The sequence below is a fragment of the Aquila chrysaetos genome, chromosome Z, assembly GCF_900496995.4.
Source record: "Aquila chrysaetos chrysaetos chromosome Z, bAquChr1.4, whole genome shotgun sequence".
In the NCBI taxonomy this organism is placed as follows: domain Eukaryota; kingdom Metazoa; phylum Chordata; class Aves; order Accipitriformes; family Accipitridae; genus Aquila; species Aquila chrysaetos.
The window spans coordinates 12679105-12751193 of NC_044030.1; positions in this window are offsets into that span (position 1 = coordinate 12679105).

Genomic DNA, 72089 nt, shown 5'->3' on the forward strand with positions numbered 1-72089 from the left:
GCAGGATAATGTGTTTTCGAAAAGAGGGATGTATATTAAAAAGAGACTCAGAAAGCAAAATTTAAAGAGTACAGCAAAGGTAACCAAAGAGTCAATGAATTAATTTTAATTCTGTGGAAGTAGATGTTAATCAGCAAAGTCTCCAAAGTGTTAATTGATCAGAATGCTTAGTCAATAAATCTCACAAACCAAGACTACTTTAATTATTATTACCTAAATTTATGTTATTTTTTACTGTTGTACAATACTTGGAAAATAAAATAAATTTCCCAGTAAGTTATGGTGTTTTTTCCTTCATTGATAAGTTCTCTACAGTGAGTCCCTTTCAACTTTAGTTCAACCATATAAGTTTAATAAAAATACAACATTAGAAAGAAGAAAACACTTTGCTGTAAAAACAAAATAAAAAAATTCAAAGCTTTTCTTCAAGGACAGAAGCCAAACAATGTTTCCTGGACTCATGATGTAAGAGGAAGAATTGTTTCCTTCTTGCCTTCCTAGGTGTTTATGTGCAGAGTAGATGACCTCCACCACCAGAAGGAAGGATGAAGGATGTTGATCCATTCCCAAGAGAGTGACAGGAAGATGGCATAGGTGCACTTCTTTTTAATTTATAATTCTTGGGGACTCCTAGAGCTGAAAAAGCTGGTTTCATTACCGTAATTATTTTTTTCTGATGGGAGAATTACTTTTTCTGCTGGGAGAAAAATGCACCCATTTAGCAGATCTTAGGTTTTTTTTATATGAAGCTCTTTAATGCACAAAAATAATCAGTTTGCTTTATGGAAACACTTTATTTATTTATTTTCTCCAAGTAGTCTGTTGATGTACTTTTTTATTTAGAAAGGAACCATCATTGTCTCATTTCGTGATAGAATGTCAGTTCACAGATCAATAAATTTAATCAATTTTTTTTTAAAGGAAAGAAGTTTCAGTAGGAGATAGATTGGGGGGGGGGGGGTGAAAGGTTAAGGAGTGTCTTCTATAAATCAAAGCTCTCCCTGACTAAAGTGAATCTACAGCAAATTCCTACCTCCATTTCACTCCTTTTAATATTTCTTTTATAACTAGGAAAGTTTTCACCTAAAGCTATTGTTAAGGGTCTGGCTTGAAGCTTGAGGAAACACAGCTTTTTCATAGCATGGCTTAGTTGTTGATAGGAAGTCAAAAGCACCCTATTTGAGCTTTTGCTGTAATCATCACTGCTGAGTTGATTTGAAGCAAGAACTTCAAATCAACTTCTCTGTTTAGGTCTTTTGATGCCACTGCTAACTCAAAGTTCAGTGAATCACGGGGCATTTATTACATATCTTGTATCACATTCAGACAAGGAAATAAAACCGAAAGGAAAATATGAAGAAAAGATCTTCTCTAAGTCAGTGTTGTTAAATAGCCATTAAACATGAAAGGATTTCTTGACCTTAAAACTACACTAGTGTTTATCTGTTAAGTTGGTGTGTGCTCAATGCAGCTGTTTTATGTCTCTCATATATATATATTGTTTTTCTCTGTGTTTATACAAAATCGATAACACTTACTACTTAATAGTTAACTACAGTAAATCTAGATTTAACACCTCCTGGTTTTTTTCAATTTAGTAAGGAGCAGGGTATTGCTGAGAAGTTTTCAGAAGTTTAGAAAATGAATGGAGTTTCCTAAATTTTTTTCTGAGAATGCAGAATAATGTGGGGAGCATTTGATTGAGTGTTAGTAACCTTGATTCTACTTCTGGTTTGGTTACTAGTGTGATATATTATCTTAATGAAATCAGTTTCATTAATGATACAGACCCTTCCATAAAATATTTTGGCATGCAGTAGTGAAATGTGCTGTATAAAAATTTAATATCTACACTTCAGCTTTTTCAAATCTTTCATTTTTTTTTGGTGTGTCCAATTTCACAAAAAGCTAGCATGCTTTCTAGCTTGTTGCTGTGGATACATTCAGAGCAACACTCCCTTGCATGTACAGATATTACTTGTTGCAAAACAGAAGTATTGTAAGTCAAACGGTTGCTTTTTAGGTTTAATCTTCAATTAAAGGTAGAAGGACAGTGACAGTTATATACCTTCACACTTCAGCACGTTATGTGATATTGTGACACGTTAAATCTTTTTTCAAAATATTAATATAGGTTGGTTTGCATGTAAATTGAGGTGAAAATTAGTACCAAAAATAAAAACAAAAGGAAAAAAGAAAGGAGAAAAATGTATAAGAATATATAGGAATGTGCAAAATCAAGGGCCAGTAGGAGTATAAAGTTAGGACTTACTTACTTCAAATTTTATTAATTAATATTTTTGCCAAGGTCCAGAAGAGGGGATTAAAAGCACAATAATGGCATTTTCTGATTATGCTGTAGTGTTTTGCTTTAGATAGTCTCTTGGTCTATTTTTGGCTGAGATCAAACATGAAATGTATACCCAAACAAATGCATTGTTTCTTTGCTTGTTGGGAAGAGTCTTACAACAGTAGATGATTAATACAATTCTCCATGTCCCAAGCAACTTATCTTGTTACACCATGTTCAAAGGAGACCAAATTAACATGCAGTATAACTAACTTCCATTAACCTGTATCACTGGAAGAAAGAAGATACATGAATATTAAATAAAGTGAACCCACGCCAATTGTAAATTTATCTTGGTGTTAACATAGTATTTAGATACGTTATTCCAAAACAAGCAAACAAACCACAACAAAATTAAAATTTTGGGGTAAAATGAAAACCTTAGCTCTGACACTGAATCTTATTCATTTTAAAAGAATGTCATATTTCCCAGGAGAGTGAAAAAATTAAGTTACAGCATAAATTGCCAACTTCATGTTTGGGAAGCAAATTCTGGATGACCGTGGCTAGAAAAACTCCTGTTTAGAACCCTCTATTAGCAAGAACATTTATTCTCTTATCAAGATGACTATATGTCAGAGCTTTGAAAATGTAGTATTATCGGTCCAAGAGCTGATTTAGGAAATTAGTTTTGTTGGTAGAGACTTAGCTGAATGCAACAGAAATATGTTGTATGTTGTCCCTGAGAGTGCAGAATAGTATCTTCCAAGCTTTTAGAGCAATGTTTTAGATAAACTTTCCTTTGAAGGGACAGCAGAAATGTCCCATTGACTTTTACTTTCTTTTTGTAGTTATTAGTTACCACCCCTTTTTGCTGAAAAGAAGCTGTATGTATGCTTGTTGCATGAAATATGTAAAGGCATTAGTCTGTAATTATATTATTATTTTTAACATAATATGTCACAAATATCAATAGTCTCATATAGAATTATGATCCCCAGGGAGATGAAGAAATGCTACAACATTCAATGATTTATACAAATATGTAGGCCTCCTGGCTTACTTCTTCACAACATGTAGTTGAAGGAATGTTTTCTGATTAATTCATAAAGACAGAAATCAGATATATTTAGTTGACCTTCACCCCTCTGCTCAAAAAACATAGTGTCTTGAAGTTCAGAAGCTCAATAAAACTAAATTTTATGCTATTCTTACATATGGTTTATCCCATATTATGAAACTAAATACTCATTCTTCACCTTTTAATGCAAGATTTGCAACAGATATTCTCAGCTGAATATCTCAGTTCAGGTGGGTCTTCTCTGTGGTCTGAGTTATTGGTCTCTGCTTCCTTCCATGGAAACAATTTTTCCATACCATTAAGAATCCTAGCCTTCCAACTCAAGATATTCTATGGTTAATCATTAACATAATTGTGAAAAGGTATGACGAGATATCATGCAGTATTCTGTCATAAAAGAGAAACATCTTCCTTGAACCCTGAGACTGTATGTCCAAAATCTAATGGACACATGCTCAGAGGACCATGTTGTACTATTGGGCATGCTCTGACGACAGCATTTGAGGAAAAAAGAGGGCTCAAATAAAACAGGTAAGTATATCATGGTGGCTGAAGAACAGCCACGTTTAACCTTACATATGAAAGATGATTTAAAGCTTTTTTCTTAAAAGTATTAATAAGCAACAGAAAATGATAGTATGAAGCTCTTTCCATGCAATGTTCTGTGGTTTCCTGTCCACCAACAGCTGCAAACACAAAAAAATAAAATCATATGATATTAATTTATTTTGATAGCACTTTAGTAAGAGTAGATACTGCATGAGACTGATTTTTTTCTTCTCCCTTTTCCTTTTGGGTCAGAGCAGCACACAAATATGCAACTTTTCTTTAAATGTGAAGGACCAAGTAGTTTGAAACCAGAGGCCTCTGAGTGAGGTGACAGTTGTTGACCTAGCTCTTACTCATGTCATGGGGTTCCCACTCATCTGGAGTGATTTTCTTCCACTATTTTGTCATGACCTAGAAAGTTATACAGCCTGTGGGTGTGTAGAGATCATGACTGTGGGTTTGTAAGATACTGTAGTATGCAAGAACATGGAAGCTTTTATCTTCTAAATTTTTCTACTTTATTAACAGATTACCACAAATACCAAAAAAAATCACCAGAAGCAGTTATAGACCACAAAATCACCACTAATAAGTATACCTATGATTGACAAAGTGAATATAAATATACATCAAGTTATTTACAAATTACTATCAGTAATCAATAGTAGCAGCAATCAATCATAGAGCAACAATCAATATCGATAATCGCAACAGCCAAGCAGGTATATACTACTACAGGTTATCATAAACTTACCAGTAGTGAAGGAAGATTACCAACAATATAGCAGCAGATATGATAGACTAATTGTATGGATATATAATATTGGGATGAAGAGAATTAGATTTCGGAATGAGCCAAACCATCTCAGAAGGGAAAACAAACCAATCCCAGATGGGGACCCAACTACACCCAAAAGAGGGAAGGACAAACCAAACCATCCCAAAAGTGGGCCCAAAAGGGGGGACCAATATCATAACAGACAGTGTCTCACTTCAAAGATGACCCAAATCAGAGCCAGGAGTCAGCCAGGCATCCCTGGAGAGAGCCGGGCATCTCTGGAGAGAGACCAAGATACTGTAGAAAGCTTGTGCAGGTTTCAACCTGCATAGGAAAGGAAGATGATGTGCAGCATGGGAAGTTTTCACAGAGAGAGGCTCCATTTTGGATAAAAATTAAGTCCTTTTAATATCCTAGAGACATAAGAGGGTGTAGGACACCACTACATTGAGCAGCTAATAAATGCTATTAATTACTGTTTTCACTGCTAAAAGCCAATAGGTGATTATGTTTTCTGTTCTTTCAGACCAATTTTATTTTCCCAGACTGTTTCCACATCCAAAAGTTGCTGTTACAATATTTGGGTTTTTTTATGCTTATCAGCATTATCTCAGGACGTCAGTTTCTAGGTATCTTAGCTGAAATAGAGAGGCCAACTGCACTTTTCAAGGATGTTCTGGTTCCCAGGCTGACAGGCTTTTTTTTTGTGTTCAGTAATTTTTCCCTTCTAACCAGCCTGCCTTTCTGGCTACCCACATCTCATTTGCCTTTCAAGGTTTAGTCATTTTATGGGACAGAATTATTAGAAGGTAGTTTTCTTACTTGTCTTTCTGATGTGGCAGTCCTGTTTGCTTGTTTATAGCACCTGTCTTCCACTCTTGAGCAGTGTCTCACAAAAGGGGTCACAAACTTTTCATGTTTTTTGATCTACATAGGAAGATTTCACAAGTAGAGCTCTACAAAAATATGTATTAAAAAATAACTGAAAATGTTCATTTAAGATACGAATTAAAAAGACGCATTTCACCTTAATCATATATTAAAGATCTCTCATAATGACACAGTTGGTCTCAATTTTCAGCATCCGGTTTTTGGCACAAACTCAGAATACTTCCTATGAATGGTAATTGACGCATGTGACAGGTAGATGCCTAGCCCAAATGGCTCCATAGAACTTGTCCTGCTTTTCCTTGAGCATCTTTGGGGAAGAGAGTTTGGAATCAATTTTAATTTTGCAACTTTGTTTTCTTTATAATAGCAGAATTTATATGGGGTAGACAACTGCAAATCCAGCGTGTACTTCTCAAGCTTCTTTTGTTCAAGAGACCAGGTTGACAATATTTTCAGGCAAGGTAATCTTTACAGCTTAACCCAAAGTTCAATAGATGAAGCAGAACCATGATTTATACATGAGTTTTGTTTTTGCAACAAAAGGCATTCCCCTACTGTACCAGCAACAGCTGCTGGAATGAATTAATCAGACCTTAATTAACATGGAAGAAAGGTGATAATTTACATTTATTTCAGACTGGCACATTTTACTTTATTTAGAAAATGAGAACTGTCAAGCACTGCCAAAGAACCTTAGACTGAAGCGTGAGTTTCAAAAATGACTCTTATACCTGCCTGAGCCTTTGCAGGAGAGAGCTTTCAGAGTGTTTATACAGGGATCATTAGACATACCTCATGCTAAGCTTTCATGAATCTTTGAATAAGGAACACTCAAAGGTCATCATGTATGAAATGATGAAATATTTTATAATGACACATTGTCATAATATGTATGAAATGATGATTTGTGCAAAAAAGCTACCTTTAGTGGTGGCAAATGACAAAGAAGCAAAGACAGTCTGCTTAGATGGATCTTAGAGCAGTAACTGCAGGAGAGAGAACAAATCATGTGCACCCACCTATATGCAATTTAAGAACTATTATCTTCCCAATGAACTGGAGGTGGAAGGGTAGTGATGGGCCAGATTAGGCCTGTGCTGCAGGAGTTGCATGAGGTCTGTGTGAGTCACACAGTATTTTCCATTTACAGGGTGCTCTTGAGCTGAGCACCAAAGGAGAGGACAGAAGATAGGTAGCTGGGACAATGAGGGACAGTAGACTGTGAAGTACATCCCAAGCAAAAGCAAGGTTTATCTTGGCAGTTTCAAGATGCTTCTAACAGCAGGATACTGTGAAGGCCAGCTGGGCTGAAGGTTTGTAGCAGCATCCCAGACGTATCTCTCAGATGACATTTCCAAGTATGCTCCACACCAAGGCAATGTTGTTGGTCAGGAACATGGTTTTCAAGACAGTGCCAAGAAGAGGCAGCAAAACTCTAGGCTCAATCAATAAAATTGCTCAAATTAATCAGAGTGTGCTAATAAATCAGGATGACCACACCAGAACACGAGCCAGAGTCAGCCTGCAGTATATGATGCATAACCTCAATGGTCTCTTTTAGAGTCATTTCTTAGGATTTCTGAAAGGTACTCTAAGTCTTCCTCAGAATGTCTCAGAATTCCTTTCAGGAGAAGAAAAACAGAATTCAGAAGTCCGTGTTAAAAAAGGAGGGGAAAAAAGGAATGGACGCATTTTAGCTTGTGTAGGTCAATAAATAAGGTTTTTGTAACTTTTATATATTAATGTTTATCTACATTATGTCTATCTACATCTACATCTACTTTATCTACATCTAATGTTTATCTACAAACACAAAAAATTTCCTAGGTTTTTTTTTCTAACGTTAAGCAGATTACTAAATTATCTGTAGCAAGTTTCACCCATATCTAATGGACTCATACCTGTTGAGATCATTTAGTCTAAAGAGGAGGATACACTTCAGTGATCACTTGTCCAATGTTAGACTCCAATTATAAGGCAGGCATACAGGAATAAGCAGAGGGGTAAGGGTGACAAGGGACAGTCAGTACTGGATCATGCACAGAAATTCAGAGCATCATACTTATAAATGCTCTGTAGAAGTAGATAACCAGGACAAGCTAAATGCAAGACTGTGATCTTTCAGTAATCTCTTTTCTAGTAATGGGAGGAAGGCCACAGAAGGCAGTACATCAGTAGCTTGCATGTTATCAGAATAATGATCACCTATAGATCTCTGGCATTTAAGGTACATGACTTCTATTCCTACACATTCACTGTAATCTGTCTGGCCCATTTACCTTGTGTTCCTTAAAGTAAAAGAAAGCATGTAAAATGGCTTTGGTATTTCAGCTCAATGTGTAGAACTGTATGTCATGCTTTGTTCTGCATAGGTGTACCCATGCTTTTCACTCATTTGAGAGGTCAGCATCTTTATCCTATATATAGTATGGGAGATATGAACTTTGCAGGACTGCGATTCCAGACATTAAACCTGGAAAGGAAATTTGTCCTGCTCTCATCAGCTGAGAAGAAAAAATATTCTATTTTGTCCTGTGTTGTAGAAAATAACACATTATATAGCAAATTATTTTCAGTGTCTCTGACACCTTTTGGTGTGCTTTTTCCATTTACGGGTTTCTTTGTAAGTATACTTCCACAAGATGCTTATTCATGAATGGGATACCCTAATGAAATCAAAATTCTGTAAATAATTCTTAAAATAACATCATGATTTATAAAAAACTCTCTATAGATGTTGATCACAAGCCATAGCTTATTTGAAAAGAAAGGCAATGTTTTAATTTGTACACGTAAATACTGTTATTAAATAATTAACCATACAGGCATCTATGGCTGGTAATTCTTGTTGTTTAAACAAAAACAAATTACTTTCCTAAGAACAGTATTGTGCTATTGGCTTTTACAATGCTTTTCAATGAAGTATAATGTACTGATAGTCACGTATAAGAAGTAAGAGAACCAGACTGATTGGTCATATTATTCCTAACTTAGAGGTGACTCAACAAAAATGTTTGCCTTATTAACTTAAATAGAAAAATCTTCCCAACAAAAAGATTAATATTATCTTCACTACAACTATTATTCTTTGGTAATGAGCAGGGTTCTTGGAAAATGAGTATTTAATATGTAACCAATTAGTAAAAAAATTAAGTCAATTACCAAACACAATTTCTGTGTTAAATGTTAATTAAATTCAGAGGTATTCTTAATAAGATTAATATGGAGAAAACAAATTAAGAAAAAAGTCAATTTAGCCTTTGTTTAATCTATTAATCAAGAACAGTGTTTGGTTTTTATAGACATATTTATAGCAATACTTATAGCACTGGTTAATTTAGCATTCAGAAGTTCAATTCGTAACCAAAGGGCTTGAAAATTCAGTTAAGCCTGCTGTTTCTGTGGTGGAACATAGGTAAAAGATATATTTCAATGCAAACATTAAAAATAAAATATTGGCAATACTCCTTCGATCTTAACAAAAGTGCTGAATTAAGCCTGACCTTATATTGATTTATACATTATGGCACTGTGTGAATAAATATGCATCTTAAAATATGCAGTAGCAAAGAACTTCAGTTCTTTAAGGTACTGAAAATAGGAAAGATATATATGGGGTAGCAGGGAACTCAGTCTCTTTTGCTTTTCTTCTTAGTAGTTATGGGGGGTTGGATAAGATATAACTTAAAAAAGGAATTTTATTTTAAGTGTGGGTAAAGTTTGATTTCTCATTCAACCTTTCTATTCTAAATAAATTAATGACCAAAATATGTCCCAATGTATTGGAAATTCCCAAATTAACTTGCTTCTTGAAATGAAATTAAATGTGTTTTGGACTTTTCTCTCCCATAATCTAATAAAATTTAAACTGAAAGTCATTGTGATGTGGTATAGTGCTGTAAGAAATTAATTCATGTTTGAAAGAAATTCTCTTTACAGAAAGGTTTGAAGATAGAATTCTGCTTGGGGAAAGAAAGGTGGTTTTGGTGGTGGTGTTGGCTTTTTTGTAAAAAAAAAAAATCAAAATCAAAATCGTAAGTGCTAAACTTTAAGTACCTTGTAAGATATCAGAAGGAGAGAAAGAATTTGTAATTTTCAACAAAATGTACTTGGATATACCTAGTTCCCATACTCTGCACCTGACCTTGTAAACTTTTTCTCATAACATCATTATGCTTCTCATAGTAAAACTGTCCCTTTATTCTTCTAAAAGCTGAATACCTGGCATATTTGTTATCCTCTGGCAAAGACTCTCCTTTGTTTGCTACAAGATAGCCTTAGCCCAGCTTCTCTGGGGAGTGCAGCACTTCCCGTTGATCCACAAAATCTCAGTCTGTGTTGCTGTGGTTAAACAGCTGAGGTAAAGTGAAAGGAGGTGAAACATCTCTTCACAGCAGGTAGCTTCAAGAGTGCTTACAGCTGCTGAGGGCTTGCCATCTCCTTCTGTTAAGATATTCTCACTAAAACTCTTAAAGACCTCATCAAAAGGCCTGTTCAGCAAGAGCAGAAAGAGACCTTACAATAGGAAAGCAGCAGATCCAATGACACCACAAAGCCCCAGCTTTTGAAATAGTCAGTAAAAAATGCTTAGACATTAGTTAGTATTCACTTGTGAGAAGCAGTGGAAATGCTGGGGCAGCAGTGAAAGCACAGAGGTAGAGCAATTTGTCCAGGATCATTCCTTGTGCCAGTTCCAAGGATGACTTTGGAAACTGGTCCAGAGTGTTCTCCTTGTCACTCTGATTTCCTTAGTGCTCCTAAGTTAGGTATTGACTAAAAAGCAAATAATAGAAAATTGAGCAATTAACAGCACCAATTGCTAAGGAAACAGTAATCAACTTGCTGTTTTTAAATCAGATTACAAACTTCGTGGATAAATTTACAACCTTGAGTATGATATGTCTGATATCTAAATCAGAAAAAAACAGTTTGGATACAGTCATCACATTAAATATAATTTGAATAATAAATAATTTGTCCCAGCTTAGATCTTATGAAGGTATGGCAGAAGACCGCTGCGACATATTGTATTCTTGGTTCATTTAACTCTTGGTTGGTGACGTGTTTCCATAAGAAGAGGAGGATGAGTGGACTGTTTGGGGGGAAGGGTGGGGAGGAAGGGAGATTGCTGATTGCCTTGGCAAAAACAGACCATGCTGACAGGAGGAAGAGAAGGATGTAAAGGGAAAAGAGAGAGAGAGAAAGTCACTGCTTAGAGCTACGAAACTATGGATGGAGTGAGATATGGCAGCAAGGAGGCAGGTGCAGCCAGTCTGGCCTCCAAGGATGGAAGAAAGAAGGAAGCAATTTTTAGAGGACCAGGTGGGAATGGTAAGTGTGTCACAGTGTAGAAAGTGCCTGGGTGCAATGACATGTGGGCAGAGGGAAGGTTGTGTATGAACCCTTTGTTTTCCTGCTCAGCCTGCCCTCACAGCTTGGAGTTTTCTCCATGAAGAATGTTAAATACTCTTTATTTTAGTTTTCTATAATCAATATTTCTGACTATAAAAGTTTGGATTTAGAAGTTATTTAGCTTTGTCTGTGAAGTATTTGTACGAAAAGACCTAGAAAAACACACACCAGAACTCTATTTGAGCAGTGGTCCTGTCATAATCATCCAGAAACTTATTTAATAAAGACTTAGATGGGCTCATACAGGTATTTGCTTCTTGGCCAAATTTTATGGGACATTAATGAAACAAGATACCTGAAAATCTTATTAGTTAAATTAGCATCTGATAGACCACAGTTGCTGAAAGAAATGAGAGGTGCAATCTAGTGGGGAGCTTATGTAATTACAAAAGCATTCAGCATGTCTAGAAGAAAGAGTGTAGGGCTATGAAATGGGTTTCAGCTGATGAAAATGTGTGTCAATAGGAAAGTTTTCTAAGACACACCCTAAATATCACCACAGGACAGTTATGATCTGCCAGATATAGCCTTCATATGGATCAACATTTAAATGCAAACTTCTGTGGTGAGGACGTGAGTCTTGGCAGAAATGGGTGGTGTGATAAGAGTATGTAAAACACTGACCAGACCAAAAAGGTGGACTGAGTCCTTACATCCTTTCCTCCCATAATGAATAAAGGGCAAATTCCATTATATACTCTGTGAAAAAAAAACCTTTCTATAAAGTTAAGGAAAATACTTCAGGGCATCACTGAGCTGACTTCTCTTTTTTGTGCGAAAAGGCAGCTGTTGATTCTTCTATGACAGGTCTGAACTTGTATCTCATGCTCTTTCTGCATTAACCGTCCCTCTGCTGTGTTTTCCTTTCATACCTTTGCATCTTCCCCAATCTAGTCCCACCTTGTGGCTACAGCTAGTCAGTTTATCTGAGCTCTTTCATGAAGCTGGCACCCAGGGTTTTTTGTAGAAGAGTCTGTGATGATGTACAGTTGTTTAGGAACTACAAAAAGGGGCAAACACACCAACAGCAGACTCGTGCTGTGTTTTGTCTTCTGTTACAGAAGGGTTTGTACACAGCACGCCTTTCCCAACACAAAGCGTCACAAGGCAAACACGCTCTTACATGCGCCTGACGCATCAAGAGAGAAGTAAACTAAGAGGTCTGCTTAATGAATAGCCTACATAGCAGGGCTAGCCACTTGTGATTGTCTGCAGCCACCAACCCAACTTTGAATGGAAAACTTCAACCTACTTGAAGATAACAGTCAGTTGCAGAGTGTATATGGGTACAGACTGGGTCATACTGTTAAGGAGATGAGGCACACTCGCAGTTATTGTCCCTTTCTCACTGATCATACCTGCAGGATTTATAGCATGTGTTGTGTCTGCTGGTGTTTATTTGGTGCAGTAGCATCTAGTCCTATAGCTGCATTTCCCTTGAGTATGATCTGGGCTGCCTGTTCGATGGAACAGAAAAAAGTATGGTGTGGCTGAATAAAAGTCATCCATCTCTAGGGCTGATGTTCCAATTTCTTTTATAACCATTGAATTCAACCATAGATGTGTTTTACTACAACTTGCTCAGCTGTCTGTGTTTCTGACTGTATTACATTGGTAGAGGTTTTACATTAAATATTCTTCTCCCTGTTCTTTTCTTTGGTAGTTTGTCCATGTCAGAACCACACATCATGCACTCAGAGGAGATTACAACATTCCCAAAAGAGTTCTCCTCGCCATAGCATGCATATTTCAACAAAGCATACACAACTGGCAATGTTTTGCTTGTGAGTGCTGAAAAGATGGCTACAAATATCTGGGGGAGTGCAAAATTAGCAACATAGGTCTGACTGTTTGTGACTTCTTTTGCAATTTAGGGAACTGCCTTGGAGTTAAATATTCCAGTAATAGGTTATAACCTAGTGGATAGAGGCAGTATTGATCTCTGGATACGTCTACAAGGTCTTTTTGTGGAAAGGAATTTAGTGTCCTCGGAGGTGCTGGCTTCTCAAGAGGTGATATGTAGTTACACTGGTGAATAACGTGTGTGGGGTAGTCTACACATGTCTTGACATCTAAGGATATAGCTACAGATACTTGGGGCTTTTTTTGTACCCTAGTGCGTTGCATTAAAATGTAACGTAGCAAAATTATAGGAAATATGTATTTATGAGGCATTTTTGAAGGTCTGGATTATGTGATAAGATTTAACAATTTGTAATTTAATAGCATATGTTTAAGCAGCCCCTTGAGTTTGCAAGGTCCTTCCATATGAGAAAGCTTGTCAATCACTTCCAATTTCATTCACCTTACAGATGCTGTTCAAGGGACACCTTCAACAGTATGGTAATATAGGGGAGGAAAAGAGGAGACAGCAAGATTTCCAGCTGCGCAGCTGGAAAGCTATAATCTGTTCACTGTCACTGAAACTTGGTGACATGAGTCACATGACTGGAGCACTGCAATCAATGGCTATAAACTGTTTAGGAGGGACAGGCAGGGAAGGAAAGGTGGGGGATTGTCCTCTACGTAAAAGAAAAATGGATTCATTGCACAGAGCTGTCTTTGAAAAACAGCAATGCAGAGGTTGAGAACTTATGGGTGAATATTAGAGACCAAGACAACAAAAAAATCCTTGTGGGTCGTGTTTACTACAGGCCAATCGATCAAGCGGAGGATGTTGATGAAGAGTTCTTATCTGAACTACAGGAAGCATCAAGCTCACAGACCCTGATCCTGCTTGGGGACTTCAATCACTCTGACATCTGCTGGAAAAGCAGTGCAGCAAGCTGCAAGCAGTCTAGGAGACTCTTAGGGTACATTGAAGATAACTTCCTAATTCAGGTGATAGAAAGTCCAAGCAGAGGGGATGTGTTACTGCACCTGTTGCTCACTAAAGCAGAGGAACATATTGGACAAGTCAAGACTGATGGTAGCCTCACATGCAGTGATCATGCCCTGTTGGAATTCATGATCTTGAGGGATACAGTCCAGGTGAAAAGTATAGTCAAGACCCTAAACCTTAGGAAAATGAACTTCCAGTTTTTTAAGGGACCAGTGAATGGGACCCCCTGAGAAACTACCAATAGGGGTAGCGCCACTCCCTTGCCTCGTCTACCCTGCCTATTCCTCCTGAAGAGCCTATAACTGTCCACTGCAGCACACCAGTCACAGGACTCATCCCACCAGGTTTTGCTTATGCCAATGATGTCATAGCTCTGGGACTGGGCCACAGCTTCTAGTTCTTCTTGTTTATTCCTTATGCTGCATGCATTAGTATAAATACATTTCAAATATGCTCCAGTGTACTCAGCACATTGTGGAGCAGACTGAAGGACCTGGCTAGCACACAGTCCCTCAAACATTTCTGTGCCACCCCCAGACTTATCTCTAGCAAGCCTGGTTTTATCCCTTTCCCCCTTCAAATCCAGTTTAGAGCTCTATGAGCCTTGCTAAGTCTTGTGCAAAGATCCTTTTCCCCCTTTGAGAAAGGTGCACCCCATCCGTCGCTAGCAGGCCTGGAATCTTGTAGATCTTTAAAGGTCCCTTCCAATCCAAGCCATTCTCTGGTTCTATGAGTCTATGTTTCTATAATTCTATGATTGATTCTATGATTCTCTGATTTGGAAGACCAAACATAATTTAAAGTTTTAAAAAGAAAGAAAATATGACTTAATTTGCAACTGCCCACTGCAACCGCTCAGCACAGATTACTTTGCTCTTCCTTTGTCTTCTACCAGTCCACTAGTCTTTTTGACACAGCTGTCAACATACATAGGGGGAAAAGAGATAGATTTTAATAGATATAGTGAACAATCTTTGCCAATACCTGGGGCAAATGTTCTGCTTCTCCTTTGGTTTCTACGTGGGATGGTGAGATCATGGCTTCAGTTTCAAATGAACGTCTTACCAATACCAGGGTCATGAAGTAACTAACAAACTATCTTTGTAATCAGAGCTCTATATGCAGTGTTAGGTTTGCACACTATTGAGGTATGCCTCTCATTTTTGAACAAGAGCATTGCAAATTTCAATAGATCTTTAGTGTTGCACATAGTTACTTAAGTGACAGAAGCTTATAATTCAGTCCTAATAGCAACCAAGTTTCAGCCAGCTACAGAGAAGTTGGTGTACGCTTCTAGTACAGAGCATGCTTTCTTTAACAATTTCAGAAAGGCTAATTTAGGATGGCATTTCTGAGCATGCAAAGGGCAGCTAGCCCTGCTTGGTGGGATAAACATGTAATGAAAATAGGTATCCACTTAGGTATAAAAGGCTTCCTGCTGGATGTGAAGAAATACATTCAGGCTGGGAACAGTTCTAAAGTGGAAGAGGTTATACCCCAAGAGGGACTGAAAGCCACTTCTGCCTGATCTGAAGGAGGGTAAAGTTGTTTTCTTTTGTTGCTTTTTTAAAAGGTTAACAAAAGTATAGAAATATTCCTTCGTATAATGGAAAATACAAAGATGACATGAAATTTCGCTCCTGATTTGTTATGGCCTATCAGGTCCTGGCTAGGAGGAAGAGCAAACAGTTTACAAAGAAAACAAATAGTGGAGGGATCTCAGTCTTTTATGGTTTTGGATACAAACTCAGTCACATTTCTTTAATGTGTGTATAGAAATATGATACAGTTAATTTAAGCACTGCAACATTCAATATCTAAGTTTAAAGTCCTGAATTGATGTTTTGAAAAATTAGTTGAAGAACACAGGATATAAAAATTTTCTGAAGCAAAAGGCTAGCTGTGCTAGCACTTAAGTTCAGGGCTTAAATAAGAGGCAAAATGGTTGAGAAGCTGAATCACCAGGCACCTTGAATGTTAGTTTCTGGAACATAATGGGAAGAAGATTTTGGGAATTTACATAATCAATAAGAAATAAAAATTCTACGCTGTTGGGAAGCTGGACACCCTAATACTGGTTGGGGAATATGTATGAAAATCACAAGCCAGACCAGTCCCACTTTTGTATTGTATTCTGAAAGCATCACACCTCTTTGTTTCTTGTTCTCAGTTTTGTGTGTTCATGCTTACAGGATAGATACTTTATAATTAAACTCTTTTACCATAATCTTTTATATTTATGTCTTCTTTATATTGACTTCTGCATATGAAATGCATTTTTCTTTCCTGTGGGTCAAGCAACTTCAGCCTGCTCTCTCAAATTCCTCATCACCTCTTCCACCTTTTCAACTGCAGTGCAATTCAAATTCCTGCTTTAGACCTACTTGTTTGATATGTGATGTCAAAAAGCAACTAAGAATATATAAATTCAAACCAGGTCTCACATCTCTCTTTTTCTCCTATGTGTATTCCTTTCTTGGCCTTGCTGTGATAGTCTGTCCTCTGCTCCTCATTCTGATGACAGTGCCCCTCAAATTCCAGTGAAACCCACGACTTTTAAAAGGATTCAGCTCTTTCTTTAAGAAAAGAATCAGAATCCTGAAAATTTTTACTGCATAATCCACATCATATTGATTCTATCTGAAAAGTTTCCAGGTTTGGTATCATATATTTCATAATTAAATTACTGTGTTGAAACTGAGGGGTCCACAAGCTTTGTATGGAACTTGTATTTTTGTTTCCTGGGGAATGGGCCACACAGCCTACTGTGATTGAGATTTCACCTTGTGCCTCCTGGTTTCCCTGGTTTTCTTGGCTTCAGTACTTCACTATTTCTCTATTTGTTAGAAAATACTTTTGCATGGCATGACCATTTAGCTGTGCACTAGAGTCAAGGCTCTTGTGCCCTGCTTCAGTGACATCAGCATGACATGGTTAGTTTTTATTCTTTCTGGTTCAAATAGCTAAGAAAAAGTGGTAATAGATTGCTTTCCTTATTTTAGTACATGGGCGTACACCCGTATAACCAGTAGTCTAGCCCAACATAACAGGGAAAACTTCCTGTTGTTGTTTAACCCCAGCCAGCAACTAAGCACCACGCAGCCACTCACTCACTTCCCCCCCACCCAGTGGGATGGGAGAAACAATAGGAAAAAAAAAAAAAGTAAAATTCATGGGTTGAGATAAGAACAGTTTAATAGAACAGAAAAGAAGAAACTAATAATGATAACACTAATAAAATGACACTAGTAATAATAAAAGGGTTGGAATATAAAAATGATGCACAATGCAATTGCTCACCACCTGCTGATTGATGCCCAGTTAGTCCCCGAGTGGCTATCCCCCCCCCCCCCCACTCCCCTCCGTTTATATACTAGACATGACATCACACGTTATGGAAAACCCCTTTGGCCAGTTTGGGTCAGCTGCCCTGGCTGTGTCCCCTCCCAACTTCTTGTGCCCCTCCAGCCTTCGTGCTGGCTGGGCATGAGGAGCTCAAAAATCCTTGACTTTAAACTACACATTACTTAGCAACAATTGAAAACATCAGTGTTATCAGCATACTTCCCATACGGAACTCAAAAACCTAACACTATACGAGCTACTAGGAGGACAATTAACTCTAACCCAGCTGAAACCAGGACACCTCCCAATATGAGACTGTTAACAGATCTTTACAGTGACATGGTGTACTGGTTTTGGCTGAGAAAAAGTTAAATTTCTTCATAGTAGCTTGTATGGGGCTATGTTTTGGAATTGTGCTGAAAACAGTGCCTATCATACAGGGATGTTTTCGTTATTGCTGAGCAGTGCTTACCCAGAGTCGAGGCCTTTTCTGCTTCTCAGCCCACCCCACCAGCGAGTAGGCTGGGGGTGCACAAGGAGTTGGGAGGGGACACAGCCGGGACAGCTGACCCCAACTGATCAAAGGGATATTCCAGACCATATGACGTCATGCTCAGTATGTAAAGCTGGGGGAAGAAGAAGGAAGGGGGGGACGTTCAGAGTTATGGCGCTTGTCTTCCCAAGACGCCATTAGGTGTGATGGAGCCTTGTTTTCCTGGAGATGGCTGAACACTTGCCTGCCGGTGGAAGTGGTGAATGAAACCCTTGTTTTGCTTTCCTTGTATGTGCGGCTTTTGCTTCACCTATTAAACTGTCTTTATCTCAACCCATGAGTTTTCTCACTTTTACCTTTTCGATTCTCTCCTCCATCCTGCCGGCAGGGGGTGAGTGAGCTACTCTGGGGTGTTTAGCTGCTAGCTGGGGTTAAACCACGACATATGCAAAAGAACTTTTTTTTTTTTTCAATAGAAAGCTTAGTCTGCGTTCCTTTTTAAGATATCTAAGCTCTCCATACCATCTAGATGCAAGTAACCAGAATGGTACAAAATACAAGTAGTTGACACAATTCTACAATGTATTTTCACAGACTAATAAAATTATGTTGTTGGGGTAGAGTCTTATTTATGTTTCTCCTTCCTTTCTTGCCCTCCTCTCTCCAAAAAAGAATAAAGGAGAAGTCAGTCTTTACCTTTGATTCCTGATTTTATGAGCAGCACAGGGGACATGCAAATGAAAATCCATTAAAACATCCATGTCTTCAATAAACCATATACACTGCAGCTATATTTCCAGTGGTCAGCTTTAATTGTTCCTTTTTCATTTCTGCAATGTATTTTTACAGGGAAGCTATCATTGTAGTTGAAAAATTAAAAAAAAAAAAATCAATACAACTTAAATCTACACTGGGGCCTTATATTCAGGCATTTTTTTCTTGGATTTTTGAGAAGCAGCTTTGCTCTGGTACTCTTCACCCACCTGCATACTCTGGTTAGATATTTTTAAATTCCAGTCATCATACAGTCAGAATTTGCAGGTGGTTCTCAGAGAACTTTTTCCCCTCTAGCTAGCTGTGGAAAGGACAATGCAATTAATAACAGATGGTATGGAATGACCACGTCCTTGAAAGAATGCCTTATTGGCACCTCCTGCTAATTGTATCACATATAACGCAAGTAAAAGCATAATAAATCTGAACTGGGGGACATTTTATGCAAGAGCTCTTCTCCCTTTCCAGACGGTAAATTGCTCAGCTCTTGAAATATCTATAACCTTGTGATACCCAACTTGCATTAGCTTAATTGCCTTTTTTCTTTTCTTCCTCCCTCCCCTTCCTTGCTCTCCCTCTCTTTTTTTTTGTTCCCTGGGTCTGTAAGAGCAATTCTGTTCTGTTAGACTACCTGCTTTAGTGCTATAAGGAAAGGATCTATATTTACTGTCTTGGACAGAATTTTGTTGGGCCTGTTCTGGAGGCTTATTGGTAAATTGCCCTTTTTAAAGAGCTTTAAAGCACTTTACTTGATATCAGAACGTGACTAAATGCTGAAGGAATTTAACAGAAATCTAGAAGAGCATTCTCATTAAGTGTGAAATGGAGTGAGTTTTAGATGGATCAACGGATATACTCTATTCTGTTTCTGAATATGACTGCCATGACAAAAAAAAAGTCCTGATGTACAAGGACTTTTTCTTTCACACAGTAATTCAGTAGCAAAGAAGGTCTGTGGAAAAAATAAGAAAAGATTGCTGAAGTCTCATATCTCCTTGTGCCTTGTCACTACACGGGGTGAAGAAGGGCTGCTTTGGCTGAGTTGCCTCTGTTGGCAGTGGGGGAAAGGAAGACTGAGTGTCATGAAAGTTCTGCTGGATTTTTTTGTTTTATTTTTACTTATATCATTAATTTCAATCCTGGTTTTGGTCCAAGGAGAAAATAACAGATAAGTGAACAGGAACATGTATATAGAACTGCTTGCCTGAGACGCCATTTAAGGCACAGAATCATGCTACAGCTGCACAAAGTGAACAGCATGTACAGTTGCAAGTGCCCTGTCAACATGTAGTTGACTTTTAGAACTAAAGTATCTCCCTAGCTCTCCTAGTGCCTATATGGAGAAGGCAATTTGACAGAGAATTGGTCTTTGTTGAATATTTCAGTAAGATGGAGCTAAGTCTGCAAGTGATTATTTGAACTCTACTTGGGCCTGTATCCAAGGTGGAAAGATATTAAGTCATTATAATCCATTTCCCAAGCACCTATCATGCCCTTTGGGTGTCTCCTGTTGCATGTCATGAGCTGCAGAGCAATCTGGGGAAAGTAGGTCTTCCCTGGACAAAAGTAAGACATAGCACATCAATGTAATGCCCTTGAGGAAGATTGGGAACAAGGACTTCCAAATCTAAGTGCCATTCCTGCTACTGACATTCTGAATGCTCCTAAGCAATTTACTTCACTTTGTGTTTTTGTTCTTGGTCCCTATTCTGATCTGTTTTAAACTGTAAGTTCTTGAATGGTGCCTATCCTGAGGGATCCTTGGTGCCGTTGGAGTACATAATAACATAATGAACTACTTTGGCAAGTACTTTAAAAGCCATGTGTCTGTATCAAGACTGCTTTAGGAAAAACATAGAAATGCAAAAGGTATTTTTGGGACACTGATGAAATCTGAACTAAAAGTTATTCTTATGTTTTTCATTCTTTGTGCACTGCACCTTGAAATGTGCCCTAACTGAGTTTGGTTTTTTGGCAAGCCTATCTGACACTTTCTTGTTACACAGCTTAGAAGAGTGGTTAACTGATTTCTCTCATATGTCCCTGTGAAGCCATTGTAGTCCTACTCTGCACTCACCTAAGTCAATAACAAGATTCTCAATGGTTTTCTGAGACAAGAAAATGAGCTTGAAAATGCAATTATTTTGGAGTATATGTATGCAAAAAAAAAAGAGAAGAAAAATCATTGTGAATAAAATATATTTTGGTGTCAAGAAAAAGTCCAAGGGTTGAAGTAAAAAAGAGAAAGAGTAGACAGAATGAAAAATAACTGAAGAAATGGACAGAACTAGAATGGCCTAGTTAATGACACTGTAGCATGAACAATAACTGCTTAAGTCACAAACTTTTCCAATGTGACAGACTTTGGAATTTTCCTATTTGCCTTATAGATTTGCTATTTTATTTCATCTTGATGGTACTACTACATTCTGCACTAGAAGTGTGCAATAAATTTTGATAACCTAGCCATCATTTGCACATCTGAATATCAACTTTTAAATTCAGAGTCACTCAAGCTTGGAAAAAATACAGGAATTGATATGTAGCATCAAGGATGCTATTTAGTCCCTTAACCATAAACATGCTAATTCTGTCTTTATATGAAGAGTAAAAATTAAAAGTGACATAAGGAACTTTATAGAAACAGATGGAAAAGTCTTCTGTGTCCAAGTAGGGTAGACCTAGGTAATCACGTTACATTAGTAACCATGACTGTTCACTTGCACATGTAGCATGAAATCGATTTTCAAGTAGTGTTAATTTCCATACAGAGCATCCAACAGCTACACAGAGAATTAAATTCATCCCCCAACTGGCAAAATGTTGATCATAATCAAAGATAATTTTCTAATTAAATCAAAAGACTGAAAACTGTGCTCTCTCTCTCACTGCAAAAGATTCTTCACATGTCACTGTAGAAAGGATTTACTTATCATGCATTGACTTCCCCCTCTGGACTATGAAGTTTATAGTATTTATGTGCTGTTAGACTGGTTTCCTGCAGATTCTAACATGCTCTGTTTGTCTGACTAGAAGACTATAAGGCTACACATCCATGACTTTACCTGGTCCAATGTTTCACCACTGCTGAAATGAGGAGAACCTGCTCCAGCCTCATGGAGAGAGGTCCTGGCTTCATGCTCCAGCCTCTCTTCAGGCTGGCCCTGGCAGCTGATAGATTGTGATTTCAAACAGTTCAGCTGCTGAACCTGAAGAAAACAAAACTGAAAAAATGAGAATGGCATCTTTTAAGAGTGGGTGTTGGGGATTGAATTTAATAATCCGAGAGAAGTCTGGAAGAAAGCCAAAGGCAAATAAGGAAGCAGGAGCATGTAATGAGGAAGGCATGGGTTAGGAGAGAGGAGGGAATCGTACCTCTCTCTTTTGGTCACAGCAAGATCCGAGATTGTCTCATCTACAAAGTGTAGTCATCCTAATAGTAGGCATTTGTACAGCTGTTAACATGTTGTGTGCTATGTATGTTGGACAACTACATTTATCATGTTATCGTTTTCCACATGTGTTTAAGTTTGAGAGAAATACATACTCATTGTCACCACTAAAAGGCCACCTCTTCCTATACACCAAATGTTATGACATTTCCATAGCTGAAAGTCAATTTGACCTGTGTAAGAAAGTGTGGAAGAACATCCTTTGAAGCAGAATACATTCAGTAAGGCTGGATGATCCAACTAGTATTTAGGTATTAAAACAGGTATTCTTATATATCAAAGATAGGAATTCACTCATACTTTAACATTGCTCTAGATATGGCATTATCTTTGACAGTTCTGTCATTTTCTGTCCTTCATGCCTTTATTTTTTCAATTTACGCTCTAGACTTAGAAATGAAAGGTGCTTTCCTTAAAGGTCACATCACTTGCTTTGGTAACTGCATAGTTCGGATAGGTGGATCTGACTGAGATTACTGTGTTCAGATAATGATGGGGGAAAGCTGTCATTTTAGTTATTTTAACTGTTAAGAATTTTCTGAGTGGCTTCTCTTTCTTTTTCTCTCAACTGCCATGACCCAAAGATGGGTAAAAAGCAGAAAGAATGCAGGTTTACAGGAGACACTCAACAAACACTGTTTTTTTCTAGAAACTTCCTGTATGTCATTACTCATTATCAACACATAACAGTCTATACACTTTCTCTCTACTTTTTTGATTTTTAACTTTTATCTTCATAAGTGTACTCAGCCCTTGCAGTAAATACACATCAAAGTAATGATTTATCTTGGTAGACAGGACTTGTTACCTATTATTGTTCAAATATTCTGAACCTTTCTTCAGAACCTCTTTAAATTTGCTCATTTTTCAAGGCGAAATCTCTACTTTATGAAAAAGAACAAAGGAAAAGTATCATTTAGACCACGTTCACTGTGGGACAATATTTTATTGTTCTTAAAATCCTTCCAACTACAAGGTAGTGGAATGGAAATGTAAGACATAAATGAGTGCTTCTGTATAGCACAGTGTCTAAAACTTAACATCAAAATAAAGCAGGTAACGCTTTCTCATTCTTTGATGCTAAAAATTATAGTATGGCATAAGAACATAGGTGCTATTTTTTTCAGTGAAATCTAAGAAGGAGCATAAAAGACTAAGGCAGGGATGAATTTAACACGTTGCAAAGTATGCTATTGCAGTAGCAGGCAATCAGTAAATCCTTAGAGGTCTTGGAAGCTACAAGTTGTACTTGCATCATTAGTTGTACTTACATCATTACATTTGAAGTTCTTTGAAGCACCTCTCTCCAATGTATGAATTTGTCTAACCCACCATTTTAATCCAATTTGTACGTCTGCTACCGGAAACATCCTATGATGGCAAGCTCCATGATTTAATCATGAATTTACCCACTTTTTTCTGTTTAATTTAAGCCTCATTGGCACATGCTACTTCTTGTGTTATGAAAAATAGGAAGCAACCATTTCATATTTGTTTTCATTACTTTTAGGTATCTCTATCACATTCTCTGACCTGCATCCTTTGAAAGTTGAAGAACACTTGCCTGTTGAATTTCTCTTGTTTAATTCCTCCTCTGATTCAAGCTTTTCCACATCACCACTCTGTTTACCTGTCTCTGTACCTTTATATTTATATTCTTTCTGAACTAACTGAAAATGCAAGCATGGAGCTGTGCTATGCTGTGGTGACACTAGCCAGAAGCACCAAGGGAGACTAATGACAATAGTAAGTAGAATGCACAAAACTATAAAGCTATAGGATCAATGTAGGGGTAGATGTCCAGGGGAAACCCACTGCCACTTTCTGAATTCAACCTCTTGCTAAACATACTGTGTAGTCCAGCCATCTTTCAGGCATGGCAAGTAACCTTATAAAGACTATGAAAACTTATTCAACTATATAAGTACAAAGTATTTACTTGTAAATACGTTATTAATATCAATAGACAATATTGATAATATCAAACACAATATTAATATCAGTGGAAAGCTGTACATGGGGTAGACTCAAAAAACATCTAATAGGATTGTAGTTGAAAATTTGTGTAAAATAGGTTTTATGTGCATTACTCCTGTGACTCTTACTAATTTATGTTCATCCTTCTTTCCCTTCCGAAATGTTAATCTAGCAAATCAGTAACAGTGATACATCTTTGAGCCAAGATTTGTCATGTGTTTAGCAACAATATTTCTCATTAGGATACCTATGAGTTGATTTGAAACAGAGAACACATCACAAGATAAGATGACTCTTTATCTGTCTGCAGTTTACAAAGTAAACATGGAGAGGAGCAAGAACTGGCATACACCCCAATTCCTTCTGATGCAAAATTAATCAACAGAAAGAAAATGTTATATACTAAATAACATGAAGAATGAAAACTCTTCTTTCTTATCCCCCTTTCCTTTCTTTGCATTTTGCTGTTTCTGAACAGTTTACTCACGTGATTGAGTGTGTAAGTGCATATACATTGTAGTTAAAGGTTAGGGATATTTAATCAACAAAAATGGATAGCTATACTGAACGAAAGTTTGATTCACAGAAGGAGAACACAGCTTGTTCTATGTCTAACTGTTTTTTTAACCTTGTACCTGTCTTAGTAACTTAGCAGAAGTTGTCTACCTATCCACAAAACAAGATGTGCTCAGAGCTCAAATTTCAGTAACAAGGATCTTTGAATATCCAATGTAAAACAATGCATCATTGTAAAAGAGGAAAATTATTTAGGGAACCACTTATTATTTTTTTTGCTTTCACTTCTTTTCTTTGTTAGTAATATAATGTCCAACATCCAATTTTGAAATCATCCTGTCTGACCCCCTATATCATGCACATTATTTCTGCCTATGCCAAGGATTAAGAACCTTTTTTAGATAACATACATATATAAAACAATTTACACAAAATAACATCAATATTAAGTCTGAAAGAAGCTTTAACCATAAAAAGATAATTCTGAAAAGCTCTATAAATATGAAACATGAGCAATGAATTCACAACAGCAGCATATAATGGGCTTAAGTAATACATTACTAACATAATCATATGAAGGAAAGTGAAAACAAAGAGCAGAGGAAGTCATCCAACACTTAGCAACTGTAACATATGCATCATGATGGAAATGGGTATACCAGGCCCAGTATCGTCAAGCTTTATGGCAGCAGTAAATTTGGATATTTTGCATGAAATGGAAGGAAGAGCTTGGTGCTTATACTGAGTCTTAAATATGTTCTGACAGAGCAGTGTGTATGTTCTTGGGGATTTTTCTAATTTAACATCCACTGCATATTCTCCTGGTATGGTAACACAGGGCATACATTGATTCTTACTTAATTGTACTGTTAAACATTTGTTGATAAAGTGGAGAAAGAAGTGTGCTGATGGTCCTTCCACATTTCCCAATTAAATAAAAAAGAGGTATAGGAATAAGATGGTGTGTGAAATTATAAAAATGTTCCTTTTTAAATATATGTAGGAGTCCAGGACAGAGTCACAGTTACAATAAGTTTTCTTTCAGTTCATTTCTCTGTACTAGATTTGTCCCATTATATCCAGATAACTTTGGTTTTCTGGAAGTCCTCACAATTATTATTGTCATTTTCGTTGTTGTTAATATAGAACTATTTAAAGATATGGATCCATTCAGGATTTTTTTCATGTATATTTATGGGGGGGTTATATCTGAGTTTAATTTTTAATGCTAATCTATGCAACAACAAGTGATCAATGCATTTTATCCTGCAGCATTCAACATCTGTTTTGGAAATGGTGTCAGAGTTGAAACCTAGCTGTGCAGTTATAAATAGTGCAAGTAACAGTACAATAGAATGAGATTGATAGCTTGTGTTTGCATATGCAGTGGGAATATTTTCTGACCTATTCCATCAGAAAGCTGAAGCATGGATAAAATCTCAATAAATAGGAACAATTCAGATATACACTTTCTTAATTTTCAGCTTATTGTTTTATATGGGCCTAATCAATAGTCAGTTACTTTGGTTTAATAGATTTCAAATAAATTAAATGACTGGAGTCTTCTGTTGTGATTATTTAAAAACCAAAACCAAACCCAAAACTAAAACCACAAAATGCAACAATCAGAACAAAAAAGAAGCTAAGAGATAAAAGTATATTCTTCCTATTGAAGGAAAAAGGGAATTTTTGTATTATTTTTCATCACTGTAATGAAAAAGTTTAACTGAATTCTTCTTTAGTGCCTGCGAGTGAATTTGCTACACACTGATCCAGTGGCTTTGATCTGTATTGCTTAACATGTTGCCATCTCATGATGACTTTCAAACCACTTTTGTAGGAGTAGCACAACCACTAACAGTGAGTCTCACTTAGTTTCCAACTTTATTTGCAAAGTATCGTCTCATCTCTGTTGTTATGGCAATTTGATATTATACAGTAGATTTCAATAACTGTCTATTAGTGTCAGCATGTTTAGACCTGGACAATAAAAGTCTGAGGAAGCAATTATTCATGTATGGTTTTCTGCTTTTTACTATGCATCAAGCAGGTATCTGCTGGAATCATACACAGATTGTCAATACAGTATTTCTAAATAAAAATCCCAGGTTATGCTATACTGGTGGGAAAATTCAAACTACTCGAGTTCTTTTAAACTAAAGACCTGTGACTAGTAAGAACATAATTGAATGTGTGGATTACCATGAAGGAACTGTGTGAAAGTTCAACAAGAAAAGCATTCCCATTTTATTTAAAAGATTAAAGTCTCTTGTTCCATGATTACTAGATTACATGTGACTCATTGTCACTATATGTATTGTGCATATGAAGGAGTATTTGTCCATGTGGTCTCACATGCTTACTATAGAGATACATTTATGTTGTAGTTTGCAATGGTTCTTCACTTATATGTGCTTACATTTGTATCTATAGGAGCCAAATTGTCACAGAAATATTCTATTTGCAGAAAGAAAGATAGAGGAAATTCCTCACATTTGCACTGCTCAAAATTTATGTAAATTCTCTAAAATCCTCCTTTTACTTCCCTTGCCCTGCCCATGTCTCACATACCAAGTTGGCAAGGGGAGAAGACCCTCCCTTCTGAAGAAAACCCTGGATCTGAATCCCAGATCAAAGAGAAAGATTCAAAATTCAGGATGCAATGACTCAGGAAAATTTGTGCTGGAAACATGAATCATAGAATCATAAATTGTTTAGGTTGGAAAAGACCTTCAAGATCATCGAGTCTAACCATCAACCATGCCTACTAAACCATGTTCTGGAGTGCCTTGTCTACGAGCTTTTTGAATACCTCCAGGGACAGTGACACCACCACTTCCCTGGACAGCCTGTTCCAATGCCTGACAACCCTTTCAGTAAAGAAATTTTTCCTAATATCTGAACTAAACCTCTTCTGGTGCAACTTGAGGCCATTTGCTCTCATCCTATCACCAGCCACGTCACAGAAGGGACCAGCACCCACCTCACTACAACCTCCTTTCAGGTAGTTGTAGAGACCTTATTGCTGGTACTGGTCTCTTCTATCAAGTAACTAGTGATAGGATGAGAGGAAATGGCTGAATCTGTGTTGTTAACACTCAAACGAGTTGACCAGTACTGCTGAAGTTGTGTCCAATATTCCTCCAAATGATTTAAATGGAAACATCTTTGATATGTCTGACATTTCTTCTGTCTTTTCTTTGAATGCAGCCCTTTATGCACGACATGATTTACTGCCCCTACCTATGAATATCTGCCACTGTCATAGAAGTACAGAATCATCTCCACACTTAAAACTCAGCTTAGGCACTACTTCTACTAACCCGAATTGTGTCATTCTACCTTGTTTAAATGCATTTCTACTGCTAATTTTTTGACGTTATGTTAGTGTCCAGCTCTATGACATCATAGGATGCATTGTTGTAAATCTCAAAACAAACATCTTGTAAAAAGTTGATCACCAAAGACTTCAAAGCTCTCTTTCACGTAAGATTTCTAAAATACACTTTTGCTGGCCTTGCTGTTTCCCTTGCTGTCCCTTGACATAGAATTCTCTTCAAAACACTGTGGTCTGTTCTTGGGAGCAGCCATTGCCACATCTGTGTCAGGGCTAGGAGAGCCCTGGGATCCTGCTGGCCTGGCTAGAGAGAGCCCTACGGGATACAGCACTGATCTCTCAAGTGTGGAGAGGCTCTGCTGACAGCTCAGGAAGATGCAGTAGGTACTAAGCAAACCAGTAAGTGATGCCATCTGTCTCCTTGTTCATGCACGTTCTTTTGCTGAGGCTGATGAATTTATGATGAGAGGCAACATTATACATTTCAGACCGACTCTGCCTAGAAGGAGACTCAGAGACAGCTTTTCAAACTTAGGCACTTCGTAAGATCTAAATGAAATAAAAATTAAAGCAGTATGTTGTGTATTTATATAAAAGGTCTAAGAACTGAAAAAAAAAAGTGATAAAGCAATCTATAATGTGAAAAGGCAGGCTAGTTCCTTACACTGGCAATTAAACCTCATTTTGATTACAAATCTCAAAATGTACAACCTTTTTACTTTATCTTCTTTTGTAAACTTTTTAAAAAATATATTACGTACTTTACTGTTGACTCCCCCATCAGATTCCCTGTCTTACATCTGTTGACACTTTTGAGAAGATAAGCTTACCCAAATGTTTTACTAATGCTATCATGCTTTCTTTTTTTTTTTTCCTGTCCTCCTCTGCTTGTCTGGCATATTTTGGGTTATTAAAAGTCCATGTCTTTCACCATTTTCAGAGAGATTCACAAGCACAGAAAATATTTAAAGTCAAGAATAGGCCTATTGAAAATGGGGGACTGAACGGTAATGTTCTGTCTTGTTATACATTTTTTGGCCAAGTGCCTCACTAAGGATGTGTTCTTGTCAGAAGAAAACTCCATTACAAGGGGTAGTACTGTTGATGCTACTAGCGATCGAGACCATTTACTGTGTGATGCTCTTGTTCTTGTCAACAGCTCCAAATGCGCAACTGAAGGCTTCATACCTGCAAAACTTGTTGACAGATGTGCTAAAGAGGTAAAGCCCCAAGGAGACAAGGCAACCACACTTCTTCTGGATTGGTGAGGACTGAGGCATACTGGCATGCCAGAATGGAGGTATGTAATGGGGTGAATGAGCTACACCTGCTCTGTGGACAATTAGGAGACTCCATTCTATAGATCCAACCCTCTGCTAAGTCATAAAAACACGCATTCAGGCCCAATAAACCTGGACACTGATTGGAAATTCACATTTTCACTAAATGTTGTTTCTTCTCCTTCCTGCTCGCTGTTCTAGTAACATTTAAATAGCTTCTTTTTACACTTTTGTCATGGTTTAAACCCCGCCAGCAACTAAGCACCATGCAGCCGCTCACTCACTTCCCCCACACCCGGTGGGATGGGAGAGACAATTGGGAAAAAATTGTGAATTGAGATAAGAACGGTTTAATAGAACAGAAAAGAAGAAACTAATAATGATAATGATAACACTAATAAAATGACAATAGTAATAATAAAAGGATTGAAATATAAAAATGATGCACAGTGCAATTGCTCACCACCCGCTGATTGATGCCCAGTTAGTCCTCGAGCAGCGGTCCCCCACACCCACTACCCCCCATTTATACACTAGACGTGACATCACATGGTATGGAATACCCCTTTGGCCAGTTTGGGTCAGCTGCCCTGGCTGTGTCCCCTCCCAACTTCTTGTGCCCCTCCAGCCTTCTTGCTGGCTGGGCATGAGAAGCTGAAAAGTCCTTGACTTTAAACTACACATTACTTAGCAACAACTGAAAACATCAGTGTTATCAACATTCTTCTCATACCAAATTCAAAAACCTAGCACTATACGAGCTACTAGGAAGACAATTAACTCTATCCCAGCTGAAACCAGGACAACTTTCCATTTTTTCTTATTATGAGTGACTTTTTTTTTTTTATCAGGCACAACAGAAGACATTTTTTCATTAAACTGAAAAATGTCAGCTTAAACATCAGCTTTGGATGATGAGAGCTCTACAACCACCCTGCCAGTCTGTTTCAGTACTTCATCATCCTTATGACTGAAAAGTACTTCCTAATGTCATCCTGACTTTTCCTAGCTGTAGTTTGAGCTCATTAGATTATTTGTCCTTGTTTTAAGCACGTTCAAGTTAGTGGAAGTTAAAGAATGTGCTCAAAGTTAGTAAAATCTTCCTGGAATCACTATGTTAATTTCATGAATCATACTTTCTTGAAAAAGTACTTTGTGTTGCAGTTAGCAATGGCAATGACATGCTGAATTAATCAAACACATTGCTTTCTATGCCCATACTGTTATTTCATTGTGTAATATTTTTGCCTGCTGATGCTTTAAAAAAAAAAAAAAATCTATTCGTACTTTGGGACACCCACAAATGTTTTTTTTGCATAGTTGACAAAATACTTTTGAATATAATGTATGAACACAAACTTTTGCACTGATTTCTTCAAGCTTGCTATAAAACCTCATTCCTTGAATGAGAGATTTAGGATCAGGACTGGTTTAAAGGATGTGACCCTATTGGAAGTTTCCTTCATTTCCTGTTCAATTGTAGCAAAGCCTTTCCATCTTTTTCCCCTGTCTCCTAGACACCAATTCACCTAGAAAAGATACCACTCTGTTCATCTGTTACAGGAGAAAGTCCTTACTGAACCTATATTCTAGTACAGCCAAAACCCCCTATTTTGGTCCATTTCCACTGCTTCTTTCACACTTACTATTCTGAGTTGAAAACAGACACTTAGAAATAAGAAAAAACAACCAATCCTCTCAATTTCCTTTTTTTTTAAGTTTACTTCAGTTCCTGAGATTTATGCCTGCATTTTTATGTATTCATGTTCTTGTACATGATTAAGGCAAGGGAGTTGCCTTAAAATTGCAGTTTTATTTACAATAAAGACAACATGTAGTCTCTGGTATAAATGAAAATTCAGGGCTCAAGCTGCTGTAGTTTAGACCTGCCTTGGGAAACCATGTAATGTAGAGTTATGGCTTACACTCTTTACATTTAATTGACTGACCATATTCAGTTTTATTTCTATTGACAAAAAGGACATAGGTGGGAGAAGAAAGTATCAGAATCAAATATTTTAGCTATACAATAGCATGTGAATAATGTACAAGGCCGTAACTGGGATTTTAACATTTCTTTATTTTAGATATTTTATTATTTGCAACTGTGTTTACTTTGCAGATAAACTAGCACATGATTTGCTTTGATTTCTGCTCAGTTTTCATTTAATCAGCCTTACTATGCTAAAAGATACTGACTTGCATTTTGGTTAAATTATGGTGAAGGCTGTGCTAATGAGATTTATTTCATGTCACTTGAATGATATAGTTTCCTTATGTTATATAGCTTTTCAGTTTAAAAGAGAGAATACCTTTCTAGCTCAGAAATATACAGTCTGTAGGCTTTAAAGTGTATCAGAAGGTTTTCAAATACCAACAGAGCTGTCCCTTTTCAGATTTATTATTAGAATTCAGGCAACATTTCACAGAAAGGGAGGTGGGGAAAAACAGGTTCCTGTTTAATATTATTTATAGACTAGCCTTGGCATATACTTCAAGCTCTGTAAACCTTGCCGATATGCCACTTGTCAAGTACATCAGACCTTGTGCGTCAACAGTAGGCCAAAATACTTTACACAGTTCAGATATTCTGCTGTAAAAAAGGGGAAAAGTAAAAAAAGGAAAAAAAAAATTGTGAAAAGCCAGTCTCAATTATTTCCTCTTTATGAGATAATTTTGTTATTTCTCTGTTAGTATCTCTTAAGTCCCATCAGTGATGAGTGAGATGTTTTCTTTTCCAAATATAGAAGAAAGAGAGCTAAATGTTGTGAGGTACCCTGCAGGTTTACATAGTGCATATTTCTCCCTGCAAATCTATCTTTTAATTATGTAATATCACCCCATTAATACTTGACAGCAGGATGAATAGATAAAATGTAATAGGTTTATGAATTTTTGTAAGAAGCCCCCTGCTAGACACATTTCACCTGGTGATCTCAGTTTTTTGGGGGTGCTTTTTTATTAATATTTTATTAATATTTTTATTAATATTTTATTGGTTTTGGTTCATGAGAACAAGGCAAAATCTGTAGTGTGTTTATTCCTAGAACTCACCATATGATAAAAAAGTAAAAGGTGAAGTGTAGCTTAAATGTCTGTAAAGATAGTTGCACAAAGGTGTATAGATGAACTTCTGTTGTGTTAGGTTAACTCCTAATTTTGACCCCAAATCTTTTTTTACAGCACCTAGGATGTGAAGAACAGCACAATTGAATAATCTTTTCCGCCCTGATAAAGCCAGATATGCTTACTGGTGAAGAAACAAGTGAAGAGATTTTTAATATTAAGATATAAAATAAATAAAACCAATTAAAAACTTTGGAAGCTAGTGTTCTGCAGTATGAACTCTATCCCATGGGAAATCATTTGCTTTCAGAAGTGAATAAAGAAGCTTTATGGTGAGTTTACTGGAAAGATAGTTGAAGCTCATGGGCTATGATCAAGCTATGAACTGCTAACTATAGCTGGAGAATGTCAGGAAAAAAAACTCCTGAGCTTTCCTCTAAAACTGCCATTTTGGGTTTTAGAAAAGCCATTAACTTTTAGAGATCTCTGAGTGGAATTTAAATACATAGGAGAGGAATTTTCAGGAGAGAAGGTGTGATTCCGCAAAGTACGTTTATTAAATCACATATGACAGTTTCAAATTTAACATTTATAGTAAGTCCTTTTTCTATATTGCACTGACAACTGTAAATGCCCCTTATTGTGTGAATAAATTAATTAAATACCCTTCTTCTCATACTTGCAGAGTGCTATAAGATGGTTTTACCATAAATGAAAGTAACTGGGGGGGGAAGGCTGATGCTGATGCAATGTCCCTCATCCATAATATGTCCTACACTTTGACAGGCTAAATTATTTATATACCTGCTTTCATTCATGCCTTTCTTCTAGTTCCCCACTCATCTAACATTTCTGCAGTGAATAGTGTCACTATTTGAAATTCAGCTGATTATACTAATGTCTTGCATTTATGGCTTGTTTCATGCAAGTAGCTGTAATAACACCGTTTTTGGTAGTAGATCTAAAAACCATTGTTCAGTGTTTTCAAAGCAGGTAAAAAAGGTTCAAGAACATAAGTTACCATCATTCTTGTAAAATGCATATATATCTGCAATTTTCCAAATATGTTTGAAAGAAAATTTCTCTGTGGTAATTTAGAAAACTCAAAGCATTTGGATTTTGGAAAGTTACAGGAAAACATCATGGCCTTTCTTCATTTCCATCACAAAATCTCCATGGCAGTGCTGGTTTATCTGGAACATCTTTCTTATGGAAGCTGGAAGAATTTGTGTTTTATTCCCCTCAACTTAAATAATAGTTCACCATTTTTATTGATTTCTTCTCTGTAAATTAACTGTTCCCTTACCTTTTCCCTTTGGTTTATCTAACTCCCTTATCTAACTCCTTTATCTATTATCGCAGCTTGGAAATCCTAGTGTCACCTATTCCCCTGTTCTTTGACAAATATTCCTTTTTGAAATACTGAAGAAGATAAAATCTCCAATGCCATGTGTATGCTGCAGTGCCCAGAAGTACTTCCCAACTCATTCTTCAGGTGCATGCTTTGGCCACACTCGATTTCTGGGCTGAGAGTGAGGTAAGGATTGGGGTCCAGGTCTGATTTACACCCCACCATCCTCACACCTTTGTTTTGATGGGAAGGAAACCAGTGACCACGGGCCAGAATACAACTCCCCACACCATGTTAAGTGCTCTGGTTTAGCCTGAAAGTTCTAGTCTACCCCCCAAAACCCCTGGGTTCCTGGGGCTTCTGCCTGAAGCAGTTCTGTGCTATTCTGCCACAGACGGAGTCATTATTTCTTTTATCACTCTCGGGTTTGGTTTTACCATATCTGCTGCTCTGTCAGTATCTACTGTAGGTGAAATATTTAGAATTAACTGTGTACCTGCACATAAGACAACATCATACTGTGCCTTAATTCTAACAGTGTTGTTACCGTCGCAATCCTGGAAAACAAAACAAAACAGGACTCTGGTTCTCTGTGTATTTAAGGTAACTGGGAGAAGTTTAAAACAACAGTCTAGCAACTAATCTCCTACAGAGAATGTCTTCCTCCACAGAAACATTCCTACCATAGCTCCTTCTTCCCTGAACACGTGTATAAAATGACAGTCTCATAACTTGTCCTGTTTGTTAATAACTTGACTCAGAAAATATTAACTGTGCTGTAACAGCTTTTGAGTATTTCTATATATGTGAATTTGCACTGGCCTTTAATTAAATTTGCGTGCATGCAGATTCCCAAATGGGCCATTTATATAGATATTTATAGGGCTTGAATGTACATTAATGTAAGCATACAATTGACTGTGCTTAGTTTCCATAGGCCACTCCTAGGTCCCCATACAACAATTTTTTTCTTAGCATAATTAGCAAGTATAGAGGATCAAGATCTCCCTTCTATCAATCCTGAAAGCAGTAGGTACAGTCCAATGCGGACTTCTTCCAGATATGGTGATAGGAAAGAATATATTTATTAGTGCTGTGCTAAACCAATAATTGTTAACAATGCTATATGTACCTGCACTGCATAAAAATACATTATTAAAAGCATACCTTTTCTGGAAATTTTGTCAGTCTTACTGGACACAAGTATTAAAGGTCAAATTCAACTCAACTTCAACATACATCCCTTCTCTTTATGCTTTTCTAGCTTATAAAATGATAGATCTCCAACATTATCAGAGATTTGAAGAATAATTACACATTTCAACTTATGTTTCAGTTGACAGCTGGGAGAAAAGTGCACACATGGTCACCATTAAAATATGTTAAAATGCAATTATAATAAGTCAAGGAAAGCATATTTTAAGAGGAGGTGTACAGCAAGTTTTCATGTTCATTAAGAAAAAAAGGATTTACAAAAGAATCTACATCCAGTTACTGTACCGGACAGTTAGGAAAAGTTAAAGTCTTCTTCAGAACCTCTGCCTCTATAGCTCTATCCTGACTTTGGTAAGTTTTAATTCCAATCGTGGTTGGTTGCTCAACAGAGACAGTTGTCACTATGATAATTCTTCCATCTGTGGTTAGGTTAATATGGTCAAATCCCTTTTCATTGGTGATACCATCCTATCTTGGAATCCATTCTATAGAGCTGAAACTCTGAAGTTTAACACCAGGCTTCATCTACATTACAATAACCAAACAGGAAAGGGGAGTTTACCTTGTACTTAGCTTCAACATGTGTGGGTTTATTTATTTCAAAATTTTTTTCTGATTAGAAAAAAATAGAGGCACTGATATTAGGCACAATATTAAAGACATTTTGAAAGACAGACAATCAGTGAGATTACAAATTATGAAGATTATTTTATCCCTCATCATAGACTGTCCTTTCTTATGGTGAATTATGTAATTCTGATACAATTAAGCCAGATGGAAGAGGAGAATAGAATGAGTTTAAAAACTGGAGCTTATCAACAAGATATGTGCTTAAAGACATTTTCTTAGTCAGGTCTCCTCAAATTTATTTTTCCTTTTTGTTCTTTCTGAAAGAACAAAACTTTGACAAAAATTAATCAAATATTACTTGTGTACTTCAATTCTGACTCTTGTAAGCAGTTTTGGGATAGGATGAGAAATTCACTGTGAAGATGTCAGGAAGGGTCATTATGCATTGATCAGCAAAACATATGAGAATGTGAATAAATTCTTTATTGAATAGGAGTAATGTATTTCATACCTTGCAGAAGCGAATTCAAACACACATAATGTCAATACATACAGCATGTGTCCACTGCCAAGCCTACCCAGAACCTAGAAAAAGCAAATAATGGTGTAAGCTAGACCCTGGTAAGGTTGCCTGTCTGGAGAAAAGGAAAAAAAAAAAAAAAAAAAAGAGAAGGACAAACTGTATTAGTGCAATTGCAAAGTTAAATAAAAAAGTTTACAGCAGTTCATAATCTTTCATCTACACACAAGAAAAGGAATAAATACTAAGAAAGAAAACATTTAGGCAGATGCAAAATGTTATCAGCAATGAACAGAAGTCAATTTATTCCAATGACTCTCAGTCTCATGACAGTCTCAATGGTGTAATTGCCAGGTTAATTTATTCAGGTCTATCATGCCCCACTTCTATCTTCCTGTTCATGCTAGCACCTTCTTCATATATTCCTCCAGACATATATTTACTTCTTACATGTATCACATCACTGTCTGTGGAAGATTTCTGTTCAGTGTTCCTGACAAAAGGAACAACTATGAGTAACAATTTCCAGAACTGAATTCTAAGAATTATTTTATATATTTTTCTCTCAGTCTTAGGAGGTTTTTGCATTGGTCAAAGACATGATTCTGGTATTGTTAGTAATAAAGAGTTAACAATATTAAAAACACTGAATGGAAGGATATTTTTTATGATTGTTCGTATCCTTATTCACATAAGTGATAGGTAGTTCCTCTATTTAGATTGTTAATGTTAAAGCAGCTAAACTTGAGAGATAATAAAAATCTCTGTGAAAACAGAAATAACTAGTGTATATATGTAGTAACTTGTGTATGTATGTGTATATCTTTGAATATGGAAAACTTCACTGATGTAAGATTTTAATTCCTGATGCTAATCAGTCTACAGGGCACAGAATCTGAGATACAGATGGACATTTTTCTGATAATGTAGATAGTTTCTGGCCAATTCAATAGTGTCTTCTGTCCCTTTTCCCGACTGTTTCCAGCAAGCGATGCACCACCCCGAAGTGTACATGAGCTCCCATTTGCTGCAGATTGATGTCTGATGAAGATTCCCTCTACCTCTCCATGCTCTGTGTATTGGCTTTGTGTGGCAAGGTTTTGGTAGCGGCGGGGGGTTACAGGGGTGGCTTCTGTGAGAAGCTGCTGGAAGCTTCCCCTGTGTCTGACAGAGCCAATACAGGCCAGATCTAGGATGGACCCGCCACAGGCCAAGGCCGAGCCAATCAGCGATAGTGGTAGCACCTCTGGGATAACATTTTTAAGAAGGAAAAAAAGTTGTGGGACAGACAGAAATGGCAGGTGGAGAGAGAGTGAGAACATGTAAGAGAAACCACCTTGCAGACCCCCAGGTCAGTGAAGAAGGAGGGGAGGAGGTGCTCCAGGCGCCGGAGCAGAGATTCCCCTGCAGCCTGTGGGGAAGACCATGGTGAGGCAGGCTGTCCCCCTGCAGCCCAGGGAGGTCCATGGTGGAGCAGATCTCCACCTGCAGCCCGGGGAGGACCCCACGCTGGAGCAGGTGGGTGCCCGAAGGAGGCTGTGACCCCGTGGGAAGCCCACGCTGGAGCAGGCTCCTGGCAGGACCTGTGGATCTGTGGAGAGAGGAGCCCATGGAGCAGGTTTTCTGGCAGGACTTGTGACCCTGTGGGGGATCCACGCTGGAGCAGTGTGCTCCTGAAGGACTGCACGCCATGGAAGGCACCCATGCTGGAGCAGTTCATGAAGAACTGCAGCCCGTGGGAAGGACCCACGTTGGAGAAGTTAATGGAGGACTGTCTCCTGTGGCAGGGACCCCACGCTGGAGCAGGGAAGAGTGTGATGAGTCCTGCCCCTGAGGATGATGAAGCGGCAGAAAATAACGTGTGATGAACTGACTGTAAACCCCATTCCTCATCCCCCTGCACCGCTGGGGGGGGTTGGTAGAGTATCCGGGAGTGAAGCTGTGCCTGGGAAGAAGGGAGGGGTGGAGGGAAGGTGTTCTGAGATTTGGTTTTATTTCTCATTACCCTACTCTGGTTGATTTGTAGTAAATTGAGTTAATTTTCCCCAAGATGAGTCTGTTTTGCCCGTGACAGTAATTGGTGAGTGATGTCTCCTGTCCTTATCTCGACCCACAAGCCCTTCGTTATATTTTCTCTCCCCTGTCCAGCTGAGGAGGGGGAGTGATAGAGTGGCTTTGGTGGGCACCTGGTGTCCAGACAGGGTCAACCCACCACACTCTGCAACTTTGACCTTTCCCAAAATGGCATGAGAGAGCTGAATGGGTATTTTAATGCAAAAATATTTATTATATACAAAGACAAATTCACTAAGGAGAGACTCCTGTACAAATATAAATCTGCGCTATTCTATATGGAGGGGAAAAAGAAAAAAAGAAAAATCAGTTATTAATTTTAGATCATCAGAACACATAATGCTCCAAATTTCAAACTCCAGCTGTAAATGTGGCATGGATGTAGCCTAACTAACACCAGTGCAAGAAAGTAAACTTTTAGTTAAAACTTTCACAGAAAATAAATTGAAAACCTGGACAGGATTTCACTCAGTATGCCTGCACCCTCCATCACCTCAAAAATCTGGAGCATTGGAGATAAGGGATGAAAAATTATTCCATTGAAAAAACAGGGTGAGGTAAAAACTGCAAAGTAATGGGGATGAGGGAAGAGTGGAGATCTGGTCAAGCTGCCAGTTTTGGAGCTGCATAACAGACAAGAGTATGTTAATCCTCTATGGGCCTCCCACACTTCATCTCTGCAATTCCTCATACAGTTTTTGCCAGCGCTTTCAAGCGTGGAGTTTCTTCTGTATCTCTGAGTAGGAAGGCACAGATAAGTACTGGAGTGTAGACTTCCTTCCTGAGGATCTAGGTTTTAAGCTTCTAATCAGGTCATCCCTCATGTCCTGAAGGGAATTTTTTCCAATGTTCTTAAACCAGTCTATTTCCTACCCTGTTTTTTGGGGGGGTTGTTTTTGTTGTTTTTTTTTTTTTTTAATTTCATTAGGAGACTCACTACTTCAGAGAAGCATCCATTTGCTTTTGGATTTCTAATGACTGATTGGGAAGTTATGGGACAAAGCAGAAGACACCATTACATGGTATTGATCATCTTATATGAAGAGCAGCTTGAGCTGCTCAGGACCTTCCAAGAAGCAGACATGGGAAAATGCCTTTCCTTTGGAAAGGTCTATATTGAACATATTTCTTTCTATACCTCACTAGCTCAACATAACACCAGCCTTTGCCTCAGAGGAAGTCTGTATTTTAATACATATTGTAGAACAGTTGCTCGAAAAGATTGTTTGCAATCAGTAATAGCAGGAATCATATTGCTAGCTAAAACAAATTAATGTTAGATAATTAGAAAAATCAATAAGCACAAGGTTATGTGCTTAGATTGTAATTAATACAATAATGGAAACACAAGAGAAGTCATTAAATAATAAGATATCATATCTACCCAAAGATACGACATCCCAGCTGTCATGAGTAGTCATCAGTAAACAGTAAAGCCCCCAGAAAAGATTTTTCCAGGGAAAACTTTTACTAGATGTAACTGGGGAAGAAAAGATTAACTGTACAAATGAGTGGTGGAGGTAAGGATAGTTCTATAAAAGTTGTTTGTATGTGAGTGAGAAGCAAGTCAGTTTCATCCTGTGCGAAAGCAATGCACAATGTAAGATGACCTATTCCATCCGATGAGTTGAACAGACTTTCTGAGGAAAACTTTGTATGCATTTTTTCTTCCTTCTTATGAGTTGAAGAAATGCATTTCAATCATGACAGCAATTTGTGGTGCACTTTCGACTTTTAGTTTAAATGGTTTAAATGGCAAAATACACTAATTTGTCACTCTGGGCCTCTGCCTCCTGGGGTCAGGAGGGCTAGTGGTGTCTGCCTTGCTATCTTTCTTAAAGCTTCTTTTCCTTTTGTGGAACAGGTCATTGCCAAGAAGAATTCAGGACCTAAAATGTATTTCCAAGAGAAGTAGCATCATCCTCCTATCCTACACCCCTCCTACCCTAAATGCTGCAGAGGGCAGCACTCGCATAGTGTCAGATAGTAAGGAGAGTGGACATTTGGAGGAGTTATACAGGATGTGTCTAGAAACAAGGGTTGAAAGCAGTGCAAAGGCCCACGGGCATGTGGGTTTGAATGTGGGGAATCAGCAGGAGGCATTAGTGTTACAAAATGGTCACAGAGAGTAGCGAATGATCTTCAGGCTCAACAGATCTCTCAGCCATGGGCAAGCTGCTGTGTTGGATGAGCTCTTACATAGAGGACTCTCTGTTTTCTCCCTTGGACCTCCATGCTGCAACTGATGGCTGTTAGGATTGGTTTTATTTATGCTACTTGGTTGTCTAAAATAAACCTATTGTTGATCATAACTTCTCCAACTAAGTGGATTTTAAAATCTAGCATCATGTCAAAGCATATGGACAAAAAGGAAGAAGAGTTCCGTGGGAAAACACTGCACAATGAAGCAGAATTTTTACATCCTTTTTAAGGGAGAAAAAAAAAAGATAATTTTGATCTTCTTTCTGCATGGATGGAAGAATTTTTGCCTGCAAATAAAATACAAATTTCAATTAAAAATGAAAGGTCAAAAAAACTTCAATATGAGCAGGTCTTTTGGTATCCCATGGTTGTACAAGTTCCTAATAAATTCTGCTAAAAAACAAATGCTATTGAAGAGTATTAACTTTTACGAGTTTACAAAATACCATAGAAATCATGCTGGCTTGGAAAGGTCCATCTAAAGCAGTTTCTCTGGAAGGATGATTGGGTATTCATGTAGTTTTCAGATGAACTCAGTGTTAGCTGTTTGTTTCAAGTAAGGCCTGAAGTAATGAGTATATTCATCAACAAGTCAAAAGTGGAAGAGGTTATACAGACAGTGGAATATATTGTGAAAATGAAGAAAGTTACAGAAGACTTCAAAAAATGGAATAATGAATTTCAGTAGAGGCTAAAACACTAATGGCACTAGAATAACACCATGAAGAATTATAAGACAGACGAGAAAAAAGATGCAAATGCAAATGTCAGGAAACAAACTAACCATGAATTTATATAAATTCATTACTATAATGGGTTATTCTAAAATTACATTTTAAGCCAGAAAGATGTTAATTTCCAATTACAAAACAATCATAATGCCAATTGTGAATTATAAGTTACATAGTACTGAAAAGAAATTGTTGAAATAGTGGGAATAATAAGGTCTGGAGCAATAATGGAATTGCTGGATAATTTTTTAACTGGATTTACAACTTTAGGGAGATTTGGTGAGGAATAAAATTTTAAATAGTATGTAAATTTGAAAAATAGTCTATTTTAAGAGGTTTTTTTGAAAGGACAGTATGGACAAGATGAGAAGAACAGATGATAAAACTAAAACTAAAGAAAATATCAGATTGTTTGCAAATTTACGTTTGATCTGACAAGTTCTTTAGACTTTTTTTAGTCCATTAGACATTTTTTCACTAAAAAAGAAATGGGGCCTAAAATGGCAAAAATTCACACTAGCTAGCTGTTTGATTCAATTCGATGACAAAAAATACTTTCCCTGCCTACAGTATATAACAGGAAAACATTTTTGTAAACTGATAAAATTATATAGCAACTTAACTGGACACTGTATTGTAATGGATTATTAAGAATAATACTCAGATTCTCCGTTGATTGAGTCAAGGTGTATTTCTTTCCATGCTGTGTGAGTAGCAAGCTGAAGTTTATATATCATACAGTGATATATATTAAATATGTATAACATATATGATACCAGATGTCTGAGGTAAGATATATGAAATAGATATATTAGATATGTGTATCTGCGTATTTATTTATATATTATATAAATGTACATATATCTATAAAAGAATCAACATTAAATAGTCTATTCAATGGCTGCCAGGATCAAGGTTTTACTGTGTGTGCTGCCAGTCCCTGCCAATACATGCAATCTCAGCTTCAAATCTGAACAGGTAAGGCAGAAAAAAGTATGCACCGAAACAGTAACACAAAGAGATGATGACTGATATTTGATATGCAGACCCACCATAAAGTTAATGGTAGATCTTCCTAGCTCAGTGAGTGTCCTATCCAATAACCCACACTGCTTCTCTTGTAACTGATATATAAAACCATATTCCATCCAGTAGGTATACAATCTTACCTCAAAAGCTAAAATCCACTTAAAAAGTGATGGCTCAGCTGTTGCAAAATACCAAACCAAGATTTGTTTCAGGTCTTGATTCATTATCCTAATTCCAGTCCTTGTACAGGTGACCTCAACAAAGCCACAGATCTATATAGTTCAATATTTTTAGCTTAAACTGCATTTATTTTACGAACCTGTCGTAATTTTGGTCACCAGACTTCACTCACCATAAGCAAGGGAGTAATTGCTTTAATGATTAAATTTTCATTTATCTTGGAGCAGCTTTAAGTGTCTTTAAAATTTATTTTGCTATCTACAATAAATTAAATTCTTTGTTACATACTAGACATAATTCCTTACTTAGCTTAATAAATAAACATAATTTCTGTTCATCTTGTCTTCCAGTAGTAGTTCATTTTAGAAAAGTGTAGTTAGGTAGCCTGCATATAGCATATTAACACATACATTTTGACGGAATCAGCTTAAGCATTGTGGATTCCTATAATGAGAAAAGAGAATTTAAGCTTCCTCTGAAAGAAGAATGCAGAGGTCATTTATTGAGATTACTGCAAGTTGTGTTAAAAGTTAAAAATACTTCGACTCAGTTAAAAAATACCATCTTTTATTTCCTTTCTCTTGTTTCAGTGCCTGAGAATAGTTTCACTGATGCCTGTTTTTCCTGCTGGCAGGACTGCATCAGGATCCTGTTGCTTTTTCTTGTGATTGAAAAAGTTTGACATAGCCTTTTTATCTTTTTGATCCACTTGGGTCAGAATAGAACGTCTACATAGAGTATTCTGTTCCCAAATTAAAGAAAAGGGAGCTCAGCTTAACAACTAAATACATGATCTACTTTTTCTCCTTTAAACTTGTTGGACAGTAATTCTCACTTTGAAGTCTGGTAGAATTTGAGACAAAATAATGGAGCCTCCATAAGAAGAAGAATAGTCAGAGCACATCTGAAGTAAAAGGATGCTTAATCATTATTTAATCAATATTTCCACAAACCTGAGCTCTGCTCTCTTGATTGTTTTGGGGCTCATTCCCCCACTGGTCTCTCCAGTCTCACTTTTTTCTTAAAAAAAACCAAAAAAATTCCTTGATTTTTTAATTTGTGAAGATCTAAAAGAGCTATAAAACTTCCCTGAGGTAGAAATACTGAAGCCTCAAATTCTGAAGAAATACATCTATATCACTCAGGGATAACACAGGTTAAAACAGCCAAACATAGTCATTTAGTAACAGAGAAACAGAAAAGGGAGGAACCCTTATTATTGTAAGAGCTACACAATATGTTGTAATGAATTCGTTTGGTGAGCGCAATGCAAAATTGAGTAGTATTTCTAATAGTTTTTGTTTTCTGATAAGGACTTAGTTTTCAGTAATTGGGGAAAAGCTACACAAGGAATTCAGGAGTATGAGGTGGCAAAATTTCCAAGTGCTGGCTGATGTTGTTCTTTCCAATAGGAGTTGCAGAGGGAAGTGAGAAGATCCAAGGCACACATATTAGCACTGTAGTGGGACTTTAATTTTTCGTTTCCCTCTTCCCTTAACTAGGTGTAGCACATGTTCTTTTTTCTGGCTGTAAATTCTGTGTTTCTGAAACAAAAAGAACTGTCTATGCTGTCTGCGATTTCTGGAGGTTTAGCAGCTTGCCTGTGGTAGTACCAGCAGTTATGAAGAACTTGTCCTGATGGGCTTCAGGATATGCAGTAGATCTAACACTGAATGTAAATCCCAAGTACAGGCATGGCCATCCTGTTCCTAAGAGATTAATCTAGCATATGGAAAACATTGTGCAGAATCTGCAATCTTGGATCATATCCACTGCAGCTCCACTTACTCACTTAGGTTTGGATCAACATGTTCATAGACTGCACACAGCACCAGCACACTAATTTTCTTTCACAGCAGCCTAAATGAACATTTGCATTGAAACCAGTATACGATTAAGACAATTCTTCAGGCTTCACAGCCTCATTTAAGGCCAGAGAATTGTAATGCAGACTTTCTATTGGGACTTTAATTTAATGGCCTATCACTGGTTTGACCATTAAACAGTAGACTAGAAGAGATACTAAATACTTAGATTTGATGCTATTTTCTTGTGGTTTATACAACTATTTACTTTGTAAAGATTCAAGACTTGACCATGAAACACAATTCTGTGTGCTTTAATCAAAACAACTTCCCAAACAAGCATTGTCTCCTCTCTTCCACTTCCATTGCCTTTGTATCCTGTACTGAGAAGAAATCAGGCAAAGGTACAGAGACTGCTGAACTTGTGTGAGTTTATAGTCCTGAACTCTCGGAAGGCTGTTGCAGAATTCCTGTTTCTCACAATCTTATCTTCTCTATGCAAAGCCCATTTTTTCCCCTAAATGTGATTGTATACACTAAAAGCTCTCAAACATTCAGAGGTTAAGGATGAGACAATGACACGTAATTCCTAAAGAGCCTCATGCTCCATATCTATGTACCTAAATCATTTTATCATTCACTTAATAGCAGAATAAATTAGTTATAATCTCAGATTTTGGTGCACATTATGCTGAGACATGCCCACAGTAATATGCTTTTTGATAAAGCAAATGCTTACTCTGTCAGAGCACAAATCTTATTTTGTCACTAGCAAAGTCAAGGGAGAGAAAGCTGAGTCTGCAGTAGGACTGCTTAGTCAAGGAGATTTGGAAATTTATTAGCAGCTTTCATTAAATATGTGAAGGGACCCCAGCATTCAGGGTTGGAAAATCGGAATGCAAGAGAGAAGCAATATGTGCAAAGCAAAACAGGAGAAGGAAGCATTATCACGGACATATAATAGTACCACACAGATCCATACATATGAAAACTACAGATCTGTGTTATTTATAAGCATGCAGTTATTCTAGAATCATGACTTCATCCATTTGTTTCATGTGGTTGGCTGTTTCCTATTGGCACTTTCAGCTTGACATTGACCAGCAGCACAGTGGTGTGATCAGTGACACAGAGGGCTCATGTTGCACTGGATGTGGCAAGCACTTTGCTTTGATTATAACTAGTGACTGTGTTAATGTGAAAGAAATAATTACACTTCACTTTCAATTCTGGGCCATGATCTGTCACTCTAAATCTACTGTCAGAGAAAAATACAGATTTCCTTGTCTCAACATTTGATCAGATATTAGAACACGTAGAAGTATTACCTGACCAAAGGTGACAAATGCCCTCAGGATTTATCAAAAGAGGGAGGGAGGGAAGGCTGTTAATGTTCCCTGCATACTAGGTGTTTGTTAAGTATTTATTGAATATTTTAAATAAATAATCTTCCAATGCTAGATTCATTCTGACAAATGTTTTAATTGTGTTCTGGAAACTGTTCTTTTATTCACTGCTACTGTTTCACCTATTACAGGTACTATAATTACAAACACCTTAAATTTTTGCATCATTATGTTTGTTTGAAAAATTAACTAAGCATAAATAAGGATTGTGAAGGAAATGAGCAAGATTTTTGATAATGAGATCCCACTTGTGATTTACAATGGCAGATGATGTATAAACTATGAATGAAGATAATAATGAACTATAATGCCACTACAAACAACTGCCAGGTAGTACAGCTGTTAAACCAGAAATGCATGTTTGTCTCTAGCTTGCCAGAGAAAATTTAAAAAAAATGTTACAGAATACCACTGAATATGAAGAAAAAATGACAAAAGTATCCAATACTAACAATAAACACACACAAGTCATGAGGTTACCTTATGTTAAATCCCAGCACCAGTTTCTTAGAGGTGCAGTGGTAATGAATATTTTAAGTTCAGCACTACGTTAATACAATTCAGTGTCTTTTCTTAATATGGGGAAGATAAAATAGTAAATGACAATATTCCCCAAAGCAATGGTGGTTTGCTCTCCCTCACTTCACAACATACAAGCTCTCGTGTGGTCTTCCGACCAAAGGAGAGGGTATCACCTAGTTCATTCTCCTGCCACAAGGAAAGAACAACGGCAATGTTTTGGAGAGCTGTCTAGCCTGCACGTAACATTTCCAGGGATGAGACTCCACAGCTTTGCCTGGTAGATTGTGAAATCTCCTGTACTTAACTCCCCCTAACATGATAAATTTTTATTTGTAAACTTACTCTAACCTCACCTGGTGCAATTTAAGCCTATCGCCTTTTGTTGCACACACCCTGCAGTCATAGGGAACAGGTGATTCTTCCTGTTTTTGACATAGCTCACCTTCTGAGCTGATGACTGTAATCACACCTTCTCTTGGTCTTCTCGAGTATGATATTAGACAATGGTGACTTTTTCAGTCTTTTGTCCTAAACCTTGTTATCATGGTATCCAGTCATCCTCTTTGTTTTCTTCTGTCATGTCTCCATTTGTCTATGCCCCTCACGCATCAGATAAGACATGGCTAGGAAAGAAAAATCTTTTATGTGAAAACACCTACTCATTTTAATAAAATAACTAGTTATGTTATCTGTTCTGGTGATACAGTTCTACTGCCTGAGAATGTTTTAATTTTTTTAGAAACTGTTTCTCGTCACTCTTACATCCAACACTAACTTCTTTCAAACAGGATGGAAAACTGTTCATAGCAAAACTGAAGTTGACTGCTAGAGGAGAAAGATAGGCACTTTAAAAAAATCCATGTGAAGTATTATTTTCTTCTGAAAAATATATTTTGTTGCATAGTCTATAATTAATTAGCTACTCATTAGAAAAGCTAAACTGAAATGAAAATGGTGAAGATTCTTTTCATTTTAGTAATGTGTGTATTTCTCTCACAGTATCTATAAACATTCGCTTCAACTTACCCTGAAGATTATTAGCTGATTATTAGTGCAGGACAGAGATCAAAAGACTGAAAAGTCCAACACAAACGAGCACCAAAAAAAATCGCACCTTTAACCAAAGTTTAATGCTAAGCTTGCAGAAGTGATCAAGAAAATAATAAGCATTATGAATACAACCTTGGATTAAAAAAACAGAGTACTACTGTATTTCCAGACAAGTTGAAAACATACTGTCCATTCTTACAGATCAGAAATTTAAGATCTTCAGGTAAAGAAGGTATTCTAAAAGATGAAACAAAGCTTATAAAAAGTGATTTTTATTACCTCCATGCATCTCTGATTTTGTCTTCTGACTTCAGTTTGGTGAAATTCATATGCATGTTAAATACCTGTATGTAATTACAACATGTAAAACACCCATCAGTACATGAGTTCAATAATTTCTTTCTCTTTAAAAACATTACTGAGTAAATCATTACTCAGAAATGAGAAGCAAACAGGTGAATTAAGTATGTAGTGTCATGAATAGGAAGGATATTTTATAAAAAATCCCACTGAGCATCAGATTTTATGAGGAATCAAGAGGACAAGGTCATATATAATTTTGTACAATAGAATAAATTCTGAATTTTCTAACAAATGGAATTTTCCAAAACCCATGATAGAAGATGCCATACATATAGCTGAATGCACTGAAGTGTCTTCACTGTATTATTTTGAGTAATCTCTAATTAACAGCATGTTTTACAAAGATCTGAATCCACTCTGATAAGCAGTGAGGAAAAGCAGTCTTTGCCTTTGTCCTATCATGATGAGATAAACAAACAAACAAACCCCCTAATGAAGACAACAATTAGATTCAGTGCTTTTAGATGTTTTCTTAAACATGAAAAAAAAATGTGGGGGTTGGTTTTTTTCTTTATTTAATGGTGTTAGGAGTGAGAGGATGGAGGTTTCACATGTTTGTTAGAACAGCTAGTCACTGTACAGTTGAAGATAGTTAATTTCATGAGCTAATTCCTGAGTAACCCTTTGAAAAATACATAATTTGATGTAAAGAGCAAAGGTAATATGGCAATCCCTTGGCACTTGTAATGTTCCCTTTTTATGAAGAAGAAGGATTCAGGTCTAAGGCTTAAGGCTGTCTTTAGTTACTTCCTTGATCATGTTAGCTAGAACTATAACAAAACCACCAAGACTTGCCAATGTTATAGCCTTAGCCAGCAGAGAAATTCTCTGGAAGATATAAACAAGGGGTTCATTACCTTTATCTTTTACATGGTTTGGACATGAGCCAAATAGTCAACAATTACTGACTATTATGGAATGTTGAAGTGGTATGGACTTCATTGATGTAATCCAAGTGTGGTAAACTGTGCCACTGTTATTCAAAGTATGTGATTCAATAAAAAAGTTGACTACTTTTAATAAAATGTATGGCTACAGTTAAGAAAAGTTGATCTGACATTCCTTTAAAGTTATTTTGCTATGAACACTGAAGTAAAATTGTGCTATTACTTTATTTACCTATAAGAAAACTCTGTCCTTTTAAGTGAATTATTCTTATGTTCCCCACATTTATTCTTTAAATGTAAGAAATCTGTCTGTAGTTCACTTACTGTAAACTTGCAACAACTTTCAGTGTTCATTATAGAGTGCAAATACTTTTTCATATTTCTAATTTAATGTTGTGGTTTTTACAAATTCCTCTACCTAGTAGAAAGCTGAACAAGTAAAATTGTGTAAATGAGAAATTTCTGTTAGTCAGAATCTGGCAAACTAATGGTCAGATTAGTATTCTTGTTTCCTATTCTGCTCTGGAAGCTCCTATTTGAATGTCAACACCAAAACTTTTATGGTTATATTTTTTTTCAAGCACCCAACTGTAAGAGACTGAATTGTTATCTTGAGCAGTTTGTCTCAAAGGTTGTTAGGTGTGAGGGATTGGACTGTCATCTCAAGCCATTCATCTCAAGGAACTGTGAACTGTTTATCTCGAGCCCTTTGTCTCTGAGAAGGCCTGTTTAAGCAGGACACTCCTCTGTCCATAAGGACGATTACCAGGCCACTGAGGCATCCCAGAAGGAAATGGGGCTGGAGCTGACGAAGCATGCAAGAATGTGGAGACTACCATGGAAACTGTAGTCTTTGAGATAAGACACTGGTTTCTGGTGTTGATCACCCGAAGGTCCTGTGATGGACGAAACCTGCAGTGCGTGAACAGTGCACGAACAATTTGTATGTGCATACCTCATCGAAAGATGCCCTTTAAAAAATGGTGGAGACAAGCTGTGGTGTGCACTCACCACCGAAGAATTGAAGACTAAGGACCAACGGGACGCCACTGGATCCGTGGTGGTGACTATCCTTGCAATTCTACCCTGACTGCTTGCTTGATTTCTGCCTTTTCTTCCATTCTATCCTATCGCTACTATTTTCTACTTTTGATATTTTTGATAATAAAAACACTTTTGGGTATACGGCAGTTGACCTCGTTTGTGTCTTAATCTCACTCTTGGGATCATATAGAAACCTTCCCTGACATTGGATAGGGACACCATCAAGTTAAGATCAATGCTATACCTTGCAAGAAAGCAATAAGGCTTTTTCTCATCTTGTTTTATGGTTGGATATTACTTGATGTTGTCTTAGCAATGTCATCTTTACACTTGTGTCCAATGTAGGGTAACTTGAGTTTCAGTTTTCTTCGTGTGTTTAACCTCTGGGTAGAAAAAAAAATAATAATTCAAATCCTCAGCAGAGTTATTGCATGCAATGCCATTTTTGATGAAGTTTTCCATCAAAATCTTGATCAGTCCGTATGTTTCAGATGGCTTTCTTATGCATCCTTCTCTTTCTCATTACTCCTGAAATTAAATTTCTTTTCTCATTGTCATCATCATGTAATTAATTGTCTTGCAAGAATAGAACCATTACCTTTGAATCTTGGCTTAAGTACTTTATAGATAACTACACTCTGCCTACCAAAATTATTGAATTTTGAACTGTGTATAGTAGTTTTCCTCTGTTAGCCTGGGCATTATGCTGATGTTTGCTAAACAGTTATTCTGTTTCATTCCAAGAGGTTTCCAATATTGTGCTGGCACTTTCCTTGTACAGATATCCATACATCTTTTTTCAGTGATATGGAGTCAGACATACATTGTGAATAGAGGTGTTCATCAAGAGAATATCAGAACTGCAGCAGACTAGAAATACTGGCATGTTCAAGGTAATGGAGAAAATAACAAGACACACACAGTGGTCTCACCACATAGGATTGGGAGAAATTTGTACCACTCTGTATTCAAAACAGCTAATTCCACTTCCAACCCTAAAGTGAAAATAACTCTTTATAACTTACAAGCTCAGTTCATTGAAAAAACAAGTGAATACAACAGCAAAGAATATTTCTAGGTTTGCCTTTGTCTTGGTCCTTAAGTTTCCTATTTCACCTCTCGGGAAAAGAAATGATACAGAAGTACTGTGCTTGTTGTTGAGTATTTGACAAGTTGACAAATGAAAAATAAAAGAACCCACTTATCAGCTTTGAGAGATGACTATAGTATGTTGCTCTGTCATTTGACAGATGACCTGACCATTGCCATGGGAAACAGCAGGAAGCAAAGTGCCACATGATAGAAAGCTGCTACAGAGTGGTAAGGCCTAATAACATGAAATAAATGAAGGGGTTAAAAGGTTAGGAAAATTCTGGTAGTGCCCGTATGTAGTCTGTCTATGAAAATATGTTTCAGTCTTCAACAAGCTGTGGCAGAAAGAGCATGGAGATTAAAGGATGAAAAATAATATTTAGAGCTCTCCACCCTTAAAACTTCCACGTTTCTCCTTCATGCATTTGCTTAACATTTAGCAGTAGAATGGAGACTTAAAAATTGACATGAAGTGCTTTAAAAATGCAATAGAAAAAGTAGAGTAAAATCTATAGTGGTGTGAGGAATGACTTGAGCAGCTTGTGTTTTCACAGTGGTAATCAAAAAGTAATGTTATAGCCAATAATTTGTATTGATTGTTTGTGAAATTGTAATGCATTATACTATACAACTCGTCTGGTTATAAATATGTGTACCATTTTCCTGGGTTTTTTCTTTTCTTATCGAGTTTCATTTTCTCCAAGACAATTTTTATTTTATGTCTTTAATACATAGGAGCAAAGTAGCAGCTATGAATATTATTTGAGCTAACAGTTGCAGCTTGCTATCTACTCTCAGCTCTGGAATGGAACAAATGGGTGCATGGCATAACAGAGCCCTTGAATTAACACCATTTACAGAGGATTCACCCAGCAGTTGTCAAGTGTTTTCTGCTTTCAGTTGCCCATCAATTACTCAAATAATTGGTTCAAACAGAATTGTATTTACTTTTGAATGCAAAAACGTCCCATTATGATACGATATCAGAAGAATGCAGGGCATAAATAAATTGTTAAATACATAAAAAAGCATTGTAAAGGCACTGCAAAAAAAAGCAGACTTCTTTTTTATCAATCTCTTCATTTTAAGTCGGTTCCTGAGTCTCATGAACCCAAAAGATGTGTCAGTCACTAAGAGGGTAAGTGGGTAGGTGTTGTCTGTTTAAATACATCATAGAAGAACATGAAAGTTTCAGGCAGAACTCCCATTTTACTTTTTCAAAAGTTAGTTGTAAGTAAATTGCAATATCATAAATTACTCTGCCATGTTTACTATTTTTCTTTCAAAATATATTTTGATTGAAAATTCCCAGAATTTTAATGTATTTTAGTAGCATATTTTATTAATACATTCTCCAAGATAACTTATAGTACTAAACCATGACAGATTCTGTTATTAAAAATTCTTTTTTTTATTTTTTGCTGCTTCTGATATGTATGGAGGCCTCAGAGAATGTAATTCATCACATGGTCTCCAAAAACTTAACGTAAAAAAAATACATATTACATTGAAAGCCATTTTTTGTACAGTGACTACTGAAACAGACACACTGCATTAAAAAATTTTCTTACTTCATCTGCTATTCACTGAGCAGTTTATACTTAAAAGGATAACCAGTTACAGAATGTAACTTTTAGCCATGTTACCAGGCTGCCTTCCTAAATTAATAATTTTAAACTCAGTCCAGTGAAATACGTAGCCTGCTGGCTGTGTAAACTCTGCATGCTAAAGGTGCAACAGAGCATACAGATAGGGAAGGCTTCAGTGGTATCTTGCACGGAGAGTAAAAAAGAGCATTGCAGTGCTCTGCCCATAGCTAGTAGAAACTTGGAGTGTCTCTTTGGTGAAAAATCTGATTTTTCTACATTTGTTTTTGTCTCTTGTCAATGCAAGTTGACATAATTCTTTTTTCACACAACAATTTTTTTTTAAATGTTTCACTTGGCAGTGTCTAAACAAATTTTTTTTTTTTTTTTTTTTGGCTCAGTGAGTTGTTTATCTCTGTTATGCTTCTGTGCATTATTGGAACTGTAGTTTGTATACAGAATCTGTAATTTCTCTTAGGCCACATTTACTTCCCCTTATACCTGAAATACATCTGCCAGGATACAAAATAGTCATGAGAATCTTATGCTATGCCACAGGCTCATTTTCCCCATAGAGATGTCTTTCTAGAGAGCCCTAATTGCAAAGGAGAGCATGACTCTGAAGCTGTTGCACCACAAACCTCATTAGGCTCATTAGCAGTTCAGCAGATAGTTTTAGTTCAAAACAATACATAATTGAAGATTTCAGATTTATTCAGAAAACTAAACCACTTTGATTCAATTTGTGCACACAAAGAGTGAAATATTTTGGTATGATTCTCCTGGCAGAATGGGGGATGGAAAGAAGCTTTTTTGTACATGCAGACATTTCATTACCCTATCTTCATATTTTGAGAGTTGAAATTGGTGTTTTCTGATTTATGTCTCTTATACAGAAACAAAGATTGTAGACTTTGGCACTGTAAACTAAAGGTCAGTCATAGAATTCATATTGATATATACATATTCAACCTATATATTTATTGTTACTTAACAATTCTGAATACAGTATATGAAGTAGAAGAGAATTCTTTCCATCCCTTCTTATTATATTGAATTTGCTGTTTTAAGAAAGGCAAAAAAAAATCCCAATATAAACATGGTTTTTTCATTAACTACATCACTGCCATCCTTAGCATTTCTATAGTACTCAGCTAGTTAGTACAGTGCAATTTTATTTTTATTTTTAATTAAAGTAACTATAGAATTTGTCTTTGGTTAACATCTCATATGTAGTTATATTGTACTCATAAACTGTTTATAATCAATACTGATAGATGATTATATGTAAATAACCAGAAATATTCACAAGTTTGTTGGACTGATGGAAAAAAAGAGAGAAGGAAGGAATCTGATGTATCTTGCTTCTGGTCAGATGGAAAACTACACTAAGATAACAGTCTTGCCACTGTTATTTCCTTCCAGCAAATTTCAGAATTATCTTTGTTCCTCTTGGAATTTGAAGATTCAGATGAAGGATGAAAATAGAAATTATTCTGTATGTCCACTAACAGTCAGAGTTTGAGCTAATCCCAGCTTTGTTTTCTGACAGTGGTCGGTTCATGTTTCATCTGTGCTGTTTCATCTCTATGGCAAAAAAAAGCAGCAACTTTTCATTTCAAAGTCCAGTGCTAGAGAGAAGATGGGCACCTCAAGTACCACCCACCTCTACCACTCAACTTGAACTTATCATTCAAGCCTTGTCTTTTTTCCAAGTATGCTTAACATGTTCAAGATTTGAAGACTTTTCAGAATATGCTTGCATGTATTAGAAGATTCGGGTTAATATGGGTATGATATATGCTGACGAAAATGACTTCTGCAAAATCTTGTTCCTTGTTGGAGAAATATGCAATCATTTTTCAATTTTTGTTCGTGTTTATTGTACTGAAGGGAACTCCTGCTAAAAAAACAGTACAGACCAGAATAGTAGTATAACTTTGTGCAGTACTAATAAAACAGTTTAAGGAACATAATGGAATTGCTTTGAAATTAAATTTTTGAAACACTGAAATTGGGTGAACCAATGCATTCATTCAGTCCTGCAGAATGAGCTTCACCTGTATTGCATTTACATACATAAATGTATGATATACAGTATTATATCATTCAAAGGTTTTAAAGTCAGAAGAGATTCTTATAAGTGACTTGTTTGAACTCATGCTTAATATAGGTCATACAATTGCCTCTTATGCTTTATGTATCATGGCAATCTTGTGTAATTGGGCCGCAGAATAATTTTTAGAAAGTTATCATAGTTTGAGACACTTCAGGTAGTTAAAACTCCATCCACCACAGCCTTATACATGTTGTTTGAATGGTTAATTGCCATCTCTCTCTTTTTTAAGCTCTTGATCCCATTTTATTATACAAACTATCTTTGAAGCTACCTTTGATATACATAGAAAAATAAAAATGCTGCTTGTAATTACATTTCAAAATCATAAAATAATTTGCAAGTATGTGTCAAAACGATCTTTTTCAGACCCAGAACCATTTCAGAGCAAAACACCTCCACTGGCATAAATGACAACTGAAGGCTATGCAAAAAAAACCACTGTAAATTCTGAGATAAGTGCTTGAAAAATGCTAGGTCTGTTACTTCTCAGTGCATAGATAGCTTTATTTACTGCTAGCCCAATTAGTCATGAGCAGCACCTGAATTAACATGGTGTCCTCCACACTGCTGCAGGGTGATTTATAGAGTAAGGTTCAGAAGGCAGAATTGCAGGTGCAGGAATATCAGCATCTGTGCCCAAACTTTGCTTCTGCTTAGCAGATAAAGCTGCCGTAAATGCTCTTAAACTTCCATTTAGTCCACACAATGTTTTAAGGCCAGATAACCGTATTTCCTCTGTTAAAAAGTTATAGAGCCACATGGTAAGCTGTTGCAATCAAACATAAACTGTTTGGTTTGGTACAATTTAGGTACCTTGATTTTTTTTCTTGGACTAAAAATGTCTGGGCAGTGTGGGTTTTTCACTTTTGGGGTTCTTTTTTTTGTTTGGTTGGTTTTTGGGGGTGTTTCTTTTTTTAGTTACTTAGGGACTTAGATGCTAAATGTTGATTGAGGTCTCAAAACCATGTATAAAATATATCTAGATATAATAAAGAGCAATTGGAATTCAAGTGACATCTAAACTTACTTTACACTGAAATTAATGCTGTTTGGCCTCAGTGCTCAAGTTATTATAAATTCTGGGGCACAAATGGGTACCCCTGTGTTGGATTTTACCCTTTGCTAGCTTTTAATCAGACTGCAAGATGATATTCCAAAAGATACAATACTATATTGTTCACTCAAGAACTTTAGGCATGTTTAAATACAATGTTTCAGAAAGAACAATGTTTTCACTGCTCACGTGCAATGTATGTAAAGAATGCCTGTGGCCTGACACTGACAAATTCAGGCTGCAAATTCTTTTTGTGGCATTTTGAGCTGCCTGTTCCAATAACAATTGACACTGGTATCTCCAATAACAGGTTTAGGAAAGACGAAAACATCGCTGAAGCTAGACTTAAAAATGCAGTCTGTATTTTCAGCACTCTTGTGCTAAATTGAATAAAAATGTTGCTGAAGACTAAGAAGATGGAAAACAACTCACTTTTTGCTACCTCTGACCATTCTTTAAAGCATATACATATTGTGAATTCAGATAGACTCTGTGTAATGGTTGACTCAAATACTTCTTTGGAATGGTCTTGTTTATGTTTAAATCTTTGGTCCTGTTGCAAAAGCGGTCTCTATTGATAAGCCTCCAAATAGCACCTGAGGTTGAGTAAGTTAGTTAAGGAGAAAGGTAACTAGGAAATGTGTCTAAGGCATGACTAATAGAACTCTTCAGATTTGAAATTGTGCCTTGATATTTCACTTATCTCTTCAGAAACAATTGTTGCTGGCAACTTTCAATGATTTGTAAGTAGTCAGTTACAATTCATTATTCTTCCTTCCCCTCATGACTGTGTACACAGTCTTCCCAGAAATGAAATAAACAAATTGATTCCTTCTCTCTTACATTTAGGGAACAAGGTTAGAATAAACTGTTTAGTGCATATATTACATCGGTAATTGTATTTATACCTGAGTTACAGCTAATAAAAGATGTGAAGCCTAGCAAACGTGACACAACATAAACAATGCCAATGACCTTTAAGATCAATGGTTCCATCACTCTTTTATATATTTGCTTTTTTTCAAGGGGCTTTGATTTCTTCTCTTTTCTGAATATTTCTGGAGAAAAGAATAATATTCTTTTGTAAAACCAAGATTCAGCACAGACATACAATAATCAGCCTTTACTTTATCGCTAGAATCCTTTGCTATTTTGTGTATTTGTATCACGTGTGTTACTAATATTGGTTTTCACATACTGGCAAATCCTTTCTTTCATGGAATTTTTTATTTTATATACATTAAACATTTAGATTTTTTTATGTCATTATAATATTCTAATTTCACAATAACTTTGAAAATAGTAAGAAAGTTGCTGTAAGAAACAGATAAAACCAAGATCACAAAAATTAATATATCCTTGGAAATAGAAAATACACAGCAAATTGTTCTCAAGCCATTTTAGTTTCTTATATTTGGTAATACACAACATGTTGAATATTGAAACAATTATCTTTCTGTTTACAGTACTGAAATACCCTCCACATTTTTTGCATGAGGATCAAAAGGACAGTATTTTGAAAAGTTCCTGTACTTTGAAGTTTGCTAGTTGAAAATAATGCAGATATAAACCACCAACTGTAGCTCATACAGCTTTGAAAAACCTAAACTCTTCTTTTTATTCCCATTAATTTTGCTTATGCTGTTTGAACAGAATGGACAATGCCTGTATTTAATAGATCAGAAAAGTAGAGAAAAGTAAAGGGCCAGCACTAGGATGAAATGATAAATCATAGAAACATAGAATGGCTTGGGTTGAAAGGAACCTTTAAAGATCATCTCATCCAACCCTCCTGCCGTGGGCGGGGACATCTTCAACTAGATCAGGTTGCTAAAGCCCTGTCCAACTTGACCTCGAACACTTCCAGGGATGGGGAATCCACAGCTTCTCTGGGCAACTTGCTCCAGTGTCTCAACACTCTCCCAGTAAACAATTTCTTCCTTATATCTAATCTGAATCTACCCTCTTTTAATTTAAACCTGTTACTCCTTCTATCATTACAGGCCCTAGTAAAAAGTCTTCCTGCATCTTATAAGCCTCCTTTAAGTATTAAAAAGCCACAATGAGGTCTCTCCAGCGCCTTCTCTTCTCCAGGATGAACAACCCCAACTGTCTCAGCCTTTCTTCATAGGAGAGATGTTCCAGCCCTCTGATCATTTTCGTGGCCCTTGTCTGGACTCACTCTAACAGGTCCATGTCTTTCCTGTGCTGGGGACCCCAAAACTGGATGCAGTACTCGAGGTGGGCTCTTGTGAGAGTGGAGTAGAGGAGTAGAATCTCCTCCTTCAACCTGCTGGCCACACTTCTTTTGATGCAGCCCAGGATATGGTTGGCTTTCTGGGCTACAAGCACACATTGCCAGATTGTATCCAAATTTTCATCCAACTCCTCCTCTGCAGGGCTGCTCTCAATGCATTCATCGCCCAGTCTGTATTGATACTGGGGATAGCCCCAACCCAGGTGCAGGACCTTGCACTTGGCCTTGTTGAACCTCATGAGGTGCAAACGGGCCTACTCCTCAAGCCTGTCAAGGTCCTTCTGGATGGTATCCCTTCCCTCAAGCATGGCAACTGCACCACTCAGCTTGATGCACTTAATCCCCCTCTCTAAGTCATTAATAAAAATATTGAATAGTATCAGTACAATGTGGACGACTAAGATACAACACTTGTTACTGGTTTCCACTTGGACATTGAGCCATTGACTGCAACTCTTTGGATGTGGCCACCCAGCCAATTCCTTACCCATTGAATAGTGCATCCGTCCAACCCATCCCTTGCCAATCTAGCAACGCGGATGGTGTGTGTGACCATGCCAAAGGCCTTACAGAAGGCAAGGTATATGACATCAGTTACTCTTCCCTTATCCATCAACACAGTCCATTGTAGAAGGCCACCAGATTAGTCAGGCATGATGTGCCCTTTATGAAGCCATGCTGGCTGTCTCTAATCACCTCCCTGTCCTCCATGTGCCTTAGCAGAGCTTCTAGGAGGATCTGTTCCATGACCTTACCTGGCAGAGAGGTGAGACTGAATGACTAGTAGTTCATAGGGTTCTCCTTCTTACTTTTAAAAAAAAAAATGGGTCTGATGTTTCCCTTATTTCAGTCACTGGGGACTTCACCTAACTGCTGTCACTTTTTGAATATGATGGAGAGCAAATTAGCAACTACCTCTGCCCATTCCCTCAGGACCCTGGGATGCATCTCCTTGGGTCCCACAGACTTGTCTGGACAGGTTCCAGCATTGCATGACCAAGACAGACGAAGAATGAAAAGCTCTTTTTTTAGGTATAATCTCCACTCATCACTGCTGCAAACAATGGAAAGAAAACAGGGACATCATATTCTAGATGTCACTGCCATTCACAGAGTAATTACTAGAGAATGAATGGGTACAGACACCAAGTCAAGAGCCTGGCATAGCTGAGCAGCACTGTGGTAATGACGAGGCAAGTATCAAACTAGAATCATGTAAGAAAACAAGGCGCGGGGGTGCTCTTGTGCACACCTTTTTCAAAGGTCCATAGCATGTAGAGATATATTCCATGCTCTTCATAAGCAGATGTTCAAATTGAACACTTAGCAGGGTTCCTGCATGAGGTCCATAGCGTTTTACTGTATGTAATATTTGATACACTGAAGAGGTTTTTAGCATATACACTTCATTTATTTCATGTTTTTTTCCTGTTTTGTTTTGGTTAGTTTCACTTCCACATGTATTACAACATTTGGGATTTAATTTATATTGAAAAGTCCACAAAATCTAAATTACAATGTTTGGGTTCGTTTCTTCAGTTTTGATGAATTTCCAAATATTTTTCTTCTTTTTTCCTTCTTTTTTTTTTTTTTTAAGTAAGTTTTCTTTTAGACAGAAATCTCAGAAAGTCTACCTCTTCTATCCAATTCCCTATGTAATACAGATCTATTAATAAGAAATTATAATCTGGCTGTAATGAAGGAAGTGAGAATTTTGTTACTGATTTCAATAGGATCAGGACTGCACCAACATACCCAAATCTGTACTTGGCTAATCACAGTATTTTATCTATGTTTTTAATTAAGTGGAAGGCTCTTTTTAATTCTTTTTTTCAATGTACGATTAAACATCAGCTGGAAGGAATTCTTATGTTGTTTACTCTTTCTGTTCAAAGGCTTTTCCTAATCTTTTTTGTTGGAAGGAATGTAACTCTGCATACTAATGGCAATCAGCTGTCAAATTATTTGGAATTGAAATTGAATTCAAGAAGCTTAAAGTATGGAGACAAGAAGTTCATAACAGTGGTGCTTCCTGCACTTTTTTGTGTATTGCTACTGGCAGGTTTTCCATTATGCCTTTCCTCTTTTGGTTTCTAAATCTTTTCTCGCTGTTTGTCAGGCATAGTTTTCAGGCTATAGCTAAACTGCAGCAATGGATATTGTAAAAATGTTCTAAGATAGATCAGTGAATCCTTCTCATGCCATTTCTTCTTTTCTCAGATAGCTACCCAGAGATTTCTAGAGTTTTTCAGCTCAGACTTGTTTGAGGAAGATTGAAACATGCATGATCCTCTATCTTATTTTCCTTCTATTCTAAAACAGGGAGAATTATATCATTAGGGAAGGAAGAGTGTTAAAATACTACATCTAAACGTTTCTAAAACACATTACTTCAGATTTTTTGCTTTCCTCTTGAAACCTATCCATTCATTTTGTGGTACATTAAACATTTAAGAATGTACTGAAGAATATGTCTTACTGAGGCATTGTCCCAGAATAGCTTGATAGGGCTAGAAAAGACTCAGGAGATCAGCTTTTCTGTTTTCTACCCAGAGCAGAAACAACTACAGTTTTATTACTCCTGACAGGGGTGGTCTATGCTGCTTTTAAAGACCTCCAGTGCTGGAGGCCTCAATAAGTCTGTTCCAGTGCTTCACTCACTGTGGGAAAGTTTTTCTAATTTTTAACCTGAATCTACAACTTTCAATGGCTGAACCACTTTTAAAAGTGCAGGAGAAAACAAAAAATTACAGTGTTGTAGAGAAGATACAGTATAGTTCTAAATTAATTTCACTGGTTTTATATCACAGTAAAGGCTATTAAATACCTTCTTTATAAATAATACCTTACCACTACGAAATGAAAGAAATAAAACTTTTTCAGAGCTCTTGTTTTTATGCACTTTGACCTAGGGATGTAGAGTGTAAGTGGACATCTTGACATTCTCTTAGATCTTTTTGACAAATTACATCATGGGGTTGGAGATGACTTGAAAATGAATCATACGTTGGAAATTTGTAGGTTTTCATTAATAAATTAAGGCCTATGCTGATATACTCTTTCTACCAGAAATCAGTAAACCTTTTTTTTTACAATATCTATGAAATACTAAATTTCTTAATATCTACCTAAGTAGGATAATTCCTTCTCCCTCTTTTACTATTCACTTCATTTATTTATAGGATAACTTACTAGTTTAACACGGTTTCTCTGTTCTCTTTATTTAATTAACATTTGAATGCAGTTTCTGGGTTGTGCAGAGAAAAGCTGGAATACCATGTCTGACTGTAAAATCCAAAGCTGCAGTTAAACAGACATCTCCATATTCCTTTAACAATTGAACAAAAAGGCGATTCTTCATGAAAATTAGAACCACACATCATGCTTTAAAAAAGGCCCACAAAACACCAACCTTGACAAAACAAACTCTGGGAGCTTCTGATTACGTGGGAAGATAAAGAAGACACGATAATGCATTTCCTAGAATGGCATCTAGTGATATCTTCAAATGGCCTTCACTAGAAGAAAGCAAGCACACTGTTCTAATCAATATCCTGATTGTAAGGTAAAGATTAAGATCAGAATATTTAAAAATTTAATACTTTGCCTCTCCATATAGCACTTTGGAAGTCAATATCTTTAGAAAGCTGGTCCATTTCCCTGCTTTGAAAGCATTATATATTTAAGGTTTCTAAATAATTAATCCAGTCCATGTGGTTAAAAATGTAAAAAGTAAGTCCATCCATTATCTCCTGCAGCTGCTGCCTGGATATGAGGGGGGCTTTGGGTTTTGGGATTTTTTTGGTGTTTTTTTGTTTGTTTGTTTGGTTTTGTTTTTTTTAACTGCTCAGTATTCTTTTCCTTCTTGCTGAATTGAGACTTCAGTGGCTACATTAAAGGAAAGGAGTATTAGCCTCACGCAACTACTAGAATAAAGTCTGCTCTTCCTCAGATAGCAAACATGCGAATACATGGGTGTTCATGCACACATGTATCCTTCTCTGATATTTACATTTAAAATGTTCTATGAAATAAGGTTATCTCATTACCAAAAGTTAAGTTGATTTGATCAGAAGAAGGGAAGGATGGTGAAAGCAGATGACACCATTATGAGATGTTGCATAATTCATCATTATCATCTCTGGAATAATGGAAGAATTGCTACACAAGTAGGGTAATGTCTTGCTTAGCTTAAGAAGGGGAAGGGGAAAGGAAAGGGGAAGGGGAAGGGGAAGAGGAAGGGGAAGACCACTCTCATGGTAAGTAAATACATTTGGTTTAGAAAGTAATAAAAGATGCTTATTTTTATGTAATGGGTTTGCACATGTAAGAGTTGCAATGGTTAAAAAAAGGAGTATTGCAATGGTATTTATGAAATACTTAATTTTCTGTGCTTGTCTGCTATTTGCTGTATTTTTAATGAGCCCTTTACAATTTAGTTGCAAAGCTGCTAGAGAGATTTAAATATTTTATGCATTTATGGATTGCAATTGTATATTTGAACTTAACCACTTTTACATTAAAAATAAGACAAATTTTCCCCTTCTTAATTTTCCCACCAAATCCACAGCTCCACTGTTGCTTTTTGTAAATGAAGAAATTCCTCCTGTTATTAAAAAAATATAGTGAAGAAAAAATGGGAGTATTTCCTAACTCTGCACATGATAGCTGTTATTTATCTAACTTAGAGAAGGCACGTGGAATTAGGTGTCACTTCAGTTTAGGCTACTAGTGTTAAAGTACAAAACGTACAATTGGATGAAAAAAATTGCTTCTGAAGTTCTTTTTTTAAATTAAAGCCATACTTTTTATTTGGGGAAGTATATACAACATTGCTTATTTTCAACAAGTATGATAGTAAATACGTAGTAATGTTAATCTATGATGTGGATGTATTACTTCTATACATCACAGCCCTCATATATCAGTCTAATACTCTTTGGGGCAAAAATCTCACAATGACACTGAAGTCCACTAACTAAGCATGTTCTTCTACTTCAGCAACATTTCCTTCAATGAACGTGCTGGTCCATACATTCTTTGCAATACTTTCAATCAATTCCAGAAGTTGCTGAAAAATTTTATTTAAGGCTTTGCAACTGCCCAGTGAAAAAAAAAGGAAGGTCCATATTCTCAAAATTTTGTAGGTTTCTAAGATTCCTTTCCCACTATGTCCTGGAGTTTGAATGTTTTATGACTAGCTACTTAAGAAAACTGTCCTTTTTCTGTATAGCCCTCCAGCATTTTAACTCACTTGACATAAACTGAGCTCAGAGTTCGTTTGAATGAAAGACAGCTGGCAGGAGGTGTTATTGGTAAAGGCTTCTTGGCTTTGTAGTTCTTTTGTCTCCATCCATAAGCCCGTACAGGCCATTGGTTTCAGAAGAAGTAAACTGGAACATTTAGGCATTACATCATAAGTGTAAATGTTAAAAAGGGTATAGTATGTACTATATCACCAAATATCAAGAAACAGGTAAGCATCCTGTGGGCTGTAAGGAAAAGCACACCCCATTTTTTACTGTCTCAGGTAAAATTATAAATGTTTATTTGAGTAATTTCATTTCTTACTTTTAAGAATTTTTTCAATTTTACCTGGAAAGTTTTTTGTTGTGTGTTTCTTATATACTGTGCTGGGTGCTGGAGAGGTGAATGAACTATCTTTAAACAAACTAGCTATGGAAACAGTGAAGTGTTTAGGATTAGTCCACTAAGAAAAAAAAAGCAACTTACTTTAAATCAACAGAAGTTGTCAAGGAAATGTTTGGTTCAGTAATTCCAGAGGTGTAAAATCTATTGAGCAGAGAGTATTTGGTGTGAATTACTTGCTCCATTCTAAGAAATAATATAGTAACCAACCTTTGCTCTAGCCATAATTCATTTGTTGGTTTTGTTGTCTTCTCTACATACTCTAAATGATGTGATCTAAGGAGTCTGCCCTTTGGGACCAAAGTTAAGGTTACAAACCCATGAATGCTTTGCCAAACGGCTTGAAAATTTCATTCTTCCTATTACTGCAATTGTCACAACGCCTCTCCCTCTTTGTACTGGCTAAATACATTTGACTTTAAAATTAACTTGTACAGTAATGAGATGATAATGCTAGTTCTACTGGTAGAGAATATTATACGAATATACCTGATTTGCCCTTCAAAATCATGATGAAATAGAATCTGACTCATTCTGCAGCTAAGGCATGTATTTTAAATCAATTAGTCTCTGTAAAATAAGATCAAAGCTCTGAACTGTCTCAAGGATCTCTTACCCTTAGCTTGCCTGGACTTGATGTATGCAGTCACTGAGCTAAGTCAAACAGTATGTATTCTTTTAACATCTTCAGCTTTGTCCTCTGGAGAAATGTGTTCATTTTTGGTATTTCCTGGTTCACATTTAATAGGGAAGAAAATCAGTTGTTCTTTCCATCTCTCCAAGCCCCTGATGTTAAACTATCAACAGCAGGGAACTACCTTAAAAAAAATCTGCCTTAGCACTTTGTGTTTTTCCGTTAAAACATAATCAGTCACCCTTCTGCTCCACTAAGGCAGCTTTTCTTTTCTGTGCATGCCTGAATGCATAAATAGTTTTGAAGATTTTGACTTATATGAATCCATGCTTCAGTTTCTCTGTTTATACATTCATACATCTCAGAGCCAAACAGAACTATTGAATCATGTAGTCTGTTCCCCTGCTTAGCTCAGGCCAGCTAGTTATTTCATCCAGTTATTTTATCCTACAGGGAGTCCAATAACTAGTCTGTCTGCATAAAGGTGATAATAATGCACAGGTTTTTCACTGAATTTTAGAACATGAATCCTTTTAAGGCATTTTGAAATTTGCTGCAGAAATTTCATCCAGTAATTTTTTGCCATAACAAAGACCAATACTTGGTGACTCTGGGTAGTATCTAATGTCGGAATCATATTGGTTAATCATTACTTGTCTGTTTTCAAAATTAGTAATGTGAAATGTTAATTGCCTTTGATTAGATGGAGCAAAGGCACTTGTAAAAAGATTATCACACCAATTAAAAGCATAGTAATAATTTTATCATCTTCTCTCTGAACTGAGTTTAATTCACACTCATCCTAGTTTTGTTAGATCTGCAGGTCTCAATAAACTCACATATAGATTAATTCTGGATAAATCCTCCTTTGATTAAGAAAGTTTTATCAAGCTCCAAAACGGTTGAGCTCTGTCTGTTAGTAGGCGCTGCTGGCACAGGCCCACCGCTGTTTGCTGTAATAGCACAGGGATAAGGGTAGACTAAGAAAATTAGAAAACTTGTTGAAAGAAAGATGAAAATGTTGAACTAAACCCAGAATATTTGAACAGAATTGAAGTATTTTCTTCCCACACACTGTCCGCTACTGGTCTTTGTTGTTTTCAACTTTACCTGATTAGCAGTAGATGATACAATGATGATGATGTAGTTACATTTCCCATGTAACTGTCCTAATCCAGTCTGAAGTACTATTAGGTGCTGGTCTAATATGCTGTAGCAGTATGTTGTAAATATCATAGTGATTTGGCAAAATGTATGTCAGTATTAATTTAAAATATTTGTCCTTTCAGAAGATATACACTTTCTTTTAACTAAATATTCAAAGAACCCAGTTTACTTTCATTGTATGTAGGTATGGTATGCTACCCTCTGTAAGAATGTTTTTATGGGGTCCACAAAACCTCCTGCTAGTCTTTCTATTAACTTCTTCCACATTTTGTGATGGCAAACAGGTTTTATGGTTATTAATGAAAACTTCATATTTTTCGAAAATGATAAAACAATATTTTGTTCGTGGAAGATAGAAGGTGTTTAAAATATATACCTCCTTTTAAAAAGTGCTTGTCAAAGATAAATTATGTATTAAGCTAGTCTTTAGACATTGTTCAACTTGTATTCATGGCTTCTTCACTCTTTCCAATTCACAGAGTTTCAATGGTCCTTGAAGTAGTGATGGTTACTTCCCAACAAGATGACTATGCTTCTTTTCAGGAGAAGAATGTCATCATTTCTGAGATGATTTCCAAATAAGTAGGGGTTTTTTCTGAGATTTGGTGCACCTTCACAGAAATTTGTGATACTTTGGAAGTCTGAGAACACAGCTGAGCAGTCAGAGCACACCTTCTACTTCACCTTTAACCACAAGAAATCCATTTTGTGCCTCTGAAAGAAGTTGCTCTGTGCTGAGAACTAAAGCACAAGACATAGTAACAAGTGGGAGATTAATTTCAAAAACACATGCTGGAACTGAACTGAAGCAGTAGCACAGATAAGCTTATAGGCTCATGTCTTTCCATGATTGTGTGTGATGGGTTGACCCTGGCTGGTTGCCAGGTGCCCACCAAAGCCGTTCTATCACTCCCCCTCCTCAACTGGACAGGGGAGAGAAAATATAACAAAGAGCTTGTGGGTCGAGATAAGGACAGGAGAGAGATCACTCATCACTTACCGTCACGGGCAAAACAGACTCAACTTGGGGAAATTAACTCACTTTATTACAAATCAACCAGAGTAGGGTAATGAGAAATAAAACCAAATCTCAGAACACCTTCCCTCCACCCCTCCCTTCTTCCCGGGCACAACTTCACTCCCGGCTTCTCTACCAACCCCCCCAGCGGCACAGGGGGACGGGGAATGGGGTTTACGGTCAGTTCATCACATGTTGTTTTCTGCCGCTTCATCCTCCTCAGGGGGAGGACTCATCACACTCTTCCCTGCTCCAACGTGGGGTCCCACCCACGGGAGACAGTCCTCCACGAACTTCTCCAACGTGGGCCCTTCCCACGGGCTGCAGTTCTTCACGAACTGCTCCAGCATGGGTCCTTTCCATGGTGTGCAGTCCTTCAGGAGCACACTGCTCCAGCGTGGGTCCCCCACGGGGTCACAAGTCCTGCCAGAAAACCTGCTCCGTGGGCTCCTCTCTCCACAGATCCGCAGGTCCTGCCAGGAACCTGCTCCAGCGCAGGGTTCCCACGGGGTCACAGCCTCCTTTGGGCATCCACCTGCTCCGGCGTGGGGTCCTCCCCGGGCTGCAGGTGGAGATCTGCTCCACCGTGGACCTCCATGGACTGCAGGGGGACAGCCTGCCTCACCATGGTCTTCACCACGGGCCGCAGGGGAATCTCTGCTCCGGCGCCTGGAGCATCTCCTCCCCCTTCTTCTTCACTGACCTTGGTGTCTGCAGAGTTGTTTCTCTTACATGTTCTCACTCCTCTCTCCGGCTACCGAATCTGCCTGTCCCAACTTTTTTTTCCTTCTTAAAAATGTTATCACAGAGGCGTTACCACTATCGCTGATTGGCTCGGCCTTGGCCGGCGGCAGGTCCATCTTAGAGCCGGCTGGTATTGGCTCTCTCTCGAACACAGGGGAAACTTCCAGCAACTTCTTACAGAAGCCACCCCTGTAACCCCCCCCGCTACCAAAACCTTGCCAGCAAAACCAATACATTGTGTATTCTGAATGGACCCATTTACAACAAACAGTAAACTGCCTCTGCCTTGTGGAAGAAAAAGAGAGACATTTAGAGAGATGTTCACCTTGCAGGTGAACAAGGAAGGACCAGAATAAGAGAAAGGATGACTCCCCTTCTCATAATTGTGTTGTGGGTTTTTTTTAAACAAATAAAAAAAAATTAACAGTGACTAAAGAGAAAATCTTTTGGAAAAAAAAAGGTGAGAGCTCACTGCTTCAGCTGGTACGCTGGAAGAAATTTCTCTGACTGGTCCTCTTCTGCACTGGAACAAGATTTTCTGGTGATCCTGCTGAGCCTCTCATAAAAATTCTAGGCTGTCAAATAAGTGAAGAGAAATTCTTAAACATTGTTAACTTCATTTTACAGGAATCTGAGAGGGCACAGTAATACTTCCTTTGTGTGTGAAGAGCAAATGGTGGTAATAGAACCTTCTTCCTGAACTTGGTTCCATGTCTGTCCCATGCCTATCTGGGGAACAAAAGGCAAAATTACTTTCTCCATGACCATGATAATCAGCAAGAGAGTTTTCCTTAGTCTTCTCCTAAGTTAAAATTCTTCCCTTTAGCATCGTTAAACAAAGTCTTGTCTCTCACTTTCTGCCATTATTTCCAGAAGCACAGACCAGAGAGAATAAAGATTTTTGGATCCATTTCAGGTTTCTTTCAAATGTAGTTCAGGGTCAAAATTCAGCATAATGAAAAGTAAAAGCTTATGAGATGTTAATCTGTTAAATGCCTCACTCCCTTATTCATCACTGAAGCCTCCCCTGCTCAATACTCCTAAGGTCAAGGCATTTAAAAGAAGTTCTGTTTTCAGCAGCTTGATTACAAGGACTCGTAGCACTTATTTATAGAGGCTTAAGGATGTTTTCCTGTTGCACTTAATGCTGTTTATGCTGGGATACCTTTTGTATTTTTTTTAAACATAGCATAGTCATACTACCTCTTCTTCTTCCTTCTAAGGGAAAAATAGGCCATATAATTTCTACTGTTAAAATAATTTGATGCCGTCATTATGATGCAGATCTCAAAGTTTATATTAGTTTTCATTGCTGCCTACAATATTATTGAATAGTTGCTGTAAAAAATGGTGCTTTTCTGAAATGTTTGATACATTTTTTTCATGCACCTATAATTTTAACAAATGATTGCAAGGAAAAAAAATGAATTAGTCTTGTAATAATTTGGAAAAAAAACCCAAAACAAGCCCTGTGCTGAAAATCTGACATACATAATATCCAGAGTTCAAGTGTATGGAAGATGCAGTGTAGGAGACAATTTCCAAGGTGAAAGCTAGAGTAGTTTTGAGAGTACATACACTGTCCTTTGCAGGACCTTCTCAATAACAAAAAGTGACTGGACATGTAATATCTAGTGTTAGCCTGAGAGTATGTTTTAGCAATACAGTCTGATTTTTTTTTTTTCTTTCATGTTTACCTCATACAAACTTGGCAGATACCTGTTGGCAGCTTGAAGTGGATTGACAGGAAGAATTTGCTCACTTTTTTTTTTTTATCTCCAGACATATATATTTTTCCTGCTCATGTCTTTTAATTTCCATCCAAAATTGTTCATCTCTGAGCTTGCTCATTTTCTCCTCATGCTGTTGCTGAATAGGGTGTGAATTTTTGGGAGCCTGATGCTAGTGTAGTAAGTGGAAAGCAAACTATAAAATGACCTGATGCAATGGAAGGTGCATCTCAGAATTACTGTTTCTAACAATTCTATCTTGGCCTTTCTCCCCCAGGTAGGGGGAGAGGAAGGAGAGAAAAGAAATCTAAATTAACAAATACTGATTTTTAGAAGAATGTTATTAAAATAACTGTGCCTTATATTTGCAGAAACAGGTAGGCAAGGTCCATAACTTAGGCTGAAGAGCACTGAAGAACAACAGAAGAGCAGTGACGAGATGCAACCTGCTATTGGTATGACTAATGCATGAAATATTTCATCATGTGCAGCTCATTCCTGCCCTTGAAGCAAAGGAATTTCTTGGCTACCTATGTGCAGAGCTTTCTAGGTGATGAAGAGCAATCTTAGCAACTCCCCACTTTACCTGTCTTCCTTAGCTGTAATACAGTAAGCAAGAAAGAGACACGCAGGAGCAAAAGTCACCCTCCCAAAATGCAAAGAAAATAGATTTATTTCAAAAAGGAAAGGAAAAATAGCAAACAAACAGGCAAAAAGTGCTGTTAATATTAGAGATAAGATATAACTCACATTTTTGGCAAGTAAATAATGTGAAAAACTTAATTTCCAGTTTTTTTCCAGCAAGACACAATTGCTTTCTTTTCTTTTTTCTTTCTTTTTTTTTTTTTTTTTTTTTAAAGAATAATTTTTGGTGCAAAATAACTATCTCAGGAATAAAAAACCCCAGGGTTTCCCTAAGTCTGAAAGAGCAAGAACAAACTTATTGGGATGTTTCAGCCCCTTCAGAAATCCAGTACCCTAGGCTAGAAGTTTTAATTAAAGGACATGGGTATTTATATTGCAGTCCAACTAGTCACAGCCACCTAGACCTGACTTTGTAAGGATCTTATTAACATAGAAGAAAAGTGTGAGTCTGTGATAAGAAGTGGAGACAGTCCAAGTAGTACAAAGAAATCATCTTTTTATTTTGGTGGAGCAGCTAAACCTGGAAACCATTTTCAGGCACATTAAGGACAAGAAAATCATCAGAAGCAGTGCGTGTGGCTTCACCCAGGGTAAGTCATGCTTGACTAACTTAAAGTTCAGTGATGAAATGACTGGTCTAGTAGATGAGGGGAGAGAGGTGGGTATTATGTACCTAGACTTCAGTAAGGCCTTTGACTGTCTCTCATAAGATCCTCGCAGTGTATCTCTTGAAGTAACAGGCTAGATGAGCAGACAGAGATGGATTAAAGACTGGCTGGATGGCCGGGCCCCAGAGGGTGGTGACCGGTGCCATGAAGTCTAGTTGGAGCCTAGTAATTAGCATTGTAATCCAGGGGTCAATACTGGCTCCAGTCCTTTTCAACATCTTCATTAATGATCTGGGTGGTGGGCAAAGTGTACACTAAGCATGTTTACTGATGACAGAAAGCTGAGAGAAGTGACTGATAAGCCAGAGGGCTGTGCTGCCATCCAGAGAGACCTCAACATGCTGGAGAAATGGGCTGACAGGAACCTCATGAGGTTCAACAAGTGGAAGCCCAAAGTCCTGCACCTGGGGAGGAAAAAACCCAGTCACTAATATATTCTGGGGATCATCCACCTGGAAAACAGTTTGGCAAAAAAGGACCTGGGGGTACTGGTCCAAGTTGAACATGAGCCAGCAAAGTACACTTGCAGCAAAGAAGCCTAATGGTATCCGGGGCAACATTTGACAAAGCATTGACAGCAGGTTGAGGGAAGTGTTCTTTCCCCTCTGCTCATCACTGTTTACACCACACCAGGAGTACTGTGTCCAGTTCTGGGCTCCTTAGTATGAGAGACATGGACATAGTGGAGAGAGTCCAACAAAAGGCCAAGAAATGATTAAGGCACTGAAAAATCTACCATATGAGGAGGGACTGTAAGAGCTAGAACTGTTCAGCCTGGAGAAGAGAAGGCTATATATATATATATATATATATGTATATAAATACCTGCAGGGACACTACAAAGCAGACAGACCCAGGCTCTTTTCAGAGATGCCTAGTGACAGGACCAGAGACAATGGGCACAAACTGAAACACAGAATGTTCCCTTTGAACATCAGGTAACACTTTTTTACTGTAAGGGTGGCTGAGCACTAGAATAGGTTGCCCAGGAAGGTTGTGGAGTCTCCACCCTTGGAGTTATCCAAAAGTCATCTGGACACAGTCCTGGGGACCTGACTTTAGGTGGCCTTGCTTGAGCTGGGGAGTTGGACCAGATGACCTCCAGAGGTCCCTTCCAGCCTCAACCATTTTGTGATTCTGTGATTCTGTCATTCCATGGTTCTGTTTTGAAAAGCAAAGTGTTGACATCCTTTATCCTCTACTCTGTGAGTCCTCCTGAGGTGAGTGACCTGAAAAACTCTAAAAATTGATGGTTCACCAGGAATCCAATGGTTTGTATGTCTTCTCCACACTGCAGGGAAAGCACACAGGAAGTGGGCATCCCTGTGTTTTGTCTATGCTCTGTCAAACTCTTTTTACTCTCTTCCATATACTGTAAAGATTAAAATTAAAACAGAGAACTGATTGTTCAAATTTATCTTCGTATTAGATACCAAGGGAATTTTCAAGTAGCTGGTAAGTTCCTATATGTAGAGCTATATCTCTTTACTTTATAAATCTGTTAGCAAGATGATATCATACTGACAGAACAGCAATACTTATTAATTAAGCACATGTAAAATTACTACCCTTACCAATGAAAAAATAACACTTCAGTCTTTATAGCCTTTTTAATTCTACACTATGAATTTTATTATTAGGAGAATGTGAAATGAGAAGCAATGAAATAACTTGTCCAAGCTTATATAAAAGTTCAACAGCAGACCTTAAATAAAAAGTAGGCATCCTTAGTCCTAGCCTAATGGTTCTGCTATTAATAGCTACCTGCCATGCAGCAAGATACGAAATATCTGCAAGACATTTCTAAGACAAGAGTTGAAATAACTGGTTGCCCCTTTGTAATTCTACTGTTAGTTTATTTCTCGACAAGAATATAAAATGCATAACATGAACTACCAATACAGTAGGGATTTGGCAGTTATTCTGTTGGAATTCTAGCTATATTAATGGACTTAACAAAAACTGACTTCAGTGCAGCCTACTTAGTCACCAGCAAGAATTCCCTTGGTGAAAGGGACTTTCTGAAAACCACCCATTTTCCAAATGCACTATTCTGTTTCCTGATTACTCCAGTACAAAATACTTGGAAAATGTGTGGATGCCAAAATATTTACAGCTATTCTGGTGCCGAAACAAGTGTTCATGGCTTACAGCTCAGAATTTGACCCAAAGCCTAGAGGGCACAAATGGTTTGTGACTGTCTATAGCTGTCCTGTCATGCAGTAAGTAACTTACCTGTGCTGATCAACCCTGTCAAGAAAAGGAAAACTTACAGCTAGAAGAATGGTTTTCAATAGACCACAAACATCCATAGACAACCAACCCGCAAGAAGTCATGTTGTCTATATATGTTTCCTACCTTGTAGGTCATATTGCCCATCCTGGTAGGTCATTATTTGGAAGAGAGGAATAAAATGCTTTGTGTTATAAATGTATGTACACATTCATTATTTGTATCTGCAGTTCTGCCCTGCTTCTGAGATAATCTTCAACTTTTCTCAGTCTCCCTTTTTATTTCCCAAAAGATGTTCTGTTATATTCTATATTTCCTTGTGCCATCTTCCTATTTGTATCACCTCAGGATATTCTTGCTCCATATTGATTGGATTTGTCTATTATGTAGGTTCAGGGAGAAACATTTATTATACAGGGCATTTTTAAATCTTTGGGTTGGGCTGCAGGGGAGATTCATATC